The sequence below is a fragment of the Pelodiscus sinensis genome, chromosome 2, assembly GCF_052426305.1.
Source record: "Pelodiscus sinensis isolate ZL-2025 chromosome 2, ASM5242630v1, whole genome shotgun sequence".
NCBI lineage: Eukaryota > Metazoa > Chordata > Testudines > Trionychidae > Pelodiscus > Pelodiscus sinensis.
In genome coordinates this window covers 152,995,523-153,067,611 of record NC_143053.1, presented here as the reverse complement: position 1 = coordinate 153,067,611, position 72,089 = coordinate 152,995,523, and positions in this window count along the sequence as shown.

Genomic DNA, 72,089 nt, shown 5'->3' with positions numbered 1-72,089 from the left:
TAGATTGAAGAGCCCTCTCTTTGTGTCTCATGGGGATACTTATGAACTGATCAAGTGACCCCTGAGCCTTCTTTTGGTTAAGCCGAAGGACTGAGCTCCTTGAGCCTTTCACTCCAACACATGTTGCAGTCATTCTCCTGCTCTTTTCTGAATCCTCTCCAATTTATCAAAATCCTTCCTGAAGGGTGGGATATCAGAACTGAAAATACTATTCCGGTGGGTGTCACACCAGTACCAAATAAAGATAATGCAGTCTTCCCCATCCTTCTAGATATTCCTTTGTGTATACTTTCAAGGATTGCATCGACCCTTTGGGTCACAGCATTTCACGTGGACCTCGTATTTAGCTGATCATCTATCAAGATCCCCAAGTCCTGGTTCATATTACGAAGGAGAAAAGGTATGAGAGGGGTAGCCATGTCAGTCTATAAGGTGCCACACAACTTCTCGTTGTTTAAGGAGAAAAGGGTTGACTGTGTCCCACCTGTGGAAAGGTCTGCTTTATTTTAACCTGGCGGGCATCTGCATGGACTTGCAGTAACATTACAAAGGTACTGGCAATGGAAAATAGACACAAACCTGATGCCAGCTAAGGAGTTGGTGCTACGATGGGTTTTTCCTACAGTCTCCAAGACTTTTAGAGCCTGAGTAGACAGTGACAGTTTGGTCTTCCACGCCGCTTCTGATTTAACTGCTGATAGCAATGCTGGACATAGGGATGTTAAATGGTAAGCGGTTACCCAGGAAACAATCACCTGTAACTAGAGATGTTAAAATATATTTACACGCAGGGGGCAGGCGTGAGCATGGAAAGAGGCAGCAGCCTAGGGGGCAGGTGGCTCTGCAGAAAACGGCACACGCAGGAGCCACCTTAAAAGCCAGCTCCCCGCACGTACTGGCTCCTGACAGCAGCGCAGGCGATAGGAGCGGCGGGCGGCTCTGGCTTCCCACGTACATTGGCTCTTGCCTTCCCCCACCCCACTCTCCGTGCTGCTGCCTCTCCATGTGCACCAGCTCCTCCCTCCTCTGTTCCCTCCCTACTTATTAGTTAACTGTGTACAGAAGTACACCTGAACATCCCTAACCTTACCGGTTGGTAATGGGATCTTACATCCCTGCCGGATAAGGAATTTTCTCCTGGTTTTGGACTAGTGAGAGAGTAACGTTATTGCCAAAATGGCAATATTTGGCTTGGCTTCTGTGTAAACAGATTTTGGCACAGAGACCAGTCCCGATTCCTTTAGTGGCCGCATCTTAACTTCACACTGTATGCAATCAGAAACCAGATGAGCCTTGAACTACCAAGCGTCTCTCCCTTCTAGTGGGGACAGGAGGGAGTGAAGGTGTGGCACGCCACGAGCTATGCAAAATCCAGTAGATAGAAAGTCCTGGATGTGTAAGGTGAGTCAGGAGGTAATACACCTTGAAGAGCTTGGGGCCCAATTTGGTCCTAGTGGAGAGTCAGTTGTTCCCCAGGACAAGGGCAGCCTGTGTACTCTAAAGTAACTATCTGAATTGCACGGACGTTGCACCCCTCAGAGGATGGTGTGGCTTTTCAAGACAGTGCCTAAGCTCAACATCGAAGCACCAGATCCTGCAAGTGGGTATAGAGAGTCTGCTGCAGCTGATTGCCACCGGGATCAGATTTGGATATGGATAAAGATCTCTAATGTTTTTATTGAACTAGATACTGCTGGCACTCAAGTAATGATAGGAGACTGTAATTTCCAAGATAAAAATTGGAGGGTAAGTGCTCCTAATAATGGCAGGACTCAAGTTTTCCTGGATGTGTGATAGCTGACAGTTCTTCACCATAAACTCACCGTTCCAACAAGAGGTGATGCAATTTTAAATTTGATATCGAGGGTTTAGCGAGACCTCACAGAAAGGTTGGTTGTAGGGGAAAACCTTGGTTCAAGTGATCGTGAGCTAATTTATTTTAAATTAAATGGATGGATACATAAAAGTAAGTGTGCAACTAAGGTTCTTGATTTCAAAAAGACAAACTTGAAAACATATGAGGAATTAGTAGTAGATGTGGACTGGAGTGAAGAACTTGAGGATCCGAATGTGGAAGAGGTTTGGCATTTAAATCAAAGTTGCAGACCAAGTTGAATGAGCGAGGTGTCAATCAAGCATGTTATTAAGAGAAAGCAGAAAGCCTGAGAGCAGTGGAAGAGAGACGTACCAGCACGAAAACCAACCTCTTGGTTAGAAAGTGTAGCGGAAGAATGGACTGCCAAAAGCCAGGCAGAGCTGGAGCTTGCAAAGGAACTTAAAACCAGTAATAAAAGAGCTGCTACTCTTGGGTTGCCAGGGATGCTAAGTCTCGACCGGCCCCGGGGACCTGACTTTCTGAACCCGGGGCTCTCTGATCTAGCAATAGCCATAGTCGTGCCAGGCTAGCGTGTCCCAGATATGAGCGAGTCAACCTGTGCCTGTTTATTCTTTCTAAAACAAAAAATTATGATCTAAGAAACTATAGCATGTCTAATTTAACCTCCATTGTATGCAGGCTCTTGGAACAAATTTTGAAAGAGTCGTTAAGAACACAGAGGTTAAAAGCTAACAGAGAAAATACACCATGGTTTCACAAAAGGTGGATTACGCCAGACCAACCTGATCGGTCTGAGGAAATTGACTTTTTTACATGCAAGCAATCCAGTACATCTGATCTACCTGGATTTCAGTAAGGCATTTGATAGATGGGAATTAATGAGACTTGAAAGCTGGATAAAGAACTGCTGGGTTATAATGAATGGTGAACTGTCAGGCTGGAGTGAAGTTATTAGTGAAATTCCTTAAGGATAGGTATTGGAACCAATCTTCTTTAAGATTTGTATTCATGCTCCTGGCACAACAAGTGGAAATAGCCTCATAAAATTTGCAGAGAGGTAGTCTGGTCCTCCGCCATATTGGCAATATCATGCAATAAAATCTGGATGATCTCCAAAACTGGAATGGAATAAAATTTAGCAGTGCAGTTGGTAACAAAGATTTTTTTGGCTCTAAGTTGGGGACTTGTCAGTTGGAAGCAACAGAGAAGGAAACTGGTTTGTTACGAGATGACCACAAGCTGCCAGCATGAGGCAGCTGTGAAAAAGGCCAATGGAATGCTAGGATGCATCAGGCAAGGTATTTCCAATAGCCCTAGTGAAGCATTAATGTCATTATACACGACATTGGGGAGCTCTCAACTGGATTAGCGTGTGCAATTCCGGTTTCCCGGATTAAAGAGAGATTAGTGCAAACAGGGACAGGTGCAGTGAAGAGCCGCTAGGATGATCAGAGGAATGGAAAACCTTCCTTAGGCAAGAGAGGCTAAATGAGCTTGGCTTGTTGAGCCTAATCAAACAACAGCTGAGGGGAGATGCGCTCGCACTCCTTAAATACAGCAGAGGGATAAATACCAGGGAGGGAGAGGCATTATAAGTTAAGCACCAGTGTGGACACAAGAAAAAATGCAGACAAACTGGCCATCGATACATTTAGGCTTGAAATTAGACAAAGGTTTCTAACAATCAGAGGCGAGAATTTCTGGATTAACTCCTCAGCGAAAAGCACGGAGGACCTAAAACCTTACCGGCTTTAAGACTGTGCTTAATAATTGTACGGAGAGGGTGGTATGAGGGGACTGTTTACAGTGGCACGTAGTCACGCTGCAACCGTTAACAGCAAATACCCACCGTGGCCAGTGATGAGACTCTAGTCGTGGAGCTCTCGGAGTTACTACAATGTCTTTTTACCTAGGAGTCTGAAGCTACATCTACGCTACGCGGCATACCTTTTTCCAATACATCAATGTAGTGTAGACATTGTCTGGATGTTTGGATCTTGCTGGCACGTTCGGGGTCCAGCTGACCACCATATTTAGGACTGGGAAGGAATTTTCCCTTGGGCCAAATTAGCAGTGTCTCGGGGGGTTCACCTTCTTCTGCAGCATTGGGCATGGGTCACTTGCACGGTTATATGAGTAAATGGTGAATGGCCTGTAACTTTAAAACAGGATTTGAAGACTTCAGTAACTCAGTCAGGGGTTATAGGTCAAATGTTGTTCCAAAACTTTCAGAAATATTTGGAAACCGTGTTATGGTTGCTACACGGACACGGTAGCAAACGTAAGTGTTCGGCACACTCTCAAAAAGCCCATCCTGCAAATACCTCTCATCCTGAGGGGCATCAATGTAATCAGATGGGAGTGACAACTATCTTTGGCAAACATGGGTTATTTACACAGTATAACAAGTGATTGCATTGCCAATTGCTTTCTTCTGCTACGATCTAAATTTGGGCAAGCTGGGGTTGTGCTTTTCTTGGTCTTCCCTCATCCTTGGGGCTAAGACCAAAGGGGGCCTTTTCCTTTGATTTTATGGATGTCAAATCTAGCTGCAATGGGTCTTCTCTCTTTCCACAGGCTCATATTTTAAAATTTTAGCATTTTGGAGATTACTATAAATGCACCATAACACAACTGTGACGGGGCGAACAGGCCCCGCACTGCAGGGCTGGGAGTAGCCCAGGCCCAGCTGGCTGAGAGGGCCCCGCCCTTCCGGCCCTGCTGGGCATGCTCCCAGCAGAGGCCAGGTATAAAGGCAGAGGGAGCCCAGCAGGCAGGAAGACAGCTGGGGGAAGGAGGAGACCAAGCCAGGCCAGTGTTTGTGCAGCCGCTGGGACTAGAGCTGCTGCCAGTGCTGGACCCAGACACCGAAGAAGCAGACCCCGACTCCAGGAGACCGGAACCTGCCCACAACCCCAGCAGGTCCTGCCTCGGAGGACAAGGGGCCCCCGAGGAACCAGGGCGCGGTAGGAAGCAGCCCAGGGCAGGGGATACAAAATTTGGCTCAGCCTGTATCGGCCGGATTCCCCGCCGAGCCGGCAGGAGCCACAGACCCTGCCTAAAAGGGCCCTGGGCTGGGGCCCGGTGGAGAGGGAGGGCCCGGGTCCCCCTACCACGCAGGCCCCCCCCCGGATAACCAGGCCTGAGGCCGGGAGAGGCTCCTCAGAGGGACTAGGCCTTGATACCGTATATCCCCTGATAGAGGAGCCGGGACTTTGTGTTGGGACATTGATACCGTATATCCCCTGATAGAGGGGCCGGGACTTTGTGTTGGGACATTGATACCGTATATCCCCTGATAGAGGGGCCTGAACTTTTGGAGACTTTGGGGTGCGGTATGGGCCCGGAATGAGACGTGGGTCTCAGCAGCCCCCGTCAGGGGCGTACCCCCTGACAACAACCCTCCCCTGTCTGTTAGAACCAAGCTGTTAGGAGAGTTCTCTATCATATTTCAAGCATAGTTTCCGCGCAAAGCTTGGCTTGTTCAATGTTGCATTTTTTATTTATTTTTTTAAGCATTTGAACCAATTGTTGTCCAGGACTGGTTCCTTTTGCTTTGCTCTTTACTCAATTGACTAAACACGTAAGAAATTATTAACTAAGCTAAACTAACTTTAAACATTCTATTTTAAAACGATCCTGTAAAAGTAAACTTAGTGCATGAGATTGTCAATTAAATATTCAATGCATTAAAAGCAAGACTTCTATAAATAAAAGCACTCCAACGGTCACAGATCTGACTTAACGTATATAGCTTTATTATGAGGAACCAACAGTGAAGGATTGCAGAAAACAAGACAGTTGATTTCTCTTGCAGATTGTATTTGGGGAGCTGGTGGGGCAAACTCAGGGAAGTCTCTGCTTGGACTGTGAATTCTGACACATGATACCTCTGTCGTTATTGCACCAAATTGTGTGCAATACCATCTGCCTACGTTAGCATAACATCGTAAGTAGCCTTCATCTTACTGCATCTTTAACACATTAATATTACCATAATTACATAATTTAAAATAAGGTTACTTTGCAAGCATTTTGTAAATTTGTTTTTATGAAAGCAATCGTGTTCAATGAGAGATCAATCAGTACATACGTGGTAATGAAAGAATTGCCACCAAAGAATTGAGGGGATCTATTCCTTCTGAGATATGGGTCTGTTGCGGAATGGGAGAGCAAGATTCTGAAGTGTGCATGTCAGAGTAGACTAAAAGATCATGGCCATCCTTTCTGGCTTTAAAGCCTGCTTTGTGGCACTGATCATCCTGACTGATCTGTTGCAGTGACCAAGAATTAAGTACTGGTTCTCTAGTGCCTTAAAGGCATCTTTTAGCTTTCACATTACATCTAGACTGCAAGCCTTTTTCGAAAGATGCTCTTTTTCTAAAGTATCTAGACTATAACCAGTACTTTCAAAAAAGCAAACCGCTTTTTCAAAAGAGAGCACTCAGGCAGTCTGGATGCTGTCTTTTGAAAAAGCACAGTTTACATTACATAGCGCCTTTTTTCAAAAGGTGTTATTCCTCATAAAACGAGGTCTTCCGCGGTCAAAAAACCTGCCACAGTCTTTTGATTTACTTTCAAAAGAACACGGCAGCTGTCTAGATGGAGGGGAAGAAAGGCCACTTTAAAAAAAAAAATCCCGTAGTCTAGACCCACCCTAAAATACTTAATTTTTAAATCCATGTGATTCACCTTGTGCTGCATTAATTTGAGGTACCGGATTAGTGGCAAAAATTGTGGGCAGAGACTGAAAATTAAGCTGATTTCCTTCTCACTCTCGTTCTACAATACAAGCTGTGATCAAGAATTTTTCTATTGCTTCCTTTTCTCCTGCATTCATGACACTGCTATTTTTTCAGCATAACAGAACCGCCTATGACACTGTACCATTAGTATTGGTTGCCCAATTTAACCGGAGACAGATTCACACGTTAAACAAAATAAGCCATTTCTGTATAGTGCAGGTGATTATTTTGAAAGTATTATTTTTTCTTAAACACCAAAGAAGTTTGAAAGAAATAGTACCTCTTCAATTTGGAAATGTTAACATTAGAAGCACAAAAAGGAAACAAGTTATATTTATCTAGTGATTGGGGGGGAGGGATAGCTCAGCTGCCTGAGCCTTGGCCTGCTAAACCACAGGATTGTGAGCTCAATCCTGGAGAGGGCCATTTTGGGATCTGGGGCAAATCTGTCAGGGGTGGTACTTGGCCCTGCTGTGAGGGCAGGGGACTGGACTCGATGACCTCTCAAAGTCCCTTCCAGTTCTACGAGATGATGGCATATCTCCATATTAAAAATTATCCTTACAGGACCAATTCTCTGCTATCCAGTTCTACATCTTAATTATTTTATGGGAAAAATAAGATGGAGAAGGTAGCTGTGGTCTACGGTAGTGTTTACAAAACACATTACACAAACATCTTCTCAGAGAGGGCTGCAGTGCTTTTTGGGGGACGGAGGCAAAAAACCTAGCTAATCGTGTTTCCATTTAGCCAACACATTTTGTGGGATTGGGTATCAATCCTTAAAAGACTTAGTGAATGTCATCACACCAAGCATTGCATTCCTTTACTACTTTTAATGTCTTCTCTAAACATGTATTGTGGCAGGTTTGTGCATGATTGCATTAAGCCACTTACTATTTACGACTATTCCAATGAAGAGGTAAATTAGGTTGCTGCTTCTTTGCAGGAATAAGAAGTTACTGTAGTATTTATGAATTAGGTTTGCGTAAATAACTTCAAAGCCTTACAATTAACAGAATAGACCCTGGTAACAAACAAAAAGTGAACACTGTTGCTTCCATTTCTTGGGGAAGGAAAAAATGTACTTCTCTCTAATTGTTGCATATAGACTATGCAAACAGATAGATGGCGTTTATAAGCAGAACGTAGAAAATATCAACCAGAACACACAGTTTGGCTTTAACTGTAGAGAGAAGTTCTGCAACTGGTTTTCATGCTAGGTTTTAAAATTTTGCCTAATCATTTCTATATGCAGAAGAACTCGGATGCCTACTGATGAATAAGAAGCCTAATATTTTCCATCATTACATCGCTTTGATAACTTTTTTATTCTTCATGTAATATTGATTAGGAAAGTGTTTTGGAAAAACAATGCAGGCAAAATGGTCCTTGTAACCTGATTAAATGCGTCAGGTGTTTTAGTACTAAATATTGGCAAGTGGCTGCAGCAGTTACTCTCAACTGTCATCTCGTTTGACCAGGGGGATATTCTGGGAGGACATTTTAAAATGTGCATCGTAAACTAGGGCTCTGATAGTGTACAGTTAACCTTCACAGTTTTATGCAAGCCACCCCGCCCCCCAGCCTCTGTATCAGAGGCAGCAGAACGGTGGGGTGGTTCCCTGCACAAACCTGCTCCTGTAGAGCCTCCTCCTTCCCCCTGACATATAAATGTGCAACCGCTGAAAAATTCAGCAGTTACATATTAACCCCCTAATCATTTTTGTTGCCCTCCGCTAGACACTTTCCAATGCATCCACATCCTTTCTGTAGTAGGGAGGGCCCCCGAACTGGATGCAATACTCCATATGTGGCCTCACCAGTACCGAACAAAGGAGAACAACAACTTCTGTAGAGCTGCTGGAAATGCTCCTCCTAATGCAGCCTAATATGCCATTAGCCTTCTCAGCTACAAGGGCATGCTGTTGACTCTCATCTCCCTTCTCTTCCACTGTAATCCCCCGGTCCTTTTCTGGGCAACTACTGCTTAGACAGTCGGTCTCCAGCCTGGAACAGTGCTTAGGATTCTTCCATCCCACATGGAGGACTCTGCACTTATTCTTGTTGAACCTCAGATTTCTCATGACCCAAACCTCTAATTTGCCTAGGTCAATCTGGACCCTATCCCTGCCCTCCAGCATATCTACCTCTCCCCTTGGCTTAGTGTCATCTGCAAACTTGCTGAGGGTGCAACCCATCCCCTCATCCACGTCATTAATAAAGGTGATGGGGAAAAAATGACCTTAGCACTGATCCCTGAGGCACGCCACTTGAAACTGACGGCGAACCAGACATCAAGCTGTTGATCGCTAGCTGTTGGGCCTGAATCTAGGCAGCTTTCCAGCCACCTTATAGTCCATTTATCCAATCCATACTTCCTTAACTGGCTGCCGCGGATCCTGTGCGAGACCGTATCAAAAGTTTTGCTAAAAGCAAAGTCTCTCAGCCACCGACCCCCCCGTGTCCAGACAGCAAGTTACCTCATCATAGAAGCTAATCATTTTGGTTAGGCATGACTTGCCCTCCTTGGTGTATCCATGTCAACTAGTCCTGATTGGTTCTTTCTCTTCCAAGTGCTTCAAAATGGATTCTTCAAGACCCTCTCCATTATTTTTCCCGGGACTGAGGTGAGGCTGACTGGTCTGTAATTCCCTGGATTGTTCTTCCCCCTCTCATTACCCTTCACATCCCTAGCTAGCTGCAATTCCAATTGAGCTTTGTCTGTCCTAATTACACCCCCTGTATAAGAATGGCCGTACTGGGTCAGACCAAAGGTCCATCTAGCCCAGTATCCAGTGTCTCACTCCCTGCAACAGGCACCAGTTAGAGAAATCAGACAGACACTCGATACTCATCCCACCTCCCCATAACAAACCCTCCGCCCCGACCACCTCCCCAAAAAGAGCCACACTTACCCGAGAGCTCCTCTCGGACCTTTCCCAGGCTAACTCTGAAACGCTTCCGCTTCCACACGCAGGACCAGGTAGGCAGGCAGCACTTCAGTCTCCAAGCGTGGACGAGACCATGGTGTAGACTGGAGGGATTTAAGCTTTATCAGGAACAGTGGGGGGGGGGGGGGGGGAGAAGAGGAGCCTTGGGGAAAGGGAGAGCCTATACAGGAAGGATGGGTTCCACCTAAACCAAAATGGTACCCCGCTGCCGGCACTTCACATTAAAAAGGTCGTAGAGCAGGTTTGAAACTAAGGGCTAAGGGAAAGCCCACGGGTGCGGAGGAGCACTTGGATCCTACACAGACATCTCTTAGGGGAGGCTCTATTCATGCAGAGTCTCTACGGTCTAGTAAGAAAGACAGGATGGAAGATGAGAGGGTATGGGTAAGAGCAGATGAGAAACAAAACAGAGGCTAACACCTCTGCAAGTGGCAGACAGATCAGGAGGGACACTTTTCAAGTGCTTCTACACAAACGCTAGACGTCTAAATATTCAGCGGGTGAACCAGACTGCCTCGTATCAAAGAAGGATAGCGATACAATAGGCACCACGGAAACTTGGTGGAATGAGGACGATCAATGGGACACAGCCATAACCTGGGCAGGGATGCGAAGGACACAACAGGTCGTGCTGGTGGGGGAGCGGCACTATCCGTGAAAGAAAATGCAGAATCGAGTCAAGTAAACACCTTAAATGAACCTAAATATGCCACGCAATATTTGTGGGTAGCCATCTCCTGCTCCAAGAAGAAGAAGAGGATAGCCCTAGGGAACTATTATCCTCCACCTGACAAGGACAGCGACAGTGACTACGAAACGCTAAGGGAGATTAGCGAGGCTATCACCATAAAAACCTCAGTAATAATAGTTGAAATGCCCCGCTATCCCCATATTGACTGGCTACACCTCACCTCAGGACGGGATGCACAGAGAACATTTCTTCATACCTTAAAAAGATTGATCCTTGGGCTACCTGGTTCCGGAATCCACAAGGGGAGAGGCAATTCTTGACTTGGTCCCAAGTGGAGCACAGGATCTGATCCGAGAGCTCAATAGAAACCGACTGCTTGGAAGTGGTGACCATAATGTCATCCAGTTTGACATCCCAGTGGCACTGAATTTCGGAAAGGGGAACTACACAGAAATGAGGAAGTTGCTTAAGCAGAAATCAAACCGGTACGGTGACAAAAGTCAAATCCCTGCAAGCTGCCCGGACACTTTTCAAAGACGCTGGAAGAGAGGCCCAACAACTTAAATGCGTCCGCCACATTAAAAACCACTCTAGCAGAACCACCAAGAAAAAGCAGCAGCGAGAGAAAGAGGCATCGTTCCAAAAAGAAGTGCAAGTTCAATCCTACTGAGCAAAGCAGAAAGGAGCATAAATGGTCCAATTACGTGTAAAAATAGAAGACGAAAAGCCAAAAGGAGTTTGAACAACAGATAGCCAAGCAGCCAAAGAAAGAAATTGGGAAAAAAAAAAAAAAAAAAAAAAACCAACTCACACATTTGGCTAAGTACATCAGAAGCAGGAAGCCTGCTAAACAGCCAGCCAGCCAGCCAGCGGGGCCATTTGACCATCCAAATGCTGAAGGAGCACTCCGAGACCATGAGGTGCTCAGAGAAACTAAAGGAATTCTTCGCTTTCGTCTTCACAGCTGAGGATAGAGTGAGGGAGATTCCCAAAGCCGAGCAAATCTTTTGAGCTGACAAATCTGAGCCATTGTCCCTGACTGTTCCGAAACCTCCTCTAGTGACACCTCAAGCTGATCAAACTTCACGGTAACAAGTCAGCGGGACCAGACGCCATTCACCCAAGAGTTCCCAAAGAAGAAGAAGTCTAATGTGAAACTGCGCAAGTCTTCACTGGGGTTGGTAACCTAGCCTTTAAATCAAGCTTCTGTACCTAATGACTGGGAAGACAGCCAACGGGACCCACCCCTAGTTTTAAAAGGGCTCTAGAGGGCATTCTGGCAATTACACACGGTAAGTCTAACGTCGGTACCGGGCAAATTACTTGGACCCATGCTCAAGCATAAAATTGTCAGATGAACAGAATTTGTTCTGGGGGGAGGGCCGAGTGGAAATCAACATGGTTTCTGGAAAGGGAAGTCATGCCTTGCTGGAGAGTTCTTTCAGGGGGAGGGGTCAACAGACATGCGGACAAGAGGGGGAAGCCAGCCGCTTTAGTGTACTAGAAGGATTTCCAGAAAGCCTTTGACAAGGTCCCTCGCCAAAGGCTCTCCCATCAAGTATGTTATCATAGGATAAGAGGGAAGATCCTCTCGTGGATTGATAACTGGGGGGAAAAAAAAATTCAGAGGGGTAGCCGAGTTAGTCTGTACCAGGAAAACCTTAAAAACAACCAATAGTCCGGAAGCACTTGAAAGACTACTCAAATACGTAGATGGTCTCGTGAGCTTTCGTGGGCTGTGCCCACAAAGATCATGGTTAAAATCAGACAGGAAACAAAGGGAAGGAATCCATGGTCAGTTTTCAGAATGGAGAGAGGTGTCCCGTTTCCTCCCCACCCCCCAAGGTTCCGCACCGGGACCGATCCAATTCAACCTATTTATAAAAGGTCTGGAGAAAAGGGGTCAACAGTGAGCTGGCAAAATTTGCAGGTGATGCTCAACTGCTCAAGATAGCTAAGAACCAAGCAGACTGCAAAGAGCTTGAAAAAGATCACACACAACTAAGTCAGTGAGCAGCAAAGTGGCAAAGGAAAGTTCACATCGTTGAATGGAAAGGAACGGACATGAGGAAAAGAGAATCCCCGAGTACAAGTACACAACCATGGGGACTAATTTAGCTCTAACCACTCAGGAGAGAGACAGAGCACTCGCTCTTGGAGTCATTGGGGGAGTTCTCTGAAAACATTCATCCACTCAATGCGAAGCAGCAGTCAAAAAGCACACACAACCTGAGGAATCCTTTCAAAAGGAGAGAGAGAGAGAGAGAGAGAGAGAGAGAAGACAACCGAGAATCTCTTATCGCCCCTCTCTGAAGACACGGTACGCCCACACCTTGCATCCGGCGTACAGACGTCGGTGCCTCATCTCCAAACAGATACACCAGGTATTGAAAAAAGGTTCAGAGAAGGGCCACCAAAACGACGAGGGCTTCGCAACGGGTCCCGTGTGAAGAGAGATTAAAAAGACTGGGACTTTTCACAGCTTAGAAAAAGAGGGGGAGACGACAGAGGTCTATACAATCGTGACTGGGGCGGAAAAGGTGAATAAGGACAAGTGATTTACTTCTTCCCATAAGAACGAGGGGTCGCCAAATAAAATTAATAGGTAGCAGGTTGAACACAAAAAAGGAAGTTGTTCCTTCACGCAGCGCGCAGTCAACCCGCGGAACCCCTTGCCACAGGAGCTTGAGAAGACCAGGACTTGAATAGGGCTCCAAAAAAGGAACTAGATCCATTCATGAAGGTCAGGTCCATCTATGGCGTCCCTAGCCTCTGGAAACCGACGACAGGAGAGGGATCGCTTCGTTCCCGTCTGGTCACTCCCTCTGGGGCAGCTGGCACCGGCCACTGTTGGAAGACAGGATACTGGGCTACACGGGCATCTGGTCTGACCCACTATGGCCGTTCTTAACGCAACCCCCCAAAAGCCACGCTTACCCGAGCTCCACTTGGACCTTCCCAAGGGAAACTCCCCTCTTGGCTGCTCACTCCGTTCGCTCCGGCTGCCGGCTTCAAGCCTTCCCTCCGAGCCCAATCCCCCCCTCAAGGTCCCCACCTGCAACCAAGCACTCTCAACTGCCAAACACATGGTGTCTCACTCCCTGCAACAGGCACCAGTTAGAGAAATCAGACAGACACTCGATACTCATCCCACCTCCCCTCAACAAACCCTCCGCCCCGACCACCTCCCCAAAAAGAGCCACACTTACCCGAGAGCTCCTCTCGGACCTTTCCCAGGCTAACTCTGAAACGCTTCCGCTTCCACACGCAGGACCAGGTAGGCAGGCAGCACTTCAGTCTCCAAGCGTGGACGAGACCATGGTGTAGACTGGAGGGATTTAAGCTTTATCAGGAACAGTGGGGGGGGGGGAGGGGAGAAGAGGAGCCTTGGGGAAAGGGAGAGCCTATACAGGAAGGATGGGTTCCACCTAAACCAAAATGGTACCCCGCTGCCGGCACTTCACATTAAAAAGGTCGTAGAGCAGGTTTGAAACTAAGGGCTAAGGGAAAGCCCACGGGTGCGGAGGAGCACTTGGATCCTACACAGACATCTCTTAGGGGAGGCTCTATTCATGCAGAGTCTCTACGGTCTAGTAAGAAAGACAGGATGGAAGATGAGAGGGTATGGGTAAGAGCAGATGAGAAACAAAACAGAGGCTAACACCTCTGCAAGTGGCAGACAGATCAGGAGGGACACTTTTCAAGTGCTTCTACACAAACGCTAGACGTCTAAATATTCAGCGGGTGAACCAGACTGCCTCGTATCAAAGAAGGATAACGATACAATAGGCACCACGGAAACTTGGTGGAATGAGGACGATCAATGGGACACAGCCATACCCCGGGCAGGGATGCGAAGGACACAACAGGTCGTGCTGGTGGGGGAGCGGCACTATCCGTGAAAGAAAATGCAGAATCGAGTCAAGTAAACACCTTAAATGAACCTAAATATGCCACGCAATATTTGTGGGTAGCCATCTCCTGCTCCAAGAAGAAGAAGAGGATAGCCCTAGGGAACTATTATCCTCCACTGTTGGAAGACAGGATACTGGGCTACATGGGTATCTGGTCTGACCCACTATGGCCGTTCTTAACGCAAGCCCCCAAAAGCCACGCTTACCTGAGCTCCACTTGGACCTTCCTACGGGAAACTCCCCTCTTGGCTGCTCACTCAGTTCCCTCCGGCTGCTGGCTTCAAGCCTTCCCTCCAAGCCCTATCTCCCCTCAAGGTCCCCACCTGCAACAGAGCACTCTCAACTGCCAAACACATGACGTCTCACTCCCTGCAACTAGCACCAGTTAGGGCAAACATTTTCTCTATATAGCTAAAATCCACATCAATCGTGACTGGCTTCACGTTGCTGTATTTGAACCAATAACACAATCCTGCCGACTACGCCAATGCTCTCAGCCGATGGTCAGGGCAGTGTGTGTTTGTGTGTTACACCCAAGTCTTTAACTGCTGAGACGCAAGGTCCCATCACAGTGGGCAGCCTGGGAGGCTGAAGGGCGCCCCAAGGAGTTTAACGTCCGTGTCTTTGTCCGCTAGGATCGGGATCCCTTCGCGGAGGGCAGCCAAGAGGCCGACAGACGCCCCAGAGTTTACAGGGAGAGCTTATTACATCTCAGACTTTGACTGCTAGGATACAGGATCCCTTCGCAGCGGGCAGCCTAGGGAAGACTGAGAGATGCCCCTACGGATCTGTCCTCTGGAAGCGACACGATCCAAATGCCCAAGCTCTCCCTATACCTGTCCCTTATGACCGGCTGGAGTTCTTTTAAATTGTGCTTGGTTCTGTTACAGCAACTGAAGGAGTCAGGTTTAAGCTTAAACAGTTACAGGTTTATTAAAGAAGCTTATAAATCATATGGTTATAATGGCTATTGCTCTATTTCTTAACTGCTAGCAAATATAGATCTTAAAAATGGTTACAAAGAAAATTAAGATAGAAAATAGAAATAATGGTACCAAGTAACAGCTTAATCTTTAGAGAGCTCTAAGTCTACGTGTACACTTAAGACAGACAAAGGACCACATCCAGGTACAATTTTTACCCCCTTCTGTGCCTCTCTACTCCAGCGTATCAGGCCAGAGCCAGTCCCTCAATTCCTAGGAAAGACGAATACGAGGTGGGCATCTCCGTGGAACCTCGGGAGGTCAAACACCTAACCCGACCTGCAGATAGATGGTAGATTGACACTCAGAGTAAATGTGGTGCTGGACCCATCTTTATACCCATAGGGGCCCGTATCCTCTTTCTTATCTAAGATTCCAAATTGTGCTGGTCTGTCTTTGTGACGCCAGTTCTTACAAAGGAGTTTCAACTTAATTTACACTTGTAAGAGAGAGAACTAAATTGTGAGTACTGGACATTCTTTACTGGGCGAGAGATTCCTCCCCCCACGGACAGCTGTGTGTTCATATCAATATAGGTGCCAGCCAAGGCAGTTTTCGCAGCCTCAAGGTCAACAATTGGCCTATCTCTGTCTACAGCCATCCAGGGTCACTTATGAGCTGGCATATCTGGGCCTCCTGTCCAGGCTTTCAAAGACTATGCTGTTTTACTGCTCTGTGTTGCCTGCATGCTTCCAGGCAAGCAAAGATGGATGTTACAAGGGGGTTTCCTGTCTGGCTACACAGACACTCGATACTCATCCCACCTCCCCTCAACAAACCCTCCGCCCCGACCACCTCCCCAAAAAGAGCCACACTTACCCGAGCGCTCCTCTCGGACCTTTCCCAGGCTTCCGCTTCCACACGCAGGACCAGGTAGGCAGGCAGCACTTCAGTTTCCATGCGTGGAGGAGACGGTGGTGTTGACAGGAGGGATTTAGCTTTATCAGGCAGGGGGGAGCTTTGGGGAAAGGGGGAGCCTATACAGGAAGGATGGGCTCCATCTAAACTAAAACGGTACCCCGCTAACCTCTCTGTAGCACTTAATTTCGGAAAGGGGAACTACACAGAAATGAGTAAGTTGCTTAAACAGAAATCAAAAAGGTACAGTGAGAGAAGTATAACCCCGGATGATTTTCAAAGGCACTGAAAGAGAGGCCGAACTTATATGTGTCCTCCATAGTAAAAACCATACTAGGAGAACCCCCAAGCAAAAGAAGCAATTGTAATTTACTGGGCAATTTACTTGGAACCATGGTCAAGCACAAAATTGTGCGAGATGTAATTTGTTGGGGGCAGGGGAGAACAGTTTCTGTAAAGCCAAGTCATGCCCTCCTGGAGAGTTCGAGTGGGAAAGGGTTAACAGACCTGTGGAGAAGGGGGAAGCCAGCCTCTTTATTGGACTACAACAATTTCCAGGAAGACTTTGGCAAGATCCCTCATCAAAAGCTCTCCCGTCAAGTAGGTTGTCATGGTATAAGAGGGAGGACCCTCAAATGGATTGATAACATGTCATTGAATGTAAGTTTGCAGACGGGAGGAAAAAAATTCCCGACTAGAAATACAAAACCATGGGGATTAATTTAGCTGTAACCACTCAGAAATGCCCATATTTTTAAAAGGGCTCTAGAGACCATACTTTGGCTGGTCCCTTTCAGAAGGAAGCCCAGCTAAAGGCCCTTTGTCCTATCTTATCGCCCTTTACACACAATTCAAACGGCTCAAAACTCAGCCCAACAGTCTGTGCAACCAGCACCAGTGAAGGAACATAAGCAGACACTAAGCGTCTTGGATTCCTAGCCCAGCCAAGCGACAAAGCCCCCACAAAGACCACACTTACCCAAGCTCCCAGCAGATCTCTCCAAAGTGACCCTGTTGGCTGCTTCCTCCGTTTTTCCTCTGCTCTTGGTGTAAGACTGGTGGCTCTAAAAAGGAGGCCCAGCCCAAAGACTTGCCTGAAAAAAATCTCACCCCTTGTAGACCCACCTGTAACAGAGCACTCTCATTAGGCACAATAAAACTGCTCAAAGCATGGCCAGACTGCGCAACCAGCACCAACGAAGAAAAATCACTTGACACGAAGATTCGTGGATACTTAGCCCACCAACTACGACACAGCACCCTCACCCCCAAAATTGCCACACTTACCCAAACTCCCATCAGATATTTTGCAAGTGCCTCACTTGGCTGCTCATTCAGTTTTCTCTCTGCTGGCCTTTGGTGCAAGGATGGAGGATCTAAGAAGGAGGCCCATCTCAAAGCCTTTCCTCCAATTATATCGCCCCTTGCAGACTCACCTGTAACAAACCACTCCCAATAGAAACAATTCATACTACTCAACATACCACCAAACAGTCTGTGCAACCAGCACCAGTGAAGGATCACCACCAAACACTAAGACTCTTGGATACCTAGCCCAGCCACCAAACGACAAAGGCCCCACGAACACCATACTTACTTCAAGCTCCCATCAGATCTTTCGAAAACAACCCTGTTGGCTGTTCCCTCCGATTTTGCTCTGCCGTTGGCATAAGGCTGGTGGCTCTAAAAAGGAGGCCCAGCTCAAAGCCTTGCCTCAAAAATCTATCCCTTGTACACCCAACTGTAACAAAGCACTCCCATTATACACAATTCAAATGGCTCAACATATGAGAAAATAGTCCAGGAATGGGAACCAGTAAAAGAAAATGACCAGACAGACTACTGACCAATTAACCCACACAGTTCACGACAACCCACAGCCCAAACCCTCCCGCCCAAACACCACACTTACCTGAGCTCCAGTCAGGTCTTTGGTAAGCACCCCTCTTGACTGCTCCTATAGCTTTCTCTCAGGCAAGGATGGTGGCTCTAAAAAGGAGGCCCAGCTCACAGCCTTGCCTCCAATTCTATTGCCCCTTGTCCATCCACCTGAAACAAAGCACTCTCATTAGGCACAATTCAACTGTTCAAACCATGTCTCGACAGTCTGTGCAACCGGCACCAGTGACATAAAATCACCATACACAGAGACTAGTGGATACTGAGTGCAGCCAACTAAACACACAGACCGCCTTGCCCCCAAAATGACCACACTTACCAAAACTCCCACAAGATCTTTGGCAAACTCCTTAATTGGCTGCTCCTTGCGTTTGCTCTCTGCCTGCCTTTCCTACAAGGATGGTGGCTCTAAAAAGGAGGCCCAGCTCACAGCCTTGCCTCCAATTCTATTGCCCCTTGTCCATCCACCTGAAACAAAGCAGTCCCATTAGGCACAATTCAACTGTTCAAACCATGTCTAGACAGTCTGTGCAACCGGTACCACTGATATAAAATCACCAGACACTGAGACTAGTGGATCCTGAGTGCAGCCAACTAAAGACTCAGACCGTCTTGCCCCCCAAATGACCACACTCACCCAAGCTCCCATCAGATCTTTGGGAAACTCCTCAGTTGGATGCTCCTTCACTTTTCTCTCTGCCAAGATGGTGGCCCTAAAAAGGAGGCCCAGCTCACAGCCTTGCCTCCAATTCTATTGCCCCTTGTCCATCCACCTGAAACAAAGCACTCTCATTAGGCACAATTCAACTGTTCAAACCATGTCTCGACAGTCTGTGCAACCGGCACCAGTGATATAAAATCACCATACACAGAGACTAGTGGATACTGAGTGCAGCCAACTAAACACACAGACCGCCTTGCCCCCAAAATGACCACACTTACCGAAACTCCCACCAGATCTTTGGCAAGCTCCTCAATTGGCTGCTCCTTGCATTTGCTCTCTGTCTGCCTTTCCTACAAGGATGGTGGCTCTAAAAAGGAGGCCCAGCTCACAGCCTTGCCTCCAATTCTATTGCCCCTTGTCCATCCACCTGAAACAAAGAAGTCCCATTAGGCACAATTCAACTGTTCAAACCACGTCTCGACAGTCTGTGCAACCGGCACCAGTGACATAAAATCACCAAACACTGTGACTAGTGGATACTTAGTGCAGCTAACTAAAAACACAGACCGCCTTGCCCCCGAAATGACCACACTTACCAAAACTCCCATCAGATCTTTGGGAAACTACTCAGTTGGCTGCTCCTTCACTTCTCTCTGCAAAGATGGTGGCTCTAAAAAGGAGGCCCAGCTCACAGCCTTGCCTCCAAATCTATTGCCACTTGTCAATACACCTGTAACAAAGCACTCCCATTAGGCACAATTCAACTGTTCAAACCATGTCCAGACAGTCTGTGCAAACGGCACCAGTGACATAAAATCACCAGACACAGAGACTAGTGGATACTTAGTCCAGCCAACTAACAACACAGACCGCCTTGCTCCCAAAATGACCACACTCACCCAAGCTCCCATCAGATCTTTGGCAAGCTCCTCAGCTGGCTGCTCCTTCCGTTTGCTCTCTGCCTGTCTTTCCTACAAGGATGGTGGCTCTAAAAAGGAGGCCCAGCTCACAGCCTTGCCTCCAAATCTATTGCCACTTGTTGATACACCTGTAACAAAGCACTCCCATTAGGCACAATTCAACTGTTCAAACCATGTCTAGACAGTCTGTGCAACCGGTACCACTGATATAAAATCACCAGACACTGAGACTAGTGGATCCTGAGTGCAGCCAACTAAAGACTCAGACCGTCTTGCCCCCCAAATGACCACACTCACCCAAGCTCCCATCAGATCTTTGGGAAACTCCTCAGTTGGATGCTCCTTCACTTTTCTCTCTGCCAAGATGGTGGCCCTAAAAAGGAGGCCCAGCTCACAGCTTTGCCTCCAGTTCTATTGCCCCTTGTCCATCCACCTGAAACAAAGCAGTCCCATTAGGCACAATTCAACTGTTCAAACCATGTCCACACAGTCTGTGCAACCGGCACCACTGACATAAAATCACCAGATACTGAGACTAGTGGATACTGAGTGCAGCCAACTAAAAACACAGACAGCCTTGCCCCCAAAATGGCCACACTCACCCAAGCTCCCATCAGATCTTTGGGAAACTACTCAGTTGGCTGCTCCTTTACTTTTCTCTCTGCAAAGATGGTGGCTCTAAAAAGGAGCCTAGCTCACAGCCTTGCCTCCATATCTATTGCCCCTGTCCATCCACATGTAACAAAGCACTCCCATTAGAGACAATTCCAACTGCTCAACACACAGCTCAAGCCTGTGTGAAGCAATCCCCAGTGAGGGAACATCACCTGACACACAGACTTTTGGAGAATTCATCAGCCAGTTCATGACACAAGCCACCGTCCAACCCTTTCCCAGCACTGCCTCAATTACCCAAACTTCCATCAGAGCTCTCAAAAGCAACCCCATTGGCTGCTCCCTCAGTTTTTCCTCTGCCTTTCCTGTAAGGGTGGTGGTGCAAGAAGCAGGCCCAGCTCAAAGCCTTGCCTCCCAATCTATGGCCCCTCGTACATTCAGCTGTAACAAAGCACTCCCGTTACACACAGTTCAAACTGCTCAAAGCCTGGCCAGACAGTCTGTGCAACCGGCACCAGTGAAGGAAGATACCCAGACACTGAGACTAGCAGATACATTGCCCAGCCTATTGGGGACACCGCCCACGCGCCCCACCCCCTACACACTCTCTCACCGGAGCTCCCGTCGAAGCGCTCTCAGGCGAGCCTTTCCAAGGAGCAGGGGGCGGCGCTGCAGCCTGGCCGGGAAACAGAGAAACGCTTTCGACGCGCGCCGGGGAACACGCCGGGCTGGAGCAAAGCGGCCCCAGGAGGCGGCCCCGGGCGTCTCCCCGCTCCGCGCTGCTCTTTCCGGGCGGGGGGGAGCCGAGCGCAGCGGTTACCCGGCTCGGAGCAGCCAAGGCGCGTCCGCGGAGACAAACCTTTCCCCTACCGGCGAGACGGGCAGCAAGGCGGCCTGTGCGTCCAGGAGTGAAAGGGGCGTGGCCAGTAGTCGCCTTTTTATATGCTCAGCCCTGGGCGATACCATCTCCTGACCACGTGGTGGGGGGGAAGGCTCCGCCCTATTACGTTTTTTGGTTTCGACCTTTTTTGGCGGGAAAGTTGGCGCCTGCGCAGTAAGGGGACGCCGCTGCGCTTCCGAAGGCCTTGGGAGGACTGTGGGCGGGGCCATGGCGCGGGGGCCCCGGGGTTAAGGCGGCGAGGAGGCGGCACGCGCACCAATATCTGTGGGACTCGTGCTGCGGCCGGTAGCTCCCCGCGCTACTGTCCCCTGCGGCAGCCAGGCCCCGCCCCGCTCTCTGCTCCCCGCCGGCAGGCGCCCCTCCCCCCTCGTGCCTTCAAATAGTAGCCCCGCCCCCGCCCGCTCCGCCCCCCAGGCGGGGTCCCCAGCTGGCCCCTTTCCATCGCCTGCGCTGCATGTCCCGTGCTGGAGCCGCGCGCCGGGCGCGCTCCCTGCCTGTCGCCGCGGGCTCCCGTCGGCCCGAGTGCGGGAGGGGCTGTCTGCGCGCACGTGCTCTGCCGGGGTTTGAAAATGCCGCCGGAAATGCCCCGCAAGTAGCAGAGCCGCTCGCGCCGTGTCCCGCGGCAGGGAAGCAGGGAAAGCGCTTGCTCGCCTGACTTCAAAGCTCTGAAACCAGCGTGCGCCGGCTGCTCGGTTAGATCGGTCGGTTAAGGTGCTAATCGCGCCGAGGACGCGGCTCCCTTTGCTCGCTGGCGCTAACCCCACGAGGGGAGGAGGGATTTCTCTTTTCCTTCCCCTCTGGGGAGGGGACAAGCGCAAAGCGCATGGGACCAAAAGCACCCTCCATAAAGTCTCCGGTCACCTCAGTGCTATAATGCCTGCCTTCTCTGTTCATATCGTGCTGAGTATCCCTGGCGCCGGAGACTGGGCTGCAACTCCCTGATGGGAAAGTGCTGTTACCGCCAGCTTTTTGCATGGAGAGAAAGAAATGCCACCTGCCTGGCCAGCAGGGTGCCTGGCCCCTCTATTCCCATACAGGAACCAGCACTCCTGCCCCCACAAGGTGATTTTTACCTGCAGAGAGATAATGACCCTGCAAAGCCAGTGGCTCTGGCTTGCCCATGGTAAAGGCACGTCGGTGATCGTACAGCGGATAGTACTCTGTGCTGTGTGTGGCTGCAGCAACGTCGCTTTGACTGCCAGTCACAACGGGAGGGTTTTAGTGAGGGATCTTCGGAGTGGCAGTACCTGGCTCAGCCGGATTGCGCCCATGTGCACAGAGAGCCAGCAGCTGGCCCTGGCTGGGGCTTGGGATGTGTCAGGCTGTTCCCCGCTCTGGCACGACGAATGCAGAAGTGGGGGCCCGCAAGAGCACTCCGACAACCTGGCTTCTACAGGCTCTGGTACAAAAACTTCACCCCAAAATCCTAATACCCAGATTTTGGGGAATCCGCTGCCCCCACCCAAGTAATTCCAAGAACACCAGGGAAGAGATCACTTGGGAAATCTCCTCCCAAAGGTAAAACTCTCTCCCTGCCCCAACCTCCCTTTTGCTTGGAGTTGGGAAACACGGAAGGACAACACAGACAACAATGGACTCTGCCCTTATAACTGGGCGCTGAGTCCTAAGGACACAGCCATCCACCAATCCCGGTTATTTAGAAAAAAAGACACAAGCTTTTATTATCAAAACAAAACTACAGTTGCAAGCATAGGAAAGTGTCTAGATGGAAAGAGCAATCAATTGATAAGGATACTCAGGGAAACCCCCTGGGCTAAAATTCAGTTACTCCAGTGGGTGCGGAGAGGAGGGGTGCGTGAGAAGCTGCAGCCCTAGGTGAGGAAAGCGGCCTTTGTGCGAGCGCAGAGCTGAGCCTTTCCCGTTCAGCTGCCGCGGGGGCCCATGGCTCGGCCGTGATTGTATAGCGGTTAGTACTCTGTGCTGCCGCCGCAGCAACCTCGGCTCGAGTCGGAGTCACGGCATGGCTTTTTAGCGAGGGATCTTCAGAGCAGCAGGCCCTGGCTCAGCCTAATTGCACCCATGTGCACAGAGAGCCGGCAGGTGGCCCTGACTTTGGCTTGGGAAGGGACAGCGAGTGGGGGGTATGTCTACACTACAGCGCTAATTCGAACTAACTTAGTTCGAATTACTTAATTTGAACTAAGCTAATTCGAACTAACTCATCCAGACTAAAAAACTAGTTTGAATTAGCGTTTTGCTAATTCGAACTAGCATGTCCACGCAGAGTGGACCCTGAACCAGGGTTAAGGATGGCCAGAAGCAGTGCCAGCAGGGCATCAGATGAGGACTTAGAGCGTGGAGCTGCTGTCTCAGGCTAGCCGAGGGCTGTGCTTAAAGGGACCCGACCCCCCACCCCGGACAGACAATTCTCAGGGGTGCCCCGCTTGCAAAGCAGTCCTGGCTTGGATTGCCCGGAGTACCCACACTGGGCACATCACAGCGCTCGGCCATCAGACCGGCTGCACTTGCCGCAGGCTGCCATCTGCGGAGAGGGGGCAATTGGGGGGCTGCAGGAGAGCTTCCACCCCCAGAAGCCCGCAGAGCCAGCCCAGTCCTCCCCGTTGGGGGCTCGTACCCCATTCCTCCCTCACCTCCTTCCACTTACCCCTCCCTAGCCCCCCTTCCTGATGTACAAAATAAAGGACAATTGTGTTCCAAAATAGAATCTCTCTTTATTGAACAAAACTGGGGGAGACTGGGAAAAGGAGGTGGGAGAGGGGAAGAGAGAGGGTGGGAGAGGGGAGGGCAACTACAATGATGAGGGGTTTGGAACAGGTCCCATATGAAGAGAGGCTAAACAGACTGGGACTTTTCAGCTTAGAAAAGAGGAGATGGAGGGGAGATATGATAGAGGTCTATAAAAGCATGAGTGGGGTGGAGAGGGTGCATCAAGAAAAGTTGTTCATTAGTTCCCATAATAGAAGGACTAGAGGACACCAAAGGAAAGGAATGGGTAGCAGGCTTCAAACTAGTAACAGAAAGTTGTTCTTCACAAAGCAAAGAGTCAACCTGTAGAACTCCTTGCTGCAGGAGGCTGTGAAGGCTAGAACTAGAACAGAGTTTAAAGAGAAGTGAGATCAAGTCATGGAGGTTGGGTCCATGGAGTGGTATTAGCCAGGGGGTAGGAGTGGTGTCCCTGTCCAAAGTTTGTGGAAGGCTGGAGAGGGATGGCACGAGACAAATGGCTTGGTCCCTGTCTTCGGTCCATCCCCTCCAGGATCCCTAGGGTTGGCCACTGTCGGCAGACAGGCTACCGGGCTAGATGGACCTTTGGTCTGACCCAGTACGGCCATTGTAAGCTCAGGGCTCAGGGTCGGGGGGTCTCAGTGGACCACCTTGATTTTCATGCACACCAGCTCCTGGGTGGCCAGGCTGGCAGCTCTTCTGCCCTAGACGGCCACTTTCCTGTGCCTAGTGCCGAGGTCGTGGACGAGGTCCACGATGTCCGCACTAGACCAGGAGGGTGCCCGCCTCTTGCGGTCCCGGGCAAGCTCCCGGGAGCCGCCAGCCTGGTCCCGGGAAGAGGGGGAGGGCTGGGGGGCATCGGGTGGCTGGCTCGAGCCGTGCCAGGTGCAGGGTCTGCTGGCTGGGTGCTGGCAGGCTTGCACCTGGCACGGGCATCGTAGCCAGCCCGTGCCCCTTTAAGGGGTCCGGGGCCGGGAGGGGGGCAGTAGAGTTTCCTTGGTGTTGGCCAGAGTGGCCACCAGGGAAAGCTGGGGAGGGCTAGCCTCCCACTAGTTCAAATTAAGGGGCTACACACCCCTTAATTCGAACTAGTAAGTTTGAACTAGGCTTAGTCCTCGTAGAATGAGGTTTACCTAGTTCGAACTAAGCGCTCCGAGCGTGTGTAGCGCCTATCAAAGTTAATTCGAACTAATGTCCGTTAGTTCGAATTAACTTTGTAGTGTAGACATACCCTGGAGTAGCTCCATGGGAAGGAGAGCAAGAAGACTTCTTCCTGGGTGCCAAAGTCCATGAGCAGCTCTTTGGCTCCTGGAAAGCTCTGTGTTTGGAACGTGTGTCCTGCGGGCATGGAAAGGAAGGATGTGCGGGCCTGAGAAGATGCGACCCTAAGGAAGCGCTTGGAACACCGTGGGCTCCCGTGCCTGAGTTTGTGACGGCGTGAGTTTGAGGAGCGTGGGATGTGAGGAAGGAGAAGGGCAGAAAGCAAGGGTTGTGAGAAGAGGATGAAGGTGTTGATGAGGCTGTGGGCGAGGGAAAGGCTGGGAAGAGGGAGCGTGGGAGGAGCTGAGCAGCCCCTCAAAGGCCTTCCCCACAGAGCAAGTGGTCGAGAAGAAGGAGGGGGCTACTGGTGTGTGCAGCCAAGGGTTTTTGGAAGGCAAAGTGTACAAGTGGCGGTGTTGCCCAGCGCAGCTGGTGCTGTGTGGTACAGTGGCCATAGCTGGTCTGGAGAAAGAGGCTGGAGCAAGAGGCCCTTGTAACGTCACAAGCAGCTGCTCTCCAGATCAGCTCCCAGTAGCGGTTACTGACATACTAGTATGTCAGTTTTGACTTTGCTCAGTTTTCGCTACCCATCCTTTTATGGCTACAGAGGGAGCTAATCCTGATAGATGGGGGTGCACTATGTTACACTTTGCTGCCTTTGCACCTGCCAGTGGTCCACAGGGGCCTTTCACATCCCGGGTCCAGAGGGAGCTAAAGGTGATAGATGGGGCTTCACTGCGTTAGACTTCGCTGCCTGTGTGCCTGCCACTGGTTCAGAGGGGCCTTTCACATCCCCTGGTCCAGGGGCGCTAATGCTGATAGATGGGGGGTTCACTGTGTCCTATTTGGCTGCCTGTGGCCTGCCACTGGTCTAGAGAGGCCTCTCACATCCTCTTCTCTTCAGCACTGCCCTTCCCATGCCACCCAGTGTTCTAGCAGTGATTTACAGGGTTTGGGCTCTTTTAAATCACTGGGCCCTGGGGTAACTGCTCTTTCCCTCTCCCTCCTAGTCGTTGTGAGCACCGGTTATACACTGTCAAGGCTAACTCCCCACTCTGGCATGCAGAAGTGGGGGCCTGCAAAACTACCCTAAAAACCTTTGCTCCCGGGTGCGCAATGCAGACATGTACGGCCGGATGGCTGAGGATCTGGCTGCATGGGGCCACCCCTTCCCCCAAACTTTGGAACAGGTACGGAGCAAAGTAAAAGAGCTCTGCCAGGGCTACGCCAGAGCCCGTGAGCAAAGCTCTCGCTCCAGGGCAGGACCCCACAGGGTTGAGCTGCGATTGTCGCTCGGCCTGCTCGACCTGGACATTGTGCTGCAGTCCATGCACGTGAAAGCACGTGCTGTGCCGGTCTGCACAACGTGGTCTCGTGAGGCAGCCCCAGAGCACCCCTGGACTCCTGCTCATGGGCTCTGGGGAGACCACTCACATGTCTGACCCACGCCCTCCCACCACCAGCCACCGCTGGAAGGAGGCTGGGCACAAGGGCGCACGCAAGACCCCACACAGTCCAAGGAGTGCCGTACACGGGTATGCCTGCCTGCATGCGTGAGGCAGCGCAGCCAGGCGCAGGTGTGCGTGTGAGCCCCATGGAGGGGCAGGCTGCTCCAGGGCCCTCTCCCACCCATGGGATCCCAGTGTGGCCAGACACTTCCCTTGTCTGCTTGTTTGTTGGATGGGGTGGAGGGTGGAAGCATGGTCCCCATACACCTCGAGGCCCCTGTGAGGCAGGGCCTGCTGTGCAGGCCACACATGGCCTTGCTCCCAGGACATCCCCATCCTCCGGCCCAAAGACTGTTGATTGCTGATCACAGAGGAGGGCAGGGCCTCAGGGACAGTGTCTGCTTAGATTAATTACCACCTCTCCCTCTTTATTCTCCACAGCCAGACCAAGCGTCTCTGAGGGACGAGCAATGCCATTCGAGGCAGCCGCCCGACACCAGGGCAGCCGCAAGTGCAGGAGGGTCCACGAGGACCTCACGAGACAGCACGTGGCCATCCTCTGTGACATGCAGCAAACCCTGGCACAGAGGGTCCGGGATGACGCCCAGTGGCAGACCTGCATGTGGGATCAGATTGTGCGGTAGGGCAAAAACATGTGTTCCACCATCCATGAAATGATGCCACCATCCATGAAATCCTGTCTCTGCTCGCGCCCCCCCTGTACCATACCTGACCCCTCTCTATGCCCCCCTCCTGTCTACCTTTGTTGTCCCAGACCCCACCCACCGCCGAGGTCCCTGGACCTGAGGCTGCACTTCTAGCTGCACCATGCGCCGCTCCCAGGCCTGAGCCCCCCTCCCTGTCATAACCAGGAGGGCTGACCAGCAGCCTGGTGGCTAAGGGGTTAACTATGTCTCCTGTCCCTAGCCAGGTATCAGCCAATAGTAATGCAGGTAGGGATTTCAAACTGAAACAAAGGAACTTTTATCTTTTCCCTCCTTTGTCTGAGTCTCACCATATGTAAGTAGGGCAAAGTTTAATTAGCCCATCAGGTTTTATGGTTTGGGAATTTGGAATTGATGTCTGAGCTGTTAACAGTGTTTTTTCTCTCTTTCGCAATCAAGCGTTCTAACTCACGGAATTTTCTCTGAGTATATCAATTAGTGGCCCTTACCATCTAGCCATCTCAACTATGCTTGCAATGGTAGTTTTGTTTTGATAATAAAAGTTTGTTTTCTTTTTCTTATTAATCAGTATTGGTTCATTTTTGTGTCCTGAGAGGTCACTCTGTCTGTTTGACTAGGAGTCAGCTACCACAGACTGTAGCTAGTTTCTTTTTTCTTTTTTCAAGCTCTTTGGGGGAAAGAGCTTCAGGAACCCCTGAGGTTTTAGGGAGGAGGTTTCCCAAGTGATCTTTTCCCTGGTTCCTTGGAATACTTGAGTGGTGGCAGCGGATATTCCCCAAAGTCCGGGTATCAGGAGTCTGGGGGGAAGTCTTTGTACCAAAGCCTGTAAAGACAAGGTTTTGGGGTGCTTTTGCAGGGCCCCACTTCTGCAATCATCATGCCAGAGTGGGGAACAGCCAGGTTCTCAGTTCCCCTCCATTCTCCCCCATCCAGGTTCTCAGTCCCTCTTGCCCATCCAGGTTTTCAGTCCCCCTCCACCCTCCCTCTCCAGGTTCTCAGCCTGCCCCCCTCCTCTACACTTCCCAATTACTTTTATTATGAAAAAATACAAAGGTTTTGTTTTTCAACTCAAAATCGGTGTCTTTATTGACAGTATAGGGAATGGGAAAGGGAGGGATTGTGGTGAGAAAGGCAGAGGGGGGCAAGGCACAGGCCCCTAGTGGGGAGGCCCTGGGGAGAGTTACTGGGGTCCTTGAGAAAAACTCTCCCTCAGGACATCCCGGATGCGCACCCCCACCTGATGGGCCTGGCGGATTGCAGCTGTGTGTGGCTACTCGAAGGCCCTTCCTTCCCGGCCAGCTTCTGACCTCTACCCCAGTAGGAAGGCCTCCCCCTTTCTCTCCTTGATGTTGTGGAGGCCACAGCAGGCCGAGACCACCTCAGAGATATTGTGCTCCCCCACATCGAGGCGGGTCAGGAGGCACCGGAGCTACACCTTTAGGCGCCCGAAGGCGCATTCCACCTCCATGCGGGCTTGGCTGAGGAGGGCATTTAATTGGTCCTGCTGGGGTTCAGGTGGCTGGTGCAGGGCTTCATGAACCACGGCTTGAGGGGGTAGGCCTTGTCCCCCACGATGCACAGTAGCATCTGCACGTCTCCGATGCGAAGGTCACGCCGAGGGAAAAAAGTGCCAGCCTCCAGTTTGTAGTAGAGGCTGGAGTTTCGGAAAATGCGGGCTTCGTGCACCCTGCCCAACCACTCGACGAAAATGTCCGTGAACTGTTCACAGCGGTCGACCAGGGCCTGCAGCACCATCCAGAACTTGTCCTTTTGGTTGATGTACTGGGTGGTTCGATGATGAGGTGCGTGGATTGGAATATGGGTTACATTACATCAATGGCTCCCACGCAATTGGAAAGCCCAGGGTAGCAAATCCGGTGACAATAGGGTCCAGGTCTCCCAGGCGGATGACCCTGTGCAGCAGGACAGAGTTGATGGCCCTCACCACGTGCATAAGGAGACAAAGAAATATACAAAACAGAGAATGAAAGGGAGTGCCTGAGCTCTTGGGAGGTGCCTACTCCCCTTCGCTCTCCCCCCCAAACACCCCAGGAGTCACCCCCCATGAGGCCGCCATCCCAGGAGGGCTGAGTGAAAGCAGGACGGCACAACCTCCCAGGAACAGGGCTTCTCCCAACCCTCAGCCCACCCCCGCCCCTCCATCCCGCTTTCCTTAGGGTCCCCCTTTCCAGAACTCCCCCACCCTGCAGAGACAGCAGCTCAAGAGTGCCTTACCTCCATGAGGAGGGCCCTGACGGTGGACTTTCCCACGCCAAACTGGATGCCCATGGACCGGTAACTATCTGGGGTGGCAAGCTTCCAGACAGTGATGGCAACCTGCTTCTCCAGGGGGATGGCAGGTCACATCTGGGGGTCCTGTTCTCAGAAGGCAGGGGTGAGCCAGGCACACAGCTCCATAAAGGTGGCCTTCTGCATTCGGAAGTTTTGGTGTCACTGCTGGGCGTCCCACCGCTCCATAACCAGCCGGCTATTCAGGGAGAGTACGTTGACACAGCCACATTATTTCAAAAGAATTTAGTCTGCATCTACACAGTAAGCAGTTATTTCAAAAGAGCGTCAAAATATTGCCAAGCCGGAGAACTTCTTACTCTGACTCTTATAACCCTCATTGTATGAGGAGTAAGAGCAGTCAGAGGAAGAATGCTCTGTTTCAGAGTAAGTGCTGGGTAGACACTCCCAATTTCAAAATAAGCTACACAATTGAAGTAGCTCAATTTGCGTAGCTTATTTCGAGGTAAGCCCTGGACGGGTAATGCTAGTAGAGATATATAATGACGTGTTCAGAGTAATCTCTCACTATATATATAAAAGAATTCTCATGCTGGACTACAGAATGACATCATCATCTCATCAGCGTCCACATGCCGCTGCCATTGCAGGCAGCCTTGGCGCCGAGCCCTCCGGGCATGGGCTGCTCCAGCCCTGGCTCCCACTTCACAGCCCAGGAGCAGGCGGGGGCTGCATCACCAGGGAAGAACTGCTGGGGCTGGGTCCCCTACACTGTCCGAGACCCCAGTGCGTAACCGCTTATTCATTGCTATGTGTAATGTCTCTCTTCACACAGAACCTTGCAGGGTTTCTAATCATTGCCACTGTTTTGATTGGAAATTTCTTCATGTCCGCTACATCTTTTTGGAGTAGGGTGACCAGAAAGGAATGCAGCCAGCAATGCAGGTGAGGGCAAACTCTCAACTTATAGAGTGGCATGAAAATTAAGGGGCTCAATTTGTTGAAGCGATTAATGCAAAATAAATGAGATGGATTTTAAAAGCAGTGGTAGACGGGGACTGAGCTATGGTGCTGGGAGCCAAGTGAAAGCAAGTAAGTGGCCCCAACTTCCCAAGCCGAGACCCCACACTCCCAGCCCGCTCATTCACCCCTCCAGACTACAGGGGATTTGGTTGGTAAGCGTAGCACGCAGCGGACGCAGCCCCGTAATAAGAGTAAGAGAAATAACATTTGTAAAGGAGCAAAGCTACCGTTAAAGTGGGGTAGAAGGACAGGAATGCAATTCAGGGAATCACAGCAAGAGATAAGACAAATATTTGAACAGTTATGAGACTTCACGTATTAACTGATGAGAGACTTTTAAATCCTCAGAATGTGTTACATGCTCCCTCACAGCTGCATGTGGGATGGGATGCTTGCAGCATTTTGCCCCATGGACTGTAGCAGTCAGTGCAGAGAGGGAGGGACTGCAGGGGCTGGCAGGGAAAGACAAGATATTAGGGCAGCTGTACCTTTAAGAGCAGACGGGAAGCTGCCCTGCGCTCAGGCACGTGTCTCTCTGAAAAGGGAAATAAAAACCCCTCTCTGCCCCTCTCCTAGATCTGCACCGTTGGCAGGGGGCTCAATCTCTGGGTAACAGTTACCCCCGTTGTCCTTCCTTGTGTGGGAGCAAAACTCCGGTAGAAGGGCTCACCCCAGCTCCAATCACACTCCCCTCCCTGCCCAATTTTTCTTTCCAGCCCCCTTTCTGCCCCACCAGAAAGTTAATTGAAGCCCCTAGGCTGGTACATTTCTGCCCCCTGCTTACACCCTGCCCCCTCCCCCTGCTGCGATGCACCCCCGAGTCTCTTTTCAATGATGGGAAAGAGTCGGGAGCAGCCTCTGAAGCCACGTACGGCCAGAGTGAGGACAGCAGCAAAGAACAGAAGCTCTTACGGAGCATGTACACTACAGCCTAGGTATGACATTCTGAAAGGCAGCTGTTTGTGATGCTACGCCGGCGCTGAACAAGCCCAGCTCAGTTCCGCTTTGCGCCCGGTCCACGAACGCTGTGGCTCTGCATTTTAAATTACATTTAAAAGGCAGCGCCACACCGGGGATAGATCCCAGACCCAGTGTGAGCCGGGACTAAGCAGTCCTGACTTCTGCTGGTCCGGACTGCTTCACTTCTGCTTTTTGTGGCTTTAGTATTATGCGTCTCAGTAGGATAAAGTAAATTAAACCATTTAAGGTGTTGTTATATATGAAGCTTTTAACTCTTCTGATTGAAAAGAGTAGTTTATACATAGTGAATTTTGGAGCAGCAAGGTTTGCACGAAGGAGAAACACACAAGGAAATTTGAATATAAATAGGCAAGGAAACATTTTACATTAGCTTGTAGTTTGAAAAGACAGTATGAGGGTTTTTAAAAATACTCACACTTTGAAAACTGAAATAGTTGACTATTTTCCTCCATCATTTGTTTTATCCAAATTCAGTGGTATTTGGTGTGGAATTTTTATTTTACAGAAAAAGGCTAAGTAACATTTACTTAAAACACCTGTTCGCAATTCTCTAGTATGGGAAGGCGGTAAGATGTGTCGGATGTGGAGCACGTCAACCTTCTCTGGTTCCGTTACTCCTTGCATAAAATGTAATTTTAAATGCTACTTGAGAACCTATTGAATGAGAACATTCATAGATTATAAAGTCGGGAGAGACCACAGGGATCGTCTAGTATGACCCCCTGAATTAATTCCTGTTAGAATTAGAAAAATTTGGAAGTGCGGAGGGAGGTGGGGGGGGGGGGCGCGGAGGAAGGAGAGAAAGCTTAGCTGTCAGTAATGGAAAAGAATCCACTGGGGCCTGTAGTAAGTTGTTCCAATGGTTATTACCGTACCGTTCTAAAAACGAATACCCTGTGCTTTCTAGCTTCAATTGTCTAGCATCAGCTTCCAGCTTTCTGATCTTGTCATACATTTGCTAGATTGAAGAGCCCTCTCTTTGTGTCTCATGGGGATACTTATGAACTGATCAAGTGACCCCTGAGCCTTCTTTTGGTTAAGCCGAAGGACTGAGCTCCTTGAGCCTTTCACTCCAACACATGTTGCAGTCATTCTCCTGCTCTTTTCTGAATCCTCTCCAATTTATCAAAATCCTTCCTGAAGGGTGGGATATCAGAACTGAAAATACTATTCCGGTGGGTGTCACACCAGTACCAAATAAAGATAATGCAGTCTTCCCCATCCTTCTAGATATTCCTTTGTGTATACTTTCAAGGATTGCATCGACCCTTTGGGTCACAGCATTTCACGTGGACCTCGTATTTAGCTGATCATCTATCAAGATCCCCAAGTCCTGGTTCATATTACGAAGGAGAAAAGGTATGAGAGGGGTAGCCATGTCAGTCTATAAGGTGCCACACAACTTCTCGTTGTTTAAGGAGAAAAGGGTTGACTGTGTCCCACCTGTGGAAAGGTCTGCTTTATTTTAACCTGGCGGGCATCTGCATGGACTTGCAGTAACATTACAAAGGTACTGGCAATGGAAAATAGACACAAACCTGATGCCAGCTAAGGAGTTGGTGCTACGATGGGTTTTTCCTACAGTCTCCAAGACTTTTAGAGCCTGAGTAGACAGTGACAGTTTGGTCTTCCACGCCGCTTCTGATTTAACTGCTGATAGCAATGCTGGACATAGGGATGTTAAATGGTAAGCGGTTACCCAGGAAACAATCACCTGTAACTAGAGATGTTAAAATATATTTACACGCAGGGGGCAGGCGTGAGCATGGAAAGAGGCAGCAGCCTAGGGGGCAGGTGGCTCTGCAGAAAACGGCACACGCAGGAGCCACCTTAAAAGCCAGCTCCCCGCACGTACTGGCTCCTGACAGCAGCGCAGGCGATAGGAGCGGCGGGCGGCTCTGGCTTCCCACGTACATTGGCTCTTGCCTTCCCCCACCCCACTCTCCGTGCTGCTGCCTCTCCATGTGCACCAGCTCCTCCCTCCTCTGTTCCCTCCCTACTTATTAGTTAACTGTGTACAGAAGTACACCTGAACATCCCTAACCTTACCGGTTGGTAATGGGATCTTACATCCCTGCCGGATAAGGAATTTTCTCCTGGTTTTGGACTAGTGAGAGAGTAACGTTATTGCCAAAATGGCAATATTTGGCTTGGCTTCTGTGTAAACAGATTTTGGCACAGAGACCAGTCCCGATTCCTTTAGTGGCCGCATCTTAACTTCACACTGTATGCAATCAGAAACCAGATGAGCCTTGAACTACCAAGCGTCTCTCCCTTCTAGTGGGGACAGGAGGGAGTGAAGGTGTGGCACGCCACGAGCTATGCAAAATCCAGTAGATAGAAAGTCCTGGATGTGTAAGGTGAGTCAGGAGGTAATACACCTTGAAGAGCTTGGGGCCCAATTTGGTCCTAGTGGAGAGTCAGTTGTTCCCCAGGACAAGGGCAGCCTGTGTACTCTAAAGTAACTATCTGAATTGCACGGACGTTGCACCCCTCAGAGGATGGTGTGGCTTTTCAAGACAGTGCCTAAGCTCAACATCGAAGCACCAGATCCTGCAAGTGGGTATAGAGAGTCTGCTGCAGCTGATTGCCACCGGGATCAGATTTGGATATGGATAAAGATCTCTAATGTTTTTATTGAACTAGATACTGCTGGCACTCAAGTAATGATAGGAGACTGTAATTTCCAAGATAAAAATTGGAGGGTAAGTGCTCCTAATAATGGCAGGACTCAAGTTTTCCTGGATGTGTGATAGCTGACAGTTCTTCACCATAAACTCACCGTTCCAACAAGAGGTGATGCAATTTTAAATTTGATATCGAGGGTTTAGCGAGACCTCACAGAAAGGTTGGTTGTAGGGGAAAACCTTGGTTCAAGTGATCGTGAGCTAATTTATTTTAAATTAAATGGATGGATACATAAAAGTAAGTGTGCAACTAAGGTTCTTGATTTCAAAAAGACAAACTTGAAAACATATGAGGAATTAGTAGTAGATGTGGACTGGAGTGAAGAACTTGAGGATCCGAATGTGGAAGAGGTTTGGCATTTAAATCAAAGTTGCAGACCAAGTTGAATGAGCGAGGTGTCAATCAAGCATGTTATTAAGAGAAAGCAGAAAGCCTGAGAGCAGTGGAAGAGAGACGTACCAGCACGAAAACCAACCTCTTGGTTAGAAAGTGTAGCGGAAGAATGGACTGCCAAAAGCCAGGCAGAGCTGGAGCTTGCAAAGGAACTTAAAACCAGTAATAAAAGAGCTGCTACTCTTGGGTTGCCAGGGATGCTAAGTCTCGACCGGCCCCGGGGACCTGACTTTCTGAACCCGGGGCTCTCTGATCTAGCAATAGCCATAGTCGTGCCAGGCTAGCGTGTCCCAGATATGAGCGAGTCAACCTGTGCCTGTTTATTCTTTCTAAAACAAAAAATTATGATCTAAGAAACTATAGCATGTCTAATTTAACCTCCATTGTATGCAGGCTCTTGGAACAAATTTTGAAAGAGTCGTTAAGAACACAGAGGTTAAAAGCTAACAGAGAAAATACACCATGGTTTCACAAAAGGTGGATTACGCCAGACCAACCTGATCGGTCTGAGGAAATTGACTTTTTTACATGCAAGCAATCCAGTACATCTGATCTACCTGGATTTCAGTAAGGCATTTGATAGATGGGAATTAATGAGACTTGAAAGCTGGATAAAGAACTGCTGGGTTATAATGAATGGTGAACTGTCAGGCTGGAGTGAAGTTATTAGTGAAATTCCTTAAGGATAGGTATTGGAACCAATCTTCTTTAAGATTTGTATTCATGCTCCTGGCACAACAAGTGGAAATAGCCTCATAAAATTTGCAGAGAGGTAGTCTGGTCCTCCGCCATATTGGCAATATCATGCAATAAAATCTGGATGATCTCCAAAACTGGAATGGAATAAAATTTAGCAGTGCAGTTGGTAACAAAGATTTTTTTGGCTCTAAGTTGGGGACTTGTCAGTTGGAAGCAACAGAGAAGGAAACTGGTTTGTTACGAGATGACCACAAGCTGCCAGCATGAGGCAGCTGTGAAAAAGGCCAATGGAATGCTAGGATGCATCAGGCAAGGTATTTCCAATAGCCCTAGTGAAGCATTAATGTCATTATACACGACATTGGGGAGCTCTCAACTGGATTAGCGTGTGCAATTCCGGTTTCCCGGATTAAAGAGAGATTAGTGCAAACAGGGACAGGTGCAGTGAAGAGCCGCTAGGATGATCAGAGGAATGGAAAACCTTCCTTAGGCAAGAGAGGCTAAATGAGCTTGGCTTGTTGAGCCTAATCAAACAACAGCTGAGGGGAGATGCGCTCGCACTCCTTAAATACAGCAGAGGGATAAATACCAGGGAGGGAGAGGCATTATAAGTTAAGCACCAGTGTGGACACAAGAAAAAATGCAGACAAACTGGCCATCGATACATTTAGGCTTGAAATTAGACAAAGGTTTCTAACAATCAGAGGCGAGAATTTCTGGATTAACTCCTCAGCGAAAAGCACGGAGGACCTAAAACCTTACCGGCTTTAAGACTGTGCTTAATAATTGTACGGAGAGGGTGGTATGAGGGGACTGTTTACAGTGGCACGTAGTCACGCTGCAACCGTTAACAGCAAATACCCACCGTGGCCAGTGATGAGACTCTAGTCATGGAGCTCTCGGAGTTACTACAATGTCTTTTTACCTAGGAGTCTGAAGCTACATCTACGCTACGCGGCATACCTTTTTCCAATACATCAATGTAGTGTAGACATTGTCTGGATGTTTGGATCTTGCTGGCACGTTCGGGGTCCAGCTGACCACCATATTTAGGACTGGGAAGGAATTTTCCCTTGGGCCAAATTAGCAGTGTCTCGGGGGGTTCACCTTCTTCTGCAGCATTGGGCATGGGTCACTTGCACGGTTATATGAGTAAATGGTGAATGGCCTGTAACTTTAAAACAGGATTTGAAGACTTCAGTAACTCAGTCAGGGGTTATAGGTCAAATGTTGTTCCAAAACTTTCAGAAATATTTGGAAACCGTGTTATGGTTGCTACACGGACACGGTAGCAAACGTAAGTGTTCGGCACACTCTCAAAAAGCCCATCCTGCAAATACCTCTCATCCTGAGGGGCATCAATGTAATCAGATGGGAGTGACAACTATCTTTGGCAAACATGGGTTATTTACACAGTATAACAAGTGATTGCATTGCCAATTGCTTTCTTCTGCTACGATCTAAATTTGGGCAAGCTGGGGTTGTGCTTTTCTTGGTCTTCCCTCATCCTTGGGGCTAAGACCAAAGGGGGCCTTTTCCTTTGATTTTATGGATGTCAAATCTAGCTGCAATGGGTCTTCTCTCTTTCCACAGGCTCATATTTTAAAATTTTAGCATTTTGGAGATTACTATAAATGCACCATAACACAACTGTGACGGGGCGAACAGGCCCCGCACTGCAGGGCTGGGAGTAGCCCAGGCCCAGCTGGCTGAGAGGGCCCCGCCCTTCCGGCCCTGCTGGGCATGCTCCCAGCAGAGGCCAGGTATAAAGGCAGAGGGAGCCCAGCAGGCAGGAAGACAGCTGGGGGAAGGAGGAGACCAAGCCAGGCCAGTGTTTGTGCAGCCGCTGGGACTAGAGCTGCTGCCAGTGCTGGACCCAGACACCGAAGAAGCAGACCCCGACTCCAGGAGACCGGAACCTGCCCACAACCCCAGCAGGTCCTGCCTCGGAGGACAAGGGGCCCCCGAGGAACCAGGGCGCGGTAGGAAGCAGCCCAGGGCAGGGGATACAAAATTTGGCTCAGCCTGTATCGGCCGGATTCCCCGCCGAGCCGGCAGGAGCCACAGACCCTGCCTAAAAGGGCCCTGGGCTGGGGCCCGGTGGAGAGGGAGGGCCCGGGTCCCCCTACCACGCAGGCCCCCCCCCGGATAACCAGGCCTGAGGCCGGGAGAGGCTCCTCAGAGGGACTAGGCCTTGATACCGTATATCCCCTGATAGAGGAGCCGGGACTTTGTGTTGGGACATTGATACCGTATATCCCCTGATAGAGGGGCCGGGACTTTGTGTTGGGACATTGATACCGTATATCCCCTGATAGAGGGGCCTGAACTTTTGGAGACTTTGGGGTGCGGTATGGGCCCGGAATGAGACGTGGGTCTCAGCAGCCCCCGTCAGGGGCGTACCCCCTGACAACAACCCTCCCCTGTCTGTTAGAACCAAGCTGTTAGGAGAGTTCTCTATCATATTTCAAGCATAGTTTCCGCGCAAAGCTTGGCTTGTTCAATGTTGCATTTTTTATTTATTTTTTTAAGCATTTGAACCAATTGTTGTCCAGGACTGGTTCCTTTTGCTTTGCTCTTTACTCAATTGACTAAACACGTAAGAAATTATTAACTAAGCTAAACTAACTTTAAACATTCTATTTTAAAACGATCCTGTAAAAGTAAACTTAGTGCATGAGATTGTCAATTAAATATTCAATGCATTAAAAGCAAGACTTCTATAAATAAAAGCACTCCAACGGTCACAGATCTGACTTAACGTATATAGCTTTATTATGAGGAACCAACAGTGAAGGATTGCAGAAAACAAGACAGTTGATTTCTCTTGCAGATTGTATTTGGGGAGCTGGTGGGGCAAACTCAGGGAAGTCTCTGCTTGGACTGTGAATTCTGACACATGATACCTCTGTCGTTATTGCACCAAATTGTGTGCAATACCATCTGCCTACGTTAGCATAACATCGTAAGTAGCCTTCATCTTACTGCATCTTTAACACATTATTACCATAATTACATAATTTAAAATAAGGTTACTTTGCAAGCATTTTGTAAATTTGTTTTTATGAAAGCAATCGTGTTCAATGAGAGATCAATCAGTACATACGTGGTAATGAAAGAATTGCCACCAAAGAATTGAGGGGATCTATTCCTTCTGAGATATGGGTCTGTTGCGGAATGGGAGAGCAAGATTCTGAAGTGTGCATGTCAGAGTAGACTAAAAGATCATGGCCATCCTTTCTGGCTTTAAAGCCTGCTTTGTGGCACTGATCATCCTGACTGATCTGTTGCAGTGACCAAGAATTAAGTACTGGTTCTCTAGTGCCTTAAAGGCATCTTTTAGCTTTCACATTACATCTAGACTGCAAGCCTTTTTCGAAAGATGCTCTTTTTCTAAAGTATCTAGACTATAACCAGTACTTTCAAAAAAGCAAACCGCTTTTTCAAAAGAGAGCACTCAGGCAGTCTGGATGCTGTCTTTTGAAAAAGCACAGTTTACATTACATAGCGCCTTTTTTCAAAAGGTGTTATTCCTCATAAAACGAGGTCTTCCGCGGTCAAAAAACCTGCCACAGTCTTTTGATTTACTTTCAAAAGAACACGGCAGCTGTCTAGATGGAGGGGAAGAAAGGCCACTTTAAAAAAAAAAAATCCCGTAGTCTAGACCCACCCTAAAATACTTAATTTTTAAATCCATGTGATTCACCTTGTGCTGCATTAATTTGAGGTACCGGATTAGTGGCAAAAATTGTGGGCAGAGACTGAAAATTAAGCTGATTTCCTTCTCACTCTCGTTCTACAATACAAGCTGTGATCAAGAATTTTTCTATTGCTTCCTTTTCTCCTGCATTCATGACACTGCTATTTTTTCAGCATAACAGAACCGCCTATGACACTGTACCATTAGTATTGGTTGCCCAATTTAACCGGAGACAGATTCACACGTTAAACAAAATAAGCCATTTCTGTATAGTGCAGGTGATTATTTTGAAAGTATTATTTTTTCTTAAACACCAAAGAAGTTTGAAAGAAATAGTACCTCTTCGATTTGGAAATGTTAACATTAGAAGCACAAAAAGGAAACAAGTTATATTTATCTAGTGATTGGGGGGAGGGATAGCTCAGCTGCCTGAGCCTTGGCCTGCTAAACCACAGGATTGTGAGCTCAATCCTGGAGAGGGCCATTTTGGGATCTGGGGCAAATCTGTCAGGGGTGGTACTTGGCCCTGCTGTGAGGGCAGGGGACTGGACTCGATGACCTCTCAAAGTCCCTTCCAGTTCTACGAGATGATGGCATATCTCCATATTAAAAATTATCCTTACAGGACCAATTCTCTGCTATCCAGTTCTACATCTTAATTATTTTATGGGAAAAATAAGATGGAGAAGGTAGCTGTGGTCTACGGTAGTGTTTACAAAACACATTACACAAACATCTTCTCAGAGAGGGCTGCAGTGCTTTTTGGGGGACGGAGGCAAAAAACCTAGCTAATCGTGTTTCCATTTAGCCAACACATTTTGTGGGATTGGGTATCAATCCTTAAAAGACTTAGTGAATGTCATCACACCAAGCATTGCATTCCTTTACTACTTTTAATGTCTTCTCTAAACATGTATTGTGGCAGGTTTGTGCATGATTGCATTAAGCCACTTACTATTTACGACTATTCCAATGAAGAGGTAAATTAGGTTGCTGCTTCTTTGCAGGAATAAGAAGTTACTGTAGTATTTATGAATTAGGTTTGCGTAAATAACTTCAAAGCCTTACAATTAACAGAATAGACCCTGGTAACAAACAAAAAGTGAACACTGTTGCTTCCATTTCTTGGGGAAGGAAAAAATGTACTTCTCTCTAATTGTTGCATATAGACTATGCAAACAGATAGATGGCGTTTATAAGCAGAACGTAGAAAATATCAACCAGAACACACAGTTTGGCTTTAACTGTAGAGAGAAGTTCTGCAACTGGTTTTCATGCTAGGTTTTAAAATTTTGCCTAATCATTTCTATATGCAGAAGAACTCGGATGCCTACTGATGAATAAGAAGCCTAATATTTTCCATCATTACATCGCTTTGATAACTTTTTTATTCTTCATGTAATATTGATTAGGAAAGTGTTTTGGAAAAACAATGCAGGCAAAATGGTCCTTGTAACCTGATTAAATGCGTCAGGTGTTTTAGTACTAAATATTGGCAAGTGGCTGCAGCAGTTACTCTCAACTGTCATCTCGTTTGACCAGGGGGATATTCTGGGAGGACATTTTAAAATGTGCATCGTAAACTAGGGCTCTGATAGTGTACAGTTAACCTTCACAGTTTTATGCAAGCCACCCCGCCCCCCAGCCTCTGTATCAGAGGCAGCAGAACGGTGGGGTGGTTCCCTGCACAAACCTGCTCCTGTAGAGCCTCCTCCTTCCCCCTGACATATAAATGTGCAACCGCTGAAAAATTCAGCAGTTACATATTAACCCCCTAATCATTTTTGTTGCCCTCCGCTAGACACTTTCCAATGCATCCACATCCTTTCTGTAGTAGGGAGGGCCCCCGAACTGGATGCAATACTCCATATGTGGCCTCACCAGTACCGAACAAAGGAGAACAACAACTTCTGTAGAGCTGCTGGAAATGCTCCTCCTAATGCAGCCTAATATGCCATTAGCCTTCTCAGCTACAAGGGCATGCTGTTGACTCTCATCTCCCTTCTCTTCCACTGTAATCCCCCGGTCCTTTTCTGGGCAACTACTGCTTAGACAGTCGGTCTCCAGCCTGGAACAGTGCTTAGGATTCTTCCATCCCACATGGAGGACTCTGCACTTATTCTTGTTGAACCTCAGATTTCTCATGACCCAAACCTCTAATTTGCCTAGGTCAATCTGGACCCTATCCCTGCCCTCCAGCATATCTACCTCTCCCCTTGGCTTAGTGTCATCTGCAAACTTGCTGAGGGTGCAACCCATCCCCTCATCCACGTCATTAATAAAGGTGATGGGGAAAAAATGACCTTAGCACTGATCCCTGAGGCACGCCACTTGAAACTGACGGCGAACCAGACATCAAGCTGTTGATCGCTAGCTGTTGGGCCTGAATCTAGGCAGCTTTCCAGCCACCTTATAGTCCATTTATCCAATCCATACTTCCTTAACTGGCTGCCGCGGATCCTGTGCGAGACCGTATCAAAAGTTTTGCTAAAAGCAAAGTCTCTCAGCCACCGACCCCCCCGTGTCCAGACAGCAAGTTACCTCATCATAGAAGCTAATCATTTTGGTTAGGCATGACTTGCCCTCCTTGGTGTATCCATGTCAACTAGTCCTGATTGGTTCTTTCTCTTCCAAGTGCTTCAAAATGGATTCTTCAAGACCCTCTCCATTATTTTTCCCGGGACTGAGGTGAGGCTGACTGGTCTGTAATTCCCTGGATTGTTCTTCCCCCTCTCATTACCCTTCACATCCCTAGCTAGCTGCAATTCCAATTGAGCTTTGTCTGTCCTAATTACACCCCTGTATAAGAATGGCCGTACTGGGTCAGACCAAAGGTCCATCTAGCCCAGTATCCAGTGTCTCACTCCCTGCAACAGGCACCAGTTAGAGAAATCAGACAGACACTCGATACTCATCCCACCTCCCCATAACAAACCCTCCGCCCCGACCACCTCCCCAAAAAGAGCCACACTTACCCGAGAGCTCCTCTCGGACCTTTCCCAGGCTAACTCTGACACGCTTCCGCTTCCACACGCAGGACCAGGTAGGCAGGCAGCACTTCAGTCTCCAAGCGTGGACGAGACCATGGTGTAGACTGGAGGGATTTAAGCTTTATCAGGAACAGTGGGGGGGGGGGGGGGGGAGAAGAGGAGCCTTGGGGAAAGGGAGAGCCTATACAGGAAGGATGGGTTCCACCTAAACCAAAATGGTACCCCGCTGCTGGCACTTCACATTAAAAAGGTCGTAGAGCAGGTTTGAAACTAAGGGCTAAGGGAAAGCCCACGGGTGCGGAGGAGCACTTGGATCCTACACAGACATCTCTTAGGGGAGGCTCTATTCATGCAGAGTCTCTACGGTCTAGTAAGAAAGACAGGATGGAAGATGAGAGGGTATGGGTAAGAGCAGATGAGAAACAAAACAGAGGCTAACACCTCTGCAAGTGGCAGACAGATCAGGAGGGACACTTTTCAAGTGCTTCTACACAAACGCTAGACGTCTAAATATTCAGCGGGTGAACCAGACTGCCTCGTATCAAAGAAGGATAGCGATACAATAGGCACCACGGAAACTTGGTGGAATGAGGACGATCAATGGGACACAGCCATAACCTGGGCAGGGATGCGAAGGACACAACAGGTCGTGCTGGTGGGGGAGCGGCACTATCCGTGAAAGAAAATGCAGAATCGAGTCAAGTAAACACCTTAAATGAACCTAAATATGCCACGCAATATTTGTGGGTAGCCATCTCCTGCTCCAAGAAGAAGAAGAGGATAGCCCTAGGGAACTATTATCCTCCACCTGACAAGGACAGCGACAGTGACTACGAAACGCTAAGGGAGATTAGCGAGGCTATCACCATAAAAACCTCAGTAATAATAGTTGAAATGCCCCGCTATCCCCATATTGACTGGCTACACCTCACCTCAGGACGGGATGCACAGAGAACATTTCTTCATACCTTAAAAAGATTGATCCTTGGGCTACCTGGTTCCGGAATCCACAAGGGGAGAGGCAATTCTTGACTTGGTCCCAAGTGGAGCACAGGATCTGATCCGAGAGCTCAATAGAAACCGACTGCTTGGAAGTGGTGACCATAATGTCATCCAGTTTGACATCCCAGTGGCACTGAATTTCGGAAAGGGGAACTACACAGAAATGAGGAAGTTGCTTAAGCAGAAATCAAACCGGTACGGTGACAAAAGTCAAATCCCTGCAAGCTGCCCGGACACTTTTCAAAGACGCTGGAAGAGAGGCCCAACAACTTAAATGCGTCCGCCACATTAAAAACCACTCTAGCAGAACCACCAAGAAAAAGCAGCAGCGAGAGAAAGAGGCATCGTTCCAAAAAGAAGTGCAAGTTCAATCCTACTGAGCAAAGCAGAAAGGAGCATAAATGGTCCAATTACGTGTAAAAATAGAAGACGAAAAGCCAAAAGGAGTTTGAACAACAGCTAGCCAAGCAGCCAAAGAAAGAAATTGGAAAAAAGGAAAAAAAAAAAAAAAACCAACTCACACATTTGGCTAAGTACATCAGAAGCAGGAAGCCTGCTAAACAGCCAGCCAGCCAGCCAGCGGGGCCATTTGACCATCCAAATGCTGAAGGAGCACTCCGAGACCATGAGGTGCTCAGAGAAACTAAAGGAATTCTTCGCTTTCGTCTTCACAGCTGAGGATAGAGTGAGGGAGATTCCCAAAGCCGAGCAAATCTTTTGAGCTGACAAATCTGAGCCATTGTCCCTGACTGTTCCGAAACCTCCTCTAGTGACACCTCAAGCTGATCAAACTTCACGGTAACAAGTCAGCGGGACCAGACGCCATTCACCCAAGAGTTCCCAAAGAAGAAGAAGTCTAATGTGAAACTGCGCAAGTCTTCACTGGGGTTGGTAACCTAGCCTTTAAATCAAGCTTCTGTACCTAATGACTGGGAAGACAGCCAACGGGACCCACCCCTAGTTTTAAAAGGGCTCTAGAGGGCATTCTGGCAATTACACACGGTAAGTCTAACGTCGGTACCGGGCAAATTACTTGGACCCATGCTCAAGCATAAAATTGTCAGATGAACAGAATTTGTTCTGGGGGGAGGGCCGAGTGGAAATCAACATGGTTTCTGGAAAGGGAAGTCATGCCTTGCTGGAGAGTTCTTTCAGGGGGAGGGGTCAACAGACATGCGGACAAGAGGGGGAAGCCAGCCGCTTTAGTGTACTAGAAGGATTTCCAGAAAGCCTTTGACAAGGTCCCTCGCCAAAGGCTCTCCCATCAAGTATGTTATCATAGGATAAGAGGGAAGATCCTCTCGTGGATTGATAACTGGGGGGGAAAAAAAAATTCAGAGGGGTAGCCGAGTTAGTCTGTACCAGGAAAACCTTAAAAACAACCAATAGTCCGGAAGCACTTGAAAGACTACTCAAATACGTAGATGGTCTCGTGAGCTTTCGTGGGCTGTGCCCACAAAGATCATGGTTAAAATCAGACAGGAAACAAAGGGAAGGAATCCATGGTCAGTTTTCAGAATGGAGAGAGGTGTCCCGTTTCCTCCCCACCCCCCAAGGGTCCGCACCGGGACCGATCCAATTCAACCTATTTATAAAAGGTCTGGAGAAAAGGGGTCAACAGTGAGCTGGCAAAATTTGCAGGTGATGCTCAACTGCTCAAGATAGCTAAGAACCAAGCAGACTGCAAAGAGCTTGAAAAAGATCACACACAACTAAGTCAGTGAGCAGCAAAGTGGCAAAGGAAAGTTCACATCGTTGAATGGAAAGGAACGGACATGAGGAAAAGAGAATCCCCGAGTACAAGTACACAACCATGGGGACTAATTTAGCTCTAACCACTCAGGAGAGAGACAGAGCACTCGCTCTTGGAGTCATTGGGGGAGTTCTCTGAAAACATTCATCCACTCAATGCGAAGCAGCAGTCAAAAAGCACACACAACCTGAGGAATCCTTTCAAAAGGAGAGAGAGAGAGAGAGAGAGAGAGAGAAGACAACCGAGAATCTCTTATCGCCCCTCTCTGAAGACACGGTACGCCCACACCTTGCATCCGGCGTACAGACGTCGGTGCCTCATCTCCAAACAGATACACCAGGTATTGAAAAAGGTTCAGAGAAGGGCCACCAAAACGACGAGGGCTTCGCAACGGGTCCCGTGTGAAGAGAGATTAAAAAGACTGGGACTTTTCACAGCTTAGAAAAAGAGGGGGAGACGACAGAGGTCTATACAATCGTGACTGGGGCGGAAAAGGTGAATAAGGACAAGTGATTTACTTCTTCCCATAAGAACGAGGGGTCGCCAAATAAAATTAATAGGTAGCAGGTTGAACACAAAAAAGGAAGTTGTTCCTTCACGCAGCGCGCAGTCAACCCGCGGAACCCCTTGCCACAGGAGCTTGAGAAGACCAGGACTTGAATAGGGCTCCAAAAAAGGAACTAGATCCATTCATGAAGGTCAGGTCCATCTATGGCGTCCCTAGCCTCTGGAAACCGACGACAGGAGAGGGATCGCTTCGTTCCCGTCTGGTCACTCCCTCTGGGGCAGCTGGCACCGGCCACTGTTGGAAGACAGGATACTGGGCTACACGGGCATCTGGTCTGACCCACTATGGCCGTTCTTAACGCAACCCCCCAAAAGCCACGCTTACCCGAGCTCCACTTGGACCTTCCCAAGGGAAACTCCCCTCTTGGCTGCTCACTCCGTTCGCTCCGGCTGCCGGCTTCAAGCCTTCCCTCCGAGCCCAATCCCCCCCTCAAGGTGCCCACCTGCAACCAAGCACTCTCAACTGCCAAACACATGGTGTCTCACTCCCTGCAACAGGCACCAGTTAGAGAAATCAGACAGACACTCGATACTCATCCCACCTCCCCTCAACAAACCCTCCGCCCCGACCACCTCCCCAAAAAGAGCCACACTTACCCGAGAGCTCCTCTCGGACCTTTCCCAGGCTAACTCTGAAACGCTTCCGCTTCCACACGCAGGACCAGGTAGGCAGGCAGCACTTCAGTCTCCAAGCGTGGACGAGACCATGGTGTAGACTGGAGGGATTTAAGCTTTATCAGGAACAGTGGGGGGGGGGGGGGGGGAGAAGAGGAGCCTTGGGGAAAGGGAGAGCCTATACAGGAAGGATGGGTTCCACCTAAACCAAAATGGTACCCCGCTGCCGGCACTTCACATTAAAAAGGTCGTAGAGCAGGTTTGAAACTAAGGGCTAAGGGAAAGCCCACGGGTGCGGAGGAGCACTTGGATCCTACACAGACATCTCTTAGGGGAGGCTCTATTCATGCAGAGTCTCTACGGTCTAGTAAGAAAGACAGGATGGAAGATGAGAGGGTATGGGTAAGAGCAGATGAGAAACAAAACAGAGGCTAACACCTCTGCAAGTGGCAGACAGATCAGGAGGGACACTTTTCAAGTGCTTCTACACAAACGCTAGACGTCTAAATATTCAGCGGGTGAACCAGACTGCCTCGTATCAAAGAAGGATAGCGATACAATAGGCACCACGGAAACTTGGTGGAATGAGGACGATCAATGGGACACAGCCATAACCTGGGCAGGGATGCGAAGGACACAACAGGTCGTGCTGGTGGGGGAGCGGCACTATCCGTGAAAGAAAATGCAGAATCGAGTCAAGTAAACACCTTAAATGAACCTAAATATGCCACGCAATATTTGTGGGTAGCCATCTCCTGCTCCAAGAAGAAGAAGAGGATAGCCCTAGGGAACTATTATCCTCCACCTGACAAGGACAGCGACAGTGACTACGAAACGCTAAGGGAGATTAGCGAGGCTATCACCATAAAAACCTCAGTAATAATAGTTGAAATGCCCCGCTATCCCCATATTGACTGGCTACACCTCACCTCAGGACGGGATGCACAGAGAACATTTCTTCATACCTTAAAAAGATTGATCCTTGGGCTACCTGGTTCCGGAATCCACAAGGGGAGAGGCAATTCTTGACTTGGTCCCAAGTGGAGCACAGGATCTGATCCGAGAGCTCAATAGAAACCGACTGCTTGGAAGTGGTGATCATAATGTCATCCAGTTTGACATCCCAGTGGCACTGAATTTCGGAAAGGGGAACTACACAGAAATGAGGAAGTTGCTTAAGCAGAAATCAAACCGGTACGGTGACAAAAGTCAAATCCCTGCAAGCTGCCCGGACACTTTTCAAAGACGCTGGAAGAGAGGCCCAACAACTTAAATGCGTCCGCCACATTAAAAACCACTCTAGCAGAACCACCAAGAAAAAGCAGCAGCGAGAGAAAGAGGCATCGTTCCAAAAAGAAGTGCAAGTTCAATCCTACTGAGCAAAGCAGAAAGGAGCATAAATGGTCCAATTACGTGTAAAAATAGAAGACGAAAAGCCAAAAGGAGTTTGAACAACAGCTAGCCAAGCAGCCAAAGAAAGAAATTGGGAAAAAAAAAAAAAACCAACTCACACATTTGGCTAAGTACATCAGAAGCAGGAAGCCTGCTAAACAGCCAGCCAGCCAGCCAGCGGGGCCATTTGACCATCCAAATGCTGAAGGAGCACTCCGAGACCATGAGGTGCTCAGAGAAACTAAAGGAATTCTTCGCTTTCGTCTTCACAGCTGAGGATAGAGTGAGGGAGATTCCCAAAGCCGAGCAAATCTTTTGAGCTGACAAATCTGAGCCATTGTCCCTGACTGTTCCGAAACCTCCTCTAGTGACACCTCAAGCTGATCAAACTTCACGGTAACAAGTCAGCGGGACCAGACGCCATTCACCCAAGAGTTCCCAAAGAAGAAGAAGTCTAATGTGAAACTGCGCAAGTCTTCACTGGGGTTGGTAACCTAGCCTTTAAATCAAGCTTCTGTACCTAATGACTGGGAAGACAGCCAACGGGACCCACCCCTAGTTTTAAAAGGGCTCTAGAGGGCATTCTGGCAATTACACACGGTAAGTCTAACGTCGGTACCGGGCAAATTACTTGGACCCATGCTCAAGCATAAAATTGTCAGATGAACAGAATTTGTTCTGGGGGGAGGGCCGAGTGGAAATCAACATGGTTTCTGGAAAGGGAAGTCATGCCTTGCTGGAGAGTTCTTTCAGGGGGAGGGGTCAACAGACATGCGGACAAGAGGGGGAAGCCAGCCGCTTTAGTGTACTAGAAGGATTTCCAGAAAGCCTTTGACAAGGTCCCTCGCCAAAGGCTCTCCCGTCAAGTATGTTATCATAGGATAAGAGGGAAGATCCCCTCGTGGATTGATAACTGGGGGGGAAAAAAAATTCAGAGGGGTAGCCGAGTTAGTCTGTACCAGGAAAACCTTAAAAACAACCAATAGTCCGGAAGCACTTGAAAGACTACTCAAATACGTAGATGGTCTCGTGAGCTTTCGTGGGCTGTGCCCACAAAGATCATGGTTAAAATCAGACAGGAAACAAAGGGAAGGAATCCATGGTCAGTTTTCAGAATGGAGAGAGGTGTCCCGTTTCCTCCCCACCCCCCAAGGTTCCGCACCGGGACCGATCCAATTCAACCTATTTATAAAAGGTCTGGAGAAAAGGGGTCAACAGTGAGCTGGCAAAATTTGCAGGTGATGCTCAACTGCTCAAGATAGCTAAGAACCAAGCAGACTGCAAAGAGCTTGAAAAAGATCACACACAACTAAGTCAGTGAGCAGCAAAGTGGCAAAGGAAAGTTCACATCGTTGAATGGAAAGGAACGGACATGAGGAAAAGAGAATCCCCGAGTACAAGTACACAACCATGGGGACTAATTTAGCTCTAACCACTCAGGAGAGAGACAGAGCACTCGCTCTTGGAGTCATTGGGGGAGTTCTCTGAAAACATTCATCCACTCAATGCGAAGCAGCAGTCAAAAAGCACACACAACCTGAGGAATCCTTTCAAAAGGAGAGAGAGAGAGAGAGAGAAGACAACCGAGAATCTCTTATCGCCCCTCTCTGAAGACACGGTACGCCCACACCTTGCATCCGGCGTACAGACGTCGGTGCCTCATCTCCAAACAGATACACCAGGTATTGAAAAGGTTCAGAGAAGGGCCACCAAAACGACGAGGGCTTCGCAACGGGTCCCGTGTGAAGAGAGATTAAAAAGACTGGGACTTTTCACAGCTTAGAAAAAGAGGGGGAGACGACAGAGGTCTATACAATCGTGACTGGGGCGGAAAAGGTGAATAAGGACAAGTGATTTACTTCTTCCCATAAGAACGAGGGGTCGCCAAATAAAATTAATAGGTAGCAGGTTGAACACAAAAAAGGAAGTTGTTCCTTCACGCAGCGCGCAGTCAACCCGCGGAACTCCTTGCCACAGGAGCTTGAGAAGACCAGGACTTGAATAGGGCTCCAAAAAAGGAACTAGATCCATTCATGAAGGTCAGGTCCATCTATGGCGTCCCTAGCCTCTGGAAACCGACGACAGGAGAGGGATCGCTTCGTTCCCGTCTGGTCACTCCCTCTGGGGCAGCTGGCACCGGCCACTGTTGGAAGACAGGATACTGGGCTACACGGGCATCTGGTCTGACCCACTATGGCCGTTCTTAACGCAACCCCCCAAAAGCCACGCTTACCCGAGCTCCACTTGGACCTTCCCAAGGGAAACTCCCCTCTTGGCTGCTCACTCCGTTCGCTCCGGCTGCCGGCTTCAAGCCTTCCCTCCGAGCCCAATCCCCCCCTCAAGGTCCCCACCTGCAACCAAGCACTCTCAACTGCCAAACACATGGTGTCTCACTCCCTGCAACAGGCACCAGTTAGAGAAATCAGACAGACACTCGATACTCATCCCACCTCCCCTCAACAAACCCTCCGCCCCGACCACCTCCCCAAAAAGAGCCACACTTACCCGAGAGCTCCTCTCGGACCTTTCCCAGGCTAACTCTGAAACGCTTCCGCTTCCACACGCAGGACCAGGTAGGCAGGCAGCACTTCAGTCTCCAAGCGTGGACGAGACCATGGTGTAGACTGGAGGGATTTAAGCTTTATCAGGAACAGTGGGGGGGGGGGGGGGGGAGAAGAGGAGCCTTGGGGAAAGGGAGAGCCTATACAGGAAGGATGGGTTCCACCTAAACCAAAATGGTACCCCGCTGCCGGCACTTCACATTAAAAAGGTCGTAGAGCAGGTTTGAAACTAAGGGCTAAGGGAAAGCCCACGGGTGCGGAGGAGCACTTGGATCCTACACAGACATCTCTTAGGGGAGGCTCTATTCATGCAGAGTCTCTACGGTCTAGTAAGAAAGACAGGATGGAAGATGAGAGGGTATGGGTAAGAGCAGATGAGAAACAAAACAGAGGCTAACACCTCTGCAAGTGGCAGACAGATCAGGAGGGACACTTTTCAAGTGCTTCTACACAAACGCTAGACGTCTAAATATTCAGCGGGTGAACCAGACTGCCTCGTATCAAAGAAGGATAACGATACAATAGGCACCACGGAAACTTGGTGGAATGAGGACGATCAATGGGACACAGCCATACCCCGGGCAGGGATGCGAAGGACACAACAGGTCGTGCTGCTGGGGGAGCGGCACTATCCGTGAAAGAAAATGCAGAATCGAGTCAAGTAAACACCTTAAATGAACCTAAATATGCCACGCAATATTTGTGGGTAGCCATCTCCTGCTCCAAGAAGAAGAAGAGGATAGCCCTAGGGAACTATTATCCTCCACCTGACAAGGACAGCGACAGTGACTACGAAACGCTAAGGGAGATTAGCGAGGCTATCACCATAAAAACCTCAGTAATAATAGTTGAAATGCCCCGCTATCCCCATATTGACTGGCTACACCTCACCTCAGGACGGGATGCACAGAGAACATTTCTTCATACCTTAAAAAGATTGATCCTTGGGCTACCTGGTTCCGGAATCCACAAGGGGAGAGGCAATTCTTGACTTGGTCCCAAGTGGAGCACAGGATCTGATCCGAGAGCTCAATAGAAACCGACTGCTTGGAAGTGGTGACCATAATGTCATCCAGTTTGACATCCCAGTGGCACTGAATTTCGGAAAGGGGAACTACACAGAAATGAGGAAGTTGCTTAAGCAGAAATCAAACCGGTACGGTGACAAAAGTAAAATCCCTGCAAGCTGCCCGGACACTTTTCAAAGACGCTGGAAGAGGGGCCCAACAACTTAAATGCGTCCGCCACATTAAAAACCACTCTAGCAGAACCACCAAGAAAAAGCAGCAGCGAGAGAAAGAGGCATCGTTCCAAAAAGAAGTGCAAGTTCAATCCTACTGAGCAAAGCAGAAAGGAGCATAAATGGTCCAATTACGTGTAAAAATAGAAGACGAAAAGCCAAAAGGAGTTTGAACAACAGCTAGCCAAGCAGCCAAAGAAAGAAATTGGGAAAAAAAAAAAAAAAAAAAAAAAACCAACTCACACATTTGGCTAAGTACATCAGAAGCAGGAAGCCTGCTAAACAGCCAGCCAGCCAGCCAGCGGGGCCATTTGACCATCCAAATGCTGAAGGAGCACTCCGAGACCATGAGGTGCTCAGAGAAACTAAAGGAATTCTTCGCTTTCGTCTTCACAGCTGAGGATAGAGTGAGGGAGATTCCCAAAGCCGAGCAAATCTTTTGAGCTGACAAATCTGAGCCATTGTCCCTGACTGTTCCGAAACCTCCTCTAGTGACACCTCAAGCTGATCAAACTTCACGGTAACAAGTCAGCGGGACCAGACGCCATTCACCCAAGAGTTCCCAAAGAAGAAGAAGTCTAATGTGAAACTGCGCAAGTCTTCACTGGGGTTGGTAACCTAGCCTTTAAATCAAGCTTCTGTACCTAATGACTGGGAAGACAGCCAACGGGACCCACCCCTAGTTTTAAAAGGGCTCTAGAGGGCATTCTGGCAATTACACACGGTAAGTCTAACGTCGGTACCGGGCAAATTACTTGGACCCATGCTCAAGCATAAAATTGTCAGATGAACAGAATTTGTTCTGGGGGGAGCGCCGAGTGGAAATCAACATGGTTTCTGGAAAGGGAAGTCATGCCTTGCTGGAGAGTTCTTTCAGGGGGAGAGGTCAACAGACATGCGGACAAGAGGGGGAAGCCAGCCGCTTTAGTGTACTAGAAGGATTTCCAGAAAGCCTTTGACAAGGTCCCTCGCCAAAGGCTCTCCCATCAAGTATGTTATCATAGGATAAGAGGGAAGATCCTCTCGTGGATTGATAACTGGGGGGGAAAAAAAATTCAGAGGGGTAGCCGAGTTAGTCTGTACCAGGAAAACCTTAAAAACAACCAATAGTCCGGAAGCACTTGAAAGACTACTCAAATACGTAGATGGTCTCGTGAGCTTTCGTGGGCTGTGCCCACAAAGATCATGGTTAAAATCAGACAGGAAACAAAGGGAAGGAATCCATGGTCAGTTTTCAGAATGGAGAGAGGTGTCCCGTTTCCTCCCCACCCCCCAAGGTTCCACACCGGGACCGATCCAATTCAACCTATTTATAAAAGGTCTGGAGAAAAGGGGTCAACAGTGAGCTGGCAAAATTTGCAGGTGATGCTCAACTGCTCAAGATAGCTAAGAACCAAGCAGACTGCAAAGAGCTTGAAAAAGATCACACACAACTAAGTCAGTGAGCAGCAAAGTGGCAAAGGAAAGTTCACATCGTTGAATGGAAAGGAACGGACATGAGGAAAAGAGAATCCCCAAGTACAAGTACACAACCATGGGGACTAATTTAGCTCTAACCACTCAGGAGAGAGACAGAGCACTCGCTCTTGGAGTCATTGGGGGAGTTCTCTGAAAACATTCATCCACTCAATGCGAAGCAGCAGTCAAAAAGCACACACAACCTGAGGAATCCTTTCAAAAGGAGAGAGAGAGAGAAGACAACCGAGAATCTCTTATCGCCCCTCTCTGAAGACACGGTACGCCCACACCTTGCATCCGGCGTACAGACGTCGGTGCCTCATCTCCAAACAGATACACCAGGTATTGAAAAAGGTTCAGAGAAGGGCCACCAAAACGACGAGGGCTTCGCAACGGGTCCCGTGTGAAGAGAGATTAAAAAGACTGGGACTTTTCACAGCTTAGAAAAAGAGGGGGAGACGACAGAGGTCTATACAATCGTGACTGGGGCGGAAAAGGTGAATAAGGACAAGTGATTTACTTCTTCCCATAAGAACGAGGGGTCGCCAAATAAAATTAATAGGTAGCAGGTTGAACACAAAAAAGGAAGTTGTTCCTTCACGCAGCGCGCAGTCAACCCGCGGAACTCCTTGCCACAGGAGCTTGAGAAGACCAGGACTTGAATAGGGCTCCAAAAAAGGAACTAGATCCATTCATGAAGGTCAGGTCCATCTATGGCGTCCCTAGCCTCTGGAAACCGACGACAGGAGAGGGATCGCTTCGTTCCCGTCTGGTCACTCCCTCTGGGGCAGCTGGCACCGGCCACTGTTGGAAGACAGGATACTGGGCTACACGGGCATCTGGTCTGACCCACTATGGCCGTTCTTAACGCAACCCCCCAAAAGCCACGCTTACCCGAGCTCCACTTGGACCTTCCCAAGGGAAACTCCCCTCTTGGCTGCTCACTCCGTTCGCTCCGGCTGCCGGCTTCAAGCCTTCCCTCCGAGCCCAATCCCCCCCTCAAGGTCCCCACCTGCAACCAAGCACTCTCAACTGCCAAACACATGGTGTCTCACTCCCTGCAACAGGCACCAGTTAGAGAAATCAGACAGACACTCGATACTCATCCCACCTCCCCTCAACAAACCCTCCGCCCCGACCACCTCCCCAAAAAGAGCCACACTTACCCGAGAGCTCCTCTCGGACCTTTCCCAGGCTAACTCTGAAACGCTTCCGCTTCCACACGCAGGACCAGGTAGGCAGGCAGCACTTCAGTCTCCAAGCGTGGACGAGACCATGGTGTAGACTGGAGGGATTTAAGCTTTATCAGGAACAGTGGGGGGGGGGGGGGGAGAGAAGAGGAGCCTTGGGGAAAGGGAGAGCCTATACAGGAAGGATGGGTTCCACCTAAACCAAAATGGTACCCCGCTGCCGGCACTTCACATTAAAAAGGTCGTAGAGCAGGTTTGAAACTAAGGGCTAAGGGAAAGCCCACGGGTGCGGAGGAGCACTTGGATCCTACACAGACATCTCTTAGGGGAGGCTCTATTCATGCAGAGTCTCTACGGTCTAGTAAGAAAGACAGGATGGAAGATGAGAGGGTATGGGTAAGAGCAGATGAGAAACAAAACAGAGGCTAACACCTCTGCAAGTGGCAGACAGATCAGGAGGGACACTTTTCAAGTGCTTCTACACAAACGCTAGACGTCTAAATATTCAGCGGGTGAACCAGACTGCCTCGTATCAAAGAAGGATAGCGATACAATAGGCACCACGGAAACTTGGTGGAATGAGGACGATCAATGGGACACAGCCATACCCCGGGCAGGGATGCGAAGGACACAACAGGTCGTGCTGGTGGGGGAGCGGCACTATCCGTGAAAGAAAATGCAGAATCGAGTCAAGTAAACACCTTAAATGAACCTAAATATGCCACGCAATATTTGTGGGTAGCCATCTCCTGCTCCAAGAAGAAGAAGAGGATAGCCCTAGGGAACTATTATCCTCCACCTGACAAGGACAGCGACAGTGACTACGAAACGCTAAGGGAGATTAGCGAGGCTATCACCATAAAAACCTCAGTAATAATAGTTGAAATGCCCCGCTATCCCCATATTGACTGGCTACACCTCACCTCAGGACGGGATGCACAGAGAACATTTCTTCATACCTTAAAAAGATTGATCCTTGGGCTACCTGGTTCCGGAATCCACAAGGGGAGAGGCAATTCTTGACTTGGTCCCAAGTGGAGCACAGGATCTGATCCGAGAGCTCAATAGAAACCGACTGCTTGGAAGTGGTGACCATAATGTCATCCAGTTTGACATCCCAGTGGCACTGAATTTCGGAAAGGGGAACTACACAGAAATGAGGAAGTTGCTTAAGCAGAAATCAAACCGGTACGGTGACAAAAGTCAAATCCCTGCAAGCTGCCCGGACACTTTTCAAAGACGCTGGAAGAGAGGCCCAACAACTTAAATGCGTCCGCCACATTAAAAACCACTCTAGCAGAACCACCAAGAAAAAGCAGCAGCGAGAGAAAGAGGCATCGTTCCAAAAAGAAGTGCAAGTTCAATCCTACTGAGCAAAGCAGAAAGGAGCATAAATGGTCCAATTACGTGTAAAAATAGAAGACGAAAAGCCAAAAGGAGTTTGAACAACAGCTAGCCAAGCAGCCAAAGAAAGAAATTGGGGAAAAAAAAAAAAAAAAAAAACCTCACACATTTGGCTAAGTACATCAGAAGCAGGAAGCCTGCTAAACAGCCAGCCAGCCAGCCAGCGGGGCCATTTGACCATCCAAATGCTGAAGGAGCACTCCGAGACCATGAGGTGCTCAGAGAAACTAAAGGAATTCTTCGCTTTCGTCTTCACAGCTGAGGATAGAGTGAGGGAGATTCCCAAAGCCGAGCAAATCTTTTGAGCTGACAAATCTGAGCCATTGTCCCTGACTGTTCCGAAACCTCCTCTAGTGACACCTCAAGCTGATCAAACTTCACGGTAACAAGTCAGCGGGACCAGACGCCATTCACCCAAGAGTTCCCAAAGAAGAAGAAGTCTAATGTGAAACTGCGCAAGTCTTCACTGGGGTTGGTAACCTAGCCTTTAAATCAAGCTTCTGTACCTAATGACTGGGAAGACAGCCAACGGGACCCACCCCTAGTTTTAAAAGGGCTCTAGAGGGCATTCTGGCAATTACACACGGTAAGTCTAACGTCGGTACCGGGCAAATTACTTGGACCCATGCTCAAGCATAAAATTGTCAGATGAACAGAATTTGTTCTGGGGGGAGGGCCGAGTGGAAATCAACATGGTTTCTGGAAAGGGAAGTCATGCCTTGCTGGAGAGTTCTTTCAGGGGGAGGGGTCAACAGACATGCGGACAAGAGGGGGAAGCCAGCCGCTTTAGTGTACTAGAAGGATTTCCAGAAAGCCTTTGACAAGGTCCCTCGCCAAAGGCTCTCCCATCAAGTATGTTATCATAGGATAAGAGGGAAGATCCTCTCGTGGATTGATAACTGGGGGGAAAAAAAAATTCAGAGGGGTAGCCGAGTTAGTCTGTACCAGGAAAACCTTAAAAACAACCAATAGTCCGGAAGCACTTGAAAGACTACTCAAATACGTAGATGGTCTCGTGAGCTTTCGTGGGCTGTGCCCACAAAGATCATGGTTAAAATCAGACAGGAAACAAAGGGAAGGAATCCATGGTCAGTTTTCAGAATGGAGAGAGGTGTCCCGTTTCCTCCCCACCCCCCAAGGTTCCGCACCGGGACCGATCCAATTCAACCTATTTATAAAAGGTCTGGAGAAAAGGGGTCAACAGTGAGCTGGCAAAATTTGCAGGTGATGCTCAACTGCTCAAGATAGCTAAGAACCAAGCAGACTGCAAAGAGCTTGAAAAAGATCACACACAACTAAGTCAGTGAGCAGCAAAGTGGCAAAGGAAAGTTCACATCGTTGAATGGAAAGGAACGGACATGAGGAAAAGAGAATCCCCGAGTACAAGTACACAACCATGGGGACTAATTTAGCTCTAACCACTCAGGAGAGAGACAGAGCACTCGCTCTTGGAGTCATTGGGGGAGTTCTCTGAAAACATTCATCCACTCAATGCGAAGCAGCAGTCAAAAAGCACACACAACCTGAGGAATCCTTTCAAAAGGAGAGAGAGAGAGAGAGAGAAGACAACCGAGAATCTCTTATCGCCCCTCTCTGAAGACACGGTACGCCCACACCTTGCATCCGGCGTACAGACGTCGGTGCCTCATCTCCAAACAGATACACCAGGTATTGAAAAAGGTTCAGAGAAGGGCCACCAAAACGACGAGGGCTTCGCAACGGGTCCCGTGTGAAGAGAGATTAAAAAGACTGGGACTTTTCACAGCTTAGAAAAAGAGGGGGAGACGACAGAGGTCTATACAATCGTGACTGGGGCGGAAAAGGTGAATAAGGACAAGTGATTTACTTCTTCCCATAAGAACGAGGGGTCGCCAAATAAAATTAATAGGTAGCAGGTTGAACACAAAAAAGGAAGTTGTTCCTTCACGCAGCGCGCAGTCAACCCGCGGAACTCCTTGCCACAGGAGCTTGAGAAGACCAGGACTTGAATAGGGCTCCAAAAAAGGAACTAGATCCATTCATGAAGGTCAGGTCCATCTATGGCGTCCCTAGCCTCTGGAAACCGACGACAGGAGAGGGATCGCTTCGTTCCCGTCTGGTCACTCCCTCTGGGGCAGCTGGCACCGGCCACTGTTGGAAGACAGGATACTGGGCTACACGGGCATCTGGTCTGACCCACTATGGCCGTTCTTAACGCAACCCCCCAAAAGCCACGCTTACCCGAGCTCCACTTGGACCTTCCCAAGGGAAACTCCCCTCTTGGCTGCTCACTCCGTTCGCTCCGGCTGCCGGCTTCAAGCCTTCCCTCCGAGCCCAATCCCCCCCTCAAGGTCCCCACCTGCAACCAAGCACTCTCAACTGCCAAACACATGGTATCTCACTCCCTGCAACAGGCACCAGTTAGAGAAATCAGACAGACACTCGATACTCATCCCACCTCCCCTCAACAAACCCTCCGCCCCGACCACCTCCCCAAAAAGAGCCACACTTACCCGAGAGCTCCTCTCGGACCTTTCCCAGGCTAACTCTGAAACGCTTCCGCTTCCACACGCAGGACCAGGTAGGCAGGCAGCACTTCAGTCTCCAAGCGTGGACGAGACCATGGTGTAGACTGGAGGGATTTAAGCTTTATCAGGAACAGTGGGGGGGGGGGGGGGGAGAAGAGGAGCCTTGGGGAAAGGGAGAGCCTATACAGGAAGGATGGGTTCCACCTAAACCAAAATGGTACCCCGCTGCCGGCACTTCACATTAAAAAGGTCGTAGAGCAGGTTTGAAACTAAGGGCTAAGGGAAAGCCCACGGGTGCGGAGGAGCACTTGGATCCTACACAGACATCTCTTAGGGGAGGCTCTATTCATGCAGAGTCTCTACGGTCTAGTAAGAAAGACAGGATGGAAGATGAGAGGGTATGGGTAAGAGCAGATGAGAAACAAAACAGAGGCTAACACCTCTGCAAGTGGCAGACAGATCAGGAGGGACACTTTTCAAGTGCTTCTACACAAACGCTAGACGTCTAAATATTCAGCGGGTGAACCAGACTGCCTCGTATCAAAGAAGGATAACGATACAATAGGCACCACGGAAACTTGGTGGAATGAGGACGATCAATGGGACACAGCCATACCCCGGGCAGGGATGCGAAGGACACAACAGGTCGTGCTGCTGGGGGAGCGGCACTATCCGTGAAAGAAAATGCAGAATCGAGTCAAGTAAACACCTTAAATGAACCTAAATATGCCACGCAATATTTGTGGGTAGCCATCTCCTGCTCCAAGAAGAAGAAGAGGATAGCCCTAGGGAACTATTATCCTCCACCTGACAAGGACAGCGACAGTGACTACGAAACGCTAAGGGAGATTAGCGAGGCTATCACCATAAAAACCTCAGTAATAATAGTTGAAATGCCCCGCTATCCCCATATTGACTGGCTACACCTCACCTCAGGACGGGATGCACAGAGAACATTTCTTCATACCTTAAAAAGATTGATCCTTGGGCTACCTGGTTCCGGAATCCACAAGGGGAGAGGCAATTCTTGACTTGGTCCCAAGTGGAGCACAGGATCTGATCCGAGAGCTCAATAGAAACCGACTGCTTGGAAGTGGTGACCATAATGTCATCCAGTTTGACATCCCAGTGGCACTGAATTTCGGAAAGGGGAACTACACAGAAATGAGGAAGTTGCTTAAGCAGAAATCAAACCGGTACGGTGACAAAAGTCAAATCCCTGCAAGCTGCCCGGACACTTTTCAAAGACGCTGGAAGAGGGGCCCAACAACTTAAATGCGTCCGCCACATTAAAAACCACTCTAGCAGAACCACCAAGAAAAAGCAGCAGCGAGAGAAAGAGGCATCGTTCCAAAAAGAAGTGCAAGTTCAATCCTACTGAGCAAAGCAGAAAGGAGCATAAATGGTCCAATTACGTGTAAAAATAGAAGACGAAAAGCCAAAAGGAGTTTGAACAACAGCTAGCCAAGCAGCCAAAGAAAGAAATTGGGGAAAAAAAAAAAAAAAAAAAAAAAAACAACTCACACATTTGGCTAAGTACATCAGAAGCAGGAAGCCTGCTAAACAGCCAGCCAGCCAGCCAGCGGGGCCATTTGACCATCCAAATGCTGAAGGAGCACTCCGAGACCATGAGGTGCTCAGAGAAACTAAAGGAATTCTTCGCTTTCGTCTTCACAGCTGAGGATAGAGTGAGGGAGATTCCCAAAGCCGAGCAAATCTTTTGAGCTGACAAATCTGAGCCATTGTCCCTGACTGTTCCGAAACCTCCTCTAGTGACACCTCAAGCTGATCAAACTTCACGGTAACAAGTCAGCGGGACCAGACGCCATTCACCCAAGAGTTCCCAAAGAAGAAGAAGTCTAATGTGAAACTGCGCAAGTCTTCACTGGGGTTGGTAACCTAGCCTTTAAATCAAGCTTCTGTACCTAATGACTGGGAAGACAGCCAACGGGACCCACCCCTAGTTTTAAAAGGGCTCTAGAGGGCATTCTGGCAATTACACACGGTAAGTCTAACGTCGGTACCGGGCAAATTACTTGGACCCATGCTCAAGCATAAAATTGTCAGATGAACAGAATTTGTTCTGGGGGGAGGGCCGAGTGGAAATCAACATGGTTTCTGGAAAGGGAAGTCATGCCTTGCTGGAGAGTTCTTTCAGGGGGAGGGGTCAACAGACATGCGGACAAGAGGGGGAAGCCAGCCGCTTTAGTGTACTAGAAGGATTTCCAGAAAGCCTTTGACAAGGTCCCTCGCCAAAGGCTCTCCCATCAAGTATGTTATCATAGGATAAGAGGGAAGATCCTCTCGTGGATTGATAACTGGGGGGAAAAAAAAATTCAGAGGGGTAGCCGAGTTAGTCTGTACCAGGAAAACCTTAAAAACAACCAATAGTCCGGAAGCACTTGAAAGACTACTCAAATACGTAGATGGTCTCGTGAGCTTTCGTGGGCTGTGCCCACAAAGATCATGGTTAAAATCAGACAGGAAACAAAGGGAAGGAATCCATGGTCAGTTTTCAGAATGGAGAGAGGTGTCCCGTTTCCTCCCCACCCCCCAAGGTTCCGCACCGGGACCGATCCAATTCAACCTATTTATAAAAGGTCTGGAGAAAAGGGGTCAACAGTGAGCTGGCAAAATTTGCAGGTGATGCTCAACTGCTCAAGATAGCTAAGAACCAAGCAGACTGCAAAGAGCTTGAAAAAGATCACACACAACTAAGTCAGTGAGCAGCAAAGTGGCAAAGGAAAGTTCACATCGTTGAATGGAAAGGAACGGACATGAGGAAAAGAGAATCCCCGAGTACAAGTACACAACCATGGGGACTAATTTAGCTCTAACCACTCAGGAGAGAGACAGAGCACTCGCTCTTGGAGTCATTGGGGGAGTTCTCTGAAAACATTCATCCACTCAATGCGAAGCAGCAGTCAAAAAGCACACACAACCTGAGGAATCCTTTCAAAAGGAGAGAGAGAGAGAAGACAACCGAGAATCTCTTATCGCCCCTCTCTGAAGACACGGTACGCCCACACCTTGCATCCGGCGTACAGACGTCGGTGCCTCATCTCCAAACAGATACACCAGGTATTGAAAAAGGTTCAGAGAAGGGCCACCAAAACGACGAGGGCTTCGCAACGGGTCCCGTGTGAAGAGAGATTAAAAAGACTGGGACTTTTCACAGCTTAGAAAAAGAGGGGGAGACGACAGAGGTCTATACAATCGTGACTGGGGCGGAAAAGGTGAATAAGGACAAGTGATTTACTTCTTCCCATAAGAACGAGGGGTCGCCAAATAAAATTAATAGGTAGCAGGTTGAACACAAAAAAGGAAGTTGTTCCTTCACGCAGCGCGCAGTCAACCCGCGGAACTCCTTGCCACAGGAGCTTGAGAAGACCAGGACTTGAATAGGGCTCCAAAAAAGGAACTAGATCCATTCATGAAGGTCAGGTCCATCTATGGCGTCCCTAGCCTCTGGAAACCGACGACAGGAGAGGGATCGCTTCGTTCCCGTCTGGTCACTCCCTCTGGGGCAGCTGGCACCGGCCACTGTTGGAAGACAGGATACTGGGCTACACGGGCATCTGGTCTGACCCACTATGGCCGTTCTTAACGCAACCCCCCAAAAGCCACGCTTACCCGAGCTCCACTTGGACCTTCCCAAGGGAAACTCCCCTCTTGGCTGCTCACTCCGTTCGCTCCGGCTGCCGGCTTCAAGCCTTCCCTCCGAGCCCAATCCCCCCCTCAAGGTCCCCACCTGCAACCAAGCACTCTCAACTGCCAAACACATGGTGTCTCACTCCCTGCAACAGGCACCAGTTAGAGAAATCAGACAGACACTCGATACTCATCCCACCTCCCCTCAACAAACCCTCCGCCCCGACCACCTCCCCAAAAAGAGCCACACTTACCCGAGAGCTCCTCTCGGACCTTTCCCAGGCTAACTCTGAAACGCTTCCGCTTCCACACGCAGGACCAGGTAGGCAGGCAGCACTTCAGTCTCCAAGCGTGGACGAGACCATGGTGTAGACTGGAGGGATTTAAGCTTTATCAGGAACAGTGGGGGGGGGGGGGGGGGAGAGAAGAGGAGCCTTGGGGAAAGGGAGAGCCTATACAGGAAGGATGGGTTCCACCTAAACCAAAATGGTACCCCGCTGCCGGCACTTCACATTAAAAAGGTCGTAGAGCAGGTTTGAAACTAAGGGCTAAGGGAAAGCCCACGGGTGCGGAGGAGCACTTGGATCCTACACAGACATCTCTTAGGGGAGGCTCTATTCATGCAGAGTCTCTACGGTCTAGTAAGAAAGACAGGATGGAAGATGAGAGGGTATGGGTAAGAGCAGATGAGAAACAAAACAGAGGCTAACACCTCTGCAAGTGGCAGACAGATCAGGAGGGACACTTTTCAAGTGCTTCTACACAAACGCTAGACGTCTAAATATTCAGCGGGTGAACCAGACTGCCTCGTATCAAAGAAGGATAACGATACAATAGGCACCACGGAAACTTGGTGGAATGAGGACGATCAATGGGACACAGCCATACCCCGGGCAGGGATGCGAAGGACACAACAGGTCGTGCTGGTGGGGGAGCGGCACTATCCGTGAAAGAAAATGCAGAATCGAGTCAAGTAAACACCTTAAATGAACCTAAATATGCCACGCAATATTTGTGGGTAGCCATCTCCTGCTCCAAGAAGAAGAAGAGGATAGCCCTAGGGAACTATTATCCTCCACTGTTGGAAGACAGGATACTGGGCTACATGGGTATCTGGTCTGACCCACTATGGCCGTTCTTAACGCAAGCCCCCAAAAGCCACGCTTACCTGAGCTCCACTTGGACCTTCCTACGGGAAACTCCCCTCTTGGCTGCTCACTCAGTTCCCTCCGGCTGCTGGCTTCAAGCCTTCCCTCCAAGCCCTATCTCCCCTCAAGGTCCCCACCTGCAACAGAGCACTCTCAACTGCCAAACACATGACGTCTCACTCCCTGCAACTAGCACCAGTTAGGGCAAACATTTTCTCTATATAGCTAAAATCCACATCAATCGTGACTGGCTTCACGTTGCTGTATTTGAACCAATAACACAATCCTGCCGACTACGCCAATGCTCTCAGCCGATGGTCAGGGCAGTGTGTGTTTGTGTGTTACACCCAAGTCTTTAACTGCTGAGACGCAAGGTCCCATCACAGTGGGCAGCCTGGGAGGCTGAAGGGCGCCCCAAGGAGTTTAACGTCCGTGTCTTTGTCCGCTAGGATCGGGATCCCTTCGCGGAGGGCAGCCAAGAGGCCGACAGACGCCCCAGAGTTTACAGGGAGAGCTTATTACATCTCAGACTTTGACTGCTAGGATACAGGATCCCTTCGCAGCGGGCAGCCTAGGGAAGACTGAGAGATGCCCCTACGGATCTGTCCTCTGGAAGCGACACGATCCAAATGCCCAAGCTCTCCCTATACCTGTCCCTTATGACCGGCTGGAGTTCTTTTAAATTGTGCTTGGTTCTGTTACAGCAACTGAAGGAGTCAGGTTTAAGCTTAAACAGTTACAGGTTTATTAAAGAAGCTTATAAATCATATGGTTATAATGGCTATTGCTCTATTTCTTAACTGCTAGCAAATATAGATCTTAAAAATGGTTACAAAGAAAATTAAGATAGAAAATAGAAATAATGGTACCAAGTAACAGCTTAATCTTTAGAGAGCTCTAAGTCTACGTGTACACTTAAGACAGACAAAGGACCACATCCAGGTACAATTTTTACCCCCTTCTGTGCCTCTCTACTCCAGCGTATCAGGCCAGAGCCAGTCCCTCAATTCCTAGGAAAGACGAATACGAGGTGGGCATCTCCGTGGAACCTCGGGAGGTCAAACACCTAACCCGACCTGCAGATAGATGGTAGATTGACACTCAGAGTAAATGTGGTGCTGGACCCATCTTTATACCCATAGGGGCCCGTATCCTCTTTCTTATCTAAGATTCCAAATTGTGCTGGTCTGTCTTTGTGACGCCAGTTCTTACAAAGGAGTTTCAACTTAATTTACACTTGTAAGAGAGAGAACTAAATTGTGAGTACTGGACATTCTTTACTGGGCGAGAGATTCCTCCCCCCACAGACAGCTGTGTGTTCATATCAATATAGGTGCCAGCCAAGGCAGTTTTCGCAGCCTCAAGGTCAACAATTGGCCTATCTCTGTCTACAGCCATCCAGGGTCACTTATGAGCTGGCATATCTGGGCCTCCTGTCCAGGCTTTCAAAGACTATGCTGTTTTACTGCTCTGTGTTGCCTGCATGCTTCCAGGCAAGCAAAGATGGATGTTACAAGGGGGTTTCCTGTCTGGCTACACAGACACTCGATACTCATCCCACCTCCCCTCAACAAACCCTCCGCCCCGACCACCTCCCCAAAAAGAGCCACACTTACCCGAGCGCTCCTCTCGGACCTTTCCCAGGCTTCCGCTTCCACACGCAGGACCAGGTAGGCAGGCAGCACTTCAGTCTCCATGCGTGGAGGAGACGGTGGTGTTGACAGGAGGGATTTAGCTTTATCAGGCAGGGGGGAGCTTTGGGGAAAGGGGGAGCCTATACAGGAAGGATGGGCTCCATCTAAACTAAAACGGTACCCCGCTAACCTCTCTGTAGCACTTAATTTCGGAAAGGGGAACTACACAGAAATGAGTAAGTTGCTTAAACAGAAGTCAAAAAGGTACAGTGAGAGAAGTATAACCCCGGATGATTTTCAAAGGCACTGAAAGAGAGGCCGAACTTATATGTGTCCTCCATAGTAAAAACCATACTAGGAGAACCCCCAAGCAAAAGAAGCAATTGTAATTTACTGGGCAATTTACTTGGAACCATGGTCAAGCACAAAATTGTGCGAGATGTAATTTGTTGGGGGCAGGGGAGAACAGTTTCTGTAAAGCCAAGTCATGCCCTCCTGGAGAGTTCGAGTGGGAAAGGGTTAACAGACCTGTGGAGAAGGGGGAAGCCAGCCTCTTTATTGGACTACAACAATTTCCAGGAAGACTTTGGCAAGATCCCTCATCAAAAGCTCTCCCGTCAAGTAGGTTGTCATGGTATAAGAGGGAGGACCCTCAAATGGATTGATAACATGTCATTGAATGTAAGTTTGCAGACGGGAGGAAACAAATTCCCGACTAGAAATACAAAACCATGGGGATTAATTTAGCTGTAACCACTCAGAAATGCCCATATTTTTAAAAGGGCTCTAGAGACCATACTTTGGCTGGTCCCTTTCAGAAGGAAGCCCAGCTAAAGGCCCTTTGTCCTATCTTATCGCCCTTTACACACAATTCAAACGGCTCAAAACTCAGCCCAACAGTCTGTGCAACCAGCACCAGTGAAGGAACATAAGCAGACACTAAGCGTCTTGGATTCCTAGCCCAGCCAAGCGACAAAGCCCCCACAAAGACCACACTTACCCAAGCTCCCAGCAGATCTCTCCAAAGTGACCCTGTTGGCTGCTTCCTCCGTTTTTCCTCTGCTCTTGGTGTAAGACTGGTGGCTCTAAAAAGGAGGCCCAGCCCAAAGACTTGCCTGAAAAAAATCTCACCCCTTGTAGACCCACCTGTAACAGAGCACTCTCATTAGGCACAATAAAACTGCTCAAAGCATGGCCAGACTGCGCAACCAGCACCAACGAAGAAAAATCACTTGACACGAAGATTCGTGGATACTTAGCCCACCAACTACGACACAGCACCCTCACCCCCAAAATTGCCACACTTACCCAAACTCCCATCAGATATTTTGCAAGTGCCTCACTTGGCTGCTCATTCAGTTTTCTCTCTGCTGGCCTTTGGTGCAAGGATGGAGGATCTAAGAAGGAGGCCCATCTCAAAGCCTTTCCTCCAATTATATCGCCCCTTGCAGACTCACCTGTAACAAACCACTCCCAATAGAAACAATTCATACTACTCAACATACCACCAAACAGTCTGTGCAACCAGCACCAGTGAAGGATCACCACCAAACACTAAGACTCTTGGATACCTAGCCCAGCCACCAAACGACAAAGGCCCCACGAACACCATACTTACTTCAAGCTCCCATCAGATCTTTCGAAAACAACCCTGTTGGCTGTTCCCTCCGATTTTGCTCTGCCTTTGGCATAAGGCTGGTGGCTCTAAAAAGGAGGCCCAGCTCAAAGCCTTGCCTCAAAAATCTATCCCTTGTACACCCAACTGTAACAAAGCACTCCCATTATACACAATTCAAATGGCTCAACATATGAGAAAATAGTCCAGGAATGGGAACCAGTAAAAGAAAATGACCAGACAGACTACTGACCAGTTAACCCACACAGTTCACGACAACCCACAGCCCAAACCCTCCCGCCCAAACACCACACTTACCTGAGCTCCAGTCAGGTCTTTGGTAAGCACCCCTCTTGACTGCTCCTATAGCTTTCTCTCAGGCAAGGATGGTGGCTCTAAAAAGGAGGCCCAGCTCACAGCCTTGCCTCCAATTCTATTGCCCCTTGTCCATCCACCTGAAACAAAGCACTCTCATTAGGCACAATTCAACTGTTCAAACCATGTCTCGACAGTCTGTGCAACCGGCACCAGTGACATAAAATCACCATACACAGAGACTAGTGGATACTGAGTGCAGCCAACTGAACACACAGACCGCCTTGCCCCCAAAATGACCACACTTACCGAAACTCCCACCAGATCTTTGGCAAGCTCCTCAATTGGCTGCTCCTTGTGTTTGCTCTCTGTCTGCCTTTCCTACAAGGATGGTGGCTCTAAAAAGGAGGCCCAGCTCACAGCCTTGCCTCCAATTCTATTGCCCCTTGTCCATCCACCTGAAACAAAACAGTCCCATTAGGCACAATTCAACTGTTCAAACCATGTCTCGACAGTCTGTGCAACCGGCACCAGTGACATAAAATCACCAAACACTGTGACTAGTGGATACTTAGTGCAGCTAACTAACGACACAGACCGCCTTGCCCCCAAAATGACCACACTCACCCAAGCTCCCATCAGATCTTTGGCAAACTCCTCAGTTGGATGCTCCTTCACTTTTCTCTCTGCAAAGATGGTGGCCCTAAAAAGGAGGCCCAGCTCACAGCCTTGCCTCCAAATCTATTGCCACTTGTCGATACACCTGTAACAAAGCAGTCCCATTAGGCACAATTCAACTGTTCAAACCATGTCTCGACAGTCTGTGCAACCGGCACCAGTGACATAAAATCACCATACACAGAGACTAGTGGATACTGAGTGCAGCCAACTAAACACACAGACCGCCTTGCCCCCAAAATGACCACACTTACCGAAACTCCCACCAGATCTTTGGCAAGCTCCTCAATTGGCTGCTCCTTGTGTTTGCTCTCTGTCTGCCTTTCCTACAAGGATGGTGGCTCTAAAAAGGAGGCCCAGCTCACAGCCTTGCCTCCAATTCTATTGCCCCTTGTCCATCCACCTGAAACAAAACAGTCCCATTAGGCACAATTCAACTGTTCAAACCATGTCTCGACAGTCTGTGCAACCGGCACCAGTGACATAAAATCACCAAACACTGTGACTAGTGGATACTTAGTGCAGCTAACTAACGACACAGACCGCCTTGCCCCCAAAATGACCACACTCACCCAAGCTCCCATCAGATCTTTGGCAAACTCCTCAGTTGGATGCTCCTTCACTTTTCTCTCTGCAAAGATGGTGGCCCTAAAAAGGAGGCCCAGCTCACAGCCTTGCCCCCAATTCTATTGCCCTTTGTCCATCCACCTGAAACAAAGCAGTCCCATTAGGCACAATTCAACTGTTCAAACCATGTCTCGACAGTCTGTGCAACCGGCACCAGTGACATAAAATCACCAAACACTGTGACTAGTGGATACTTAGTGCAGCTAACTAACGACACAGACCGCCTTGCCCCCAAAAAGACCACACTCACCCAAGCTCCCATCAGACCTTTGGGAAACTACTCAGTTGGCTGCTCCTTCACTTTTCTCTCTGCAAAGATGGTGGCCCTAAAAAGGAGGCCCAGCTCACAGCTTTGCCTCCAATTCTATTGCCCCTTGTCCATCCACCTGAAACAAAGCAGTCCCATTAGGCACAATTCAACTGTTCAAACCACGTCTCGACAGTCTGTGCAACCGGCACCAGTGACATAAAATCACCAGACACTGAGACTAGTGGATACTGAGTGCAGCCAACTAACGACACAGACCACCTTGCCCCCGAAATGACCACACTTACCGAAACTCCCACCAGATCTTTGGCAAGCTCCTCAATTGGCTGCTCCTTGCGTTTGCTCTCTGCCTGCCTTTCCTACAAGGATGGTGGTTCTAAAAAGGAGGCCCAGCTCACAGCCTTGCCTCCAATTCTATTGCCCCTTGTCCATCCACCTGAAACAAAGCAGTCCCATTAGGCACAATTCAACTGTTCAAACCACGTCTCGACAGTCTGTGCAACCGGCACCACTGACATAAAATCACCAGACACTGAGACTAGTGGATACTGAGTGCAACCAACTAACGACACAGACCGCCTTGCCCCCCGAAATGACCACACTTACCGAAACTCCCACCAGATCTTTGGCAAGCTCCTCAATTGGCTGCTCCTTGCGTTTGCTCTCTGCCTGCCTTTCCTACAAGGATGGTGGCTCTAAAAAGGAGGCCCAGCTCACAGCCTTGCCTCCAATTCTATTGCCCCTTGTCCATCCACCTGAAACAAAGCAGTCCCATTAGGCACAATTCAACTGTTCAAACCATGTCCAGACAGTCTGTGCAACCGGCACCAGTGACATAAAATCACCAGACACTATGACTAGTGGATACTCAGTGCAGCCAACTAACGACAGACCGCCTTGCCCCCAAAATGACCACACTCACCCAAGCTCCGATCAGATCTTTGGGAAATTCTTCAGTCGGCTGCTCCTTCACTTTTCTGTCTGCAAAGATGTTGGCTCTAAAAAGGAGGCCCAGCTCACAGCCTTGCCTCCATATCTATTGCCACTTGTCGATCCACCTGTAACAAAGCACTCCCAGTTCATTCAATTCCAACTGCTCAAAGCATGTCCAGACAGGCTGTGCAACCGGCACCAGTGACATAAAAAATCACCAGACACAGAGACTAGTGGATACTTAGTCCAGCCAACTAACAACACAGACCGCCTTGCTCCCAAAATGACCACACTCACCCAAGCTCCCATCAGCTCTTTGGCAAGCTCCTCAATTGGCTGCTCCTTCACTTTTCTGTCTGCAAAGATGTCGGCTCTAAAAAGGAGGCCCAGCTCACAGCCTTGCCTCCAATTCTATTGCCCCTTGTCCATCCACCTGAAACAAAGCACTCCCATTAGGCACAATTCAACTGTTCAAACCATGTCCCGACAGTCTGTGCAACCGGCACCCATGACATAAAATCACCAGACACTGAGACTAGTGGATACTGAGTGCAGCCAACTAAAAACACAGACCGCCTTGGCCCCTAAAAGGCCACACTCACCCAAACTCCCATCAGATCTTTGGGAAACTACTCAGTTGGCTGCTCCTTCACTTTTCTCTCTGCAAAGATGGTGGCTCTAAAAAGGAGGCCCAGCTCACAGCCTTGCCTCCAAATCTATTGCCACTTGTCGATACACCTGTAACAAAGCACTCCCATTAAGCAAAATTCAACTGTTCAAACCATGTCCACACAGTCTGTGCAACCGGCTCCAGTGACATAAAATCACCAGATACTGAGACTAGGGGATCCTGAGTGCAGCCAACTAAAAACACAGACCGCCTTGCCCTCAAAATGACCACACTCACCCAAGCTCCCATCAGATCTTTGGGAAACTCCTCAGTTGGATGCTCCTTCACTTTTCTCTCTGCCAAGATGGTGGCCCTAAAAAGGAGGCCCAGCTCACAGCTTTGCCTCCAGTTCTATTGCCCCTTGTCCATCCACCTGAAACAAAGCAGTCCCATTAGGCACAATTCAACTGTTCAAACCATGTCCACACAGTCTGTGCAACCGGCACCACTGACATAAAATCACCAGACACTGAGACTAGTGGATACTGAGTGCAGCCAACTAAAAACACAGACAGCCTTGCCCCCAAAATGGCCACACTCACCCAAGCTCCCATCAGATCTTTGGGAAACTACTCAGTTGGCTGCTCCTTCACTTTTCTCTCTGCAAAGATGGTGGCTCTATAAAGGAGCCTAGCTCACAGCCTTGCCTCCAAATCTATTGCCCCTGTACATCCACATGTAACAAAGCACTCCCATTAGAGACAATTCCAACTGCTCAACACACAGCTCAAGCCTGTGTGAAGCAATCCCCAGTGAGGGAACATCACCTGACACACAGACTTTTGGAGAATTCATCAGCCAGTTCATGACACAAGCCACCGTCCAACCCTTTCCCAGCACTGCCTCAATTACCCAAACTTCCATCAGAGCTCTCAAAAGCAACCCCATTGGCTGCTCCCTCAGTTTTTCCTCTGCCTTTCCTGTAAGGGTGGTGGTGCAAGAAGCAGGCCCAGCTCAAAGCCTTGCCTCCCAATCTATGGCCCCTCGTACATTCAGCTGTAACAAAGCACTCCCGTTACACACAGTTCCAACTGCTCAAAGCCTGGCCAGACAGTCTGTGCAACCGGCACCAGTGAAGGAAGATACCCAGACACTGAGACTAGCAGATACACTGCCCAGCCTATTGGGGACACCGCCCACGCGCCCCACCCCCTACACACTCTCTCACCGGAGCTCCCGTCGAAGCGCTCTCAGGCGAGCCTTTCCCAGGAGCAGGGGGCGGCGCTGCAGCCTGGCCGGGAAACAGAGAAACGCTTTCGACGCGCGCCGGGGAACACGCCGGGCTGGAGCAAAGCGGCCCCAGGAGGCGGCCCCGGGCGTCTCCCCGCTCCGCGCTGCTCTTTCCGGGCGGGGGGGAGCCGAGCGCAGCGGTTACCCGGCTCGGAGCAGCCAAGGCGCGTCCGCGGAGACAAACCTTTCCCCTACCGGCGAGACGGGCAGCAAGGCGGCCTGTGCGTCCAGGAGTGAAAGGGGCGTGGCCAGTACTCGCCTTTTTATATGCTCAGCCCTGGGCGATACCATCTCCTGACCACGTGGTGGGGGGGGCAGGCTCCGCCCTATTAGGTTTTTTGGTTTCGCCCTTTTTTGGCGGGAAAGTTGGCGCCTGCGCAGTAAGGGGACGCCGCTGCGCTTCCGAAGGCCTTGGGAGGACTGTGGGCGGGGCCATGGCGCGGGGGCCCCGGGGTTAAGGCGGCGAGGAGGCGGCACGCGCACCAATATCTGTGGGACTCGTGCTGCGGCCAGTAGCTCCCCGCGCTACTGTCCCCTGCGGCAGCCAGGCCCCGTCCCGCCCTCTGCTCCCCGCCGGCAGGCGCCCCTCCCCCAGGCTGCGCCCGCCCGCCTCTCGTGCCTTCAAATAGTAGCCCCGCCCCCGCCCGCTCCGCCCCCCAGGCGGGGTCCCCAGCTGGCCCCTTTCCATCGCCTGCGCTGCATGTCCCGTGCTGGAGCCGCGCGCCGGGCGCGCTCCCTGCCTGTCGCCGCGGGCTCCCGTCGGCCCGAGTGCGGGAGGGGCTGTCTGCGCGCACGTGCTCTGCCGGGGTTTGAAAATGCCGCCGGAAATGCCCCGCAAGTAGCAGAGCCGCTCGCGCCGTGTCGCGCGGCAGGGAAGCAGGGAAAGCGCTTGCTCGCCTGACTTCAAAGCTCTGAAACCAGCGTGCGCCGGCTGCTCGGTTAGATCGGTCGGTTAAGGTGCTAATCGCGCCGAGGACGCGGCTCCCTTTGCTCGCTGGCGCTAACCCCACGAGGGGAGGAGGGATTTCTCTTTTCCTTCCCCTCTGGGGAGGGGACAAGCGCAAAGCGCATGGGACCAAAAGCACCCTCCATAAAGTCTCCGGTCACCTCAGTGCTATAATGCCTGCCTTCTCTGTTCATATCGTGCTGAGTATCCCTGGCGCCGGAGACTGGGCTGCAACTCCCTGATGGGAAAGGGCTGTTACCGCCAGCTTTTTGCATGGAGAGAAAGAAATGCCACCTGCCTGGCCAGCAGGGTGCCTGGCCCCTCTATTCCCATACAGGAACCAGCACTCCTGCCCCCACAAGGTGATTTTTACCTGCAGAGAGATAATGACCCTGCAAAGCCAGTGGCTCTGGCTTGCCCATGGTAAAGGTGATCGTACAGCGGATAGTACTCTGTGCTGTGTGTGGCTGCAGCAACGTCGCTTTGACTGCCAGTCACAACGGGAGGGTTTTAGTGAGGGATCTTCGGAGTGGCAGTACCTGGCTCAGCCGGATTGCGCCCATGTGCACAGAGAGCCAGCAGCTGGCCCTGGCTGGGGCTTGGGACGTGTCAGGCTGTTCCCTGCTCTGGCACGACGAATGCAGAAGTGGGGGCCTGCAAGAGCACTCCGACAACCTGGCTTCTACAGGCTCTGGTACAAAAACTTCACCCCAAAATCCTAATACCCAGATTTTGGGGAATCCGCTGCCCCCACCCAAGTAATTCCAAGAACACCGGGGAAGAGATCACTTGGGAAATCTCCTCCCAAAGGTAAAACTCTCTCCCTGCCCCAACCTCCCTTTTGCTTGGAGTTGGGAAACACGGAAGGACAACACAGACA